This window comes from Engystomops pustulosus, chromosome 9, assembly GCF_040894005.1.
Source record: "Engystomops pustulosus chromosome 9, aEngPut4.maternal, whole genome shotgun sequence".
NCBI lineage: Eukaryota > Metazoa > Chordata > Amphibia > Anura > Leptodactylidae > Engystomops > Engystomops pustulosus.
The window spans coordinates 10,357,153-10,429,241 of NC_092419.1; the positions used below are offsets into that span (position 1 = coordinate 10,357,153).

Below are 72,089 nucleotides of genomic sequence, written 5' to 3' on the forward strand. Positions count from 1 at the left end.
AGACCCCATTACTGCCTACACATAACACCAGGGTGCGGACCCCATTACTGCCTACACATGACACCAGGGTGCGGACCCCATTACTGCCTACACATGACACCAGGGTGAGGACCCCATTACTGCCTACACATGACACCAGGGTGCGGACCCCATTACTGCCTACACATGACACCAGGGTGCGGACCCCATTACTGCCTACACATGACACCAGGGTGCGGACCCCATTACTACCTACACATGACACCAGGGTGCGGACCCCATTACTGCCTACACATGACACCAGGGTGCAGACCCCATTACTGCCTACACATGACACCAGGGTGCGGACCCCATTACTGCCTACACATGACACCAGGGTGCGGACCCCATTACTGCCTACACATGACACCAGGGTGCGGACCCCATTACTGCTTACACATGACACCAGAGTGTGGACCCCATTACTGCCTACACATGACACCCGGGTGCGGACCCCATTACTGCCTGCACATGACACCAGGGTGCAGACCCCATTACTGCCTACACATGACACCAGGGTGCGGACCCCATTACTGCCTACACATGACCCCAGGGTGCGGACCCCATTACTGCCTACACATGACACCAGGGTGAGGACCCCATTACTGCCTACACATGACACCAGGGTGCGGACCCCATTACTGCCTACACATGACCCCAGGGTGCGGACCCCATTACTGCCTACACATGACACCAGGGTGCGGACCCCATTACTGCTTACACATGACACCAGAGTGTGGACCCCATTACTGCCTACACATGACACCAGGGTGCGGACCCCATTACTGCCTACACATGACACCAGGGTGCGGACCCCATTACTGCTTACACATGACACCAGAGTGTGGACCCCATTACTGCCTACACATGACACCAGGGTGCGGACACCATTACTGCCTACACATGACACCAGGGTGCGGACCCCATTACTGCCTACACATGACACCAGGGTGCGGACCCCATTACTGCCTACACATGACACCAGGGTGCGGACCCCATTACTGCCTACACATGACACCAGGGTGCGGACCCCATTACTACCTACACATGACACCAGGGTGCGGACCCCATTACTGCCTACACATGACACCAGGGTGCAGACCCCATTACTGCCTACACATGACACCAGGGTGCGGACCCCATTACTACCTACACATGACACCAGGGTGCGGACCCTATTACTACCTACACATGACACCAGGGTGCGGACCCCATTACTATCTACACATGACACCAGGGTGCGGACCCCATTACTGCCTACACATGACACCAGGGTGCGGACCCCATTACTGCCTACACATGACACCAGGGTGCGGACCCCATTACTATCTACACATGACACCAGGGTGCGGACCCCATTACTGCCTACACATGACACCAGGGTGCGGACCCCATTACTGCCTACACATGACACCAGGGTGCGGACCCCATTACTGCCTACACATGACACCAGGGTGCGGACCCCATTACTGCCTACACATGACACCAGGGTGCGGACCCCATTACTGCCTACACATGACACCAGGGTGCGGACCTCATTACTGCCTACACATGACACCAGGGTGCGGACCCCATTACTGCCTACACATGACACCAGGGTGCGGACCCCATTACTGCCTACACATGACCCCAGGGTGCGGACCCCATTACTGCCTACACATGACACCAGGGTGCGGACCCCATTACTGCCTACACATGACCCCAGGGTGCGGACCCCATTACTACCTACACATGACACCAGGGTGCGGACCCCATTACTGCCTACACATGACACCAGGGTGCGGACCCCATTACTACCTACACATGACACCAGGGTGCGGACCCCATTACTGCCTACACATGACACCAGGGTGCGGACCCCATTACTGCCTACACATGACACCAGGGTGCGGACCCCATTACTGCCTACACATGACACCAGGGTGCGGACCCCATTACTGCCTACACATGACACCAGGGTGCGGACCCCATTACTGCCTACACATGACACCAGGGTGCAGACCCCATTACTACCTACACATGACACCAGGGTGCGGACCCCATTACTGCCTACACATGACACCAGGGTGCGGACCCCATTACTGCCTACACATGACACCAGGGTGCGGACCCCGTTACTGCCTACACATGACACCAGACCTCATCGGTCATAGGACCAGTGTGGCAGTGTCCCATCCATTTGGTGGTTCTTGTTTTTTTGGGGATTCAATCTGTGGATAAGGAAAATCTTGCTGTCCCCAACATCCCCCTTGTAGGCTCCATTCCCACACTGCGTTTCTAAATAGAATTCAAACACATCATGTGACTGCGGCATTTAAAGGAAATCTACCATCCGAATCCATCCTGATAAACCAGGGACATTACTCATAGATCCAGGCGCCGGGACTGTGGTATCTGCTTATATTTGTTATCCATGGTCTCCTTCCTTCTAAAATCAACTAACGAACCAGAAGATCTCTACCAGAGCCCCTCTGTGCTCTGACTTCACAGGCTGTTACAGTGTTCTTAACCTCCTCCAGAGCTTCCCTCCTCCCTCTGTCTGCTGTAGCATCACGGCAGCAGCACACAGTGAGAGGGAGAAAGCTCTCATGCACAGTGTAACAGTCTGTGAAGCCAGAGCACAGAGAGACTCTGATAACACACCCCCAGAGCCCTTCTGTCTCATTAGCATAATTTTAAAAGTGGATTTTAGAAGGAAGGAGGCCATGGATAACAAATGTAAGAAGATTATCACAGTCCCGGTGCCTGGATCTATGAGTAAGTGTCCCTGGTTTATCAGGATGGGTTTTGTTAGTAGATTGCCTCTCCCTCTGTTTATGGTGCAGTAAGGAAAAACTTATGGTCAACTAATTTTTAGACCGAACTCTAGTGTATTGGGGGTCTCTTAATTAACTGATAACAAAGTGTCAACTGCTAAAACCCCCAACAATCAGCTGTAATCTATAGGGACTCTGCAAGCGTTCTGCTTCCCAACAGTGCCCCCACAGGGGGAATGAAGAATTACACAGTAGTGCTCATTCATATCAGTTGGGTGACTGCTAGGTGCAGGTCCTCCAGAGTAAGACACGTTCTTTGTTATCACCCTGGGGTGTTCCTATCGTTCTGATCCCTACTGATCGGAAGCCTGATGGGATTTTATCCCATTTATCACAGACAATACAACTAGAAGAACGTGTGGAGTGAAGTGATGAAGACTAAATGTTATATTTGATATGGTCTATCTTTTTGTCCTACGCATATCTGTGCAGCCTCACTGACTCCCTATCTTAAAGGGATATCTCCATCTTATAAAGTGATGGCATCTCGCAAGCACATAACACCACATCGTTATCGAGAAGAACTGACCTCCAGTCCTCTGACCTCAACCAGTCCTGCGTTGCAGTGTTTCCGACCTTGTGGTTATGTAGGGAGCGTTTGCTGGTTTTCATCACTCGAATCCCTGTACATGGGTGCAATGAGGCGAGTAGAGCCCCCTGCCTCAGGCGGCACCACCTGCAGCAAAATGGGGGGCAGCATCCACTTACTAAAAAATAACCTGATATATTACTACTATATGGGGCAGAGGGGGAGCCGTTGTATAACTCGTATATAGCAAGATTTGCTTATTTTTTATGATAGATAGGTGTCCCAGAGGTCAGACCCCCACTTACTATATAGAAATGGAATACTTAAAGGGAGTGTCCACATAGCTTCATAGATTATACAATTGCTGTAAGTTTTTCCTGGTTCCAGGAAAATGGGAAAGAAGAAATCAGAGTTATATCTAAGCACCAGACTTACGTAGTGTATGGGGACCTCTTCACTCTTCCCCTATTTCAGATGTCAATGAAGTTAAAGAGTCCCCTACTTAAGGACACCCGACTTTACAGGCGACCCCTAGTTAAAGATGGACCCCTCTGTCCACTGTGACCTCTGGTGACCTCTCTGGATGTTACTATAGTCCCAGGCAGCAATGATCAGCTGTAAGGTGTCTGTAATGAAGCTTTATGGATATTCCTTGGTGCCATTACAGTAAAAAATTTTGAAACTCCAATTGTCACCGGGGCAAAAAAAAAAAATTTGCCTCAAACTACAATTATAAAATATACAGTTTCGACTTACATACGAATTCAACTTAAGAACGAACCTCCGGAACCTATCCTGTACGTAACCCGGGGACTGCCTGTATATGGTAATGACGTTATCTCTTCTTTTAATTCCGAACACATGCATGCTTGGCTGAGTGTGCATGTGTATGGAGAGCCGAGCGTGCATGTCTGTGGCCATCACAGCGAAGGAAACTATAGAATACTTCTACTTCCCATTCACTTTGGTCATCATCAATAAACCGGATAAAAGACACACAAGGAATTGGTTTGACATATTTTAATAAGATCCCACACAAGTTTTTTTTTTTTCTCAATTTTTTTTTTTTCCGAAATAACAATAATAATTAATAATAATAATATAACAGATTTATGGGGTGGAGGGGAACTCTTCTCACAGCTGACACAAGCTATTACATAGCACTATATAATATTACACATCAATTACAAAGGAAAAACACAGAGACACGTTTCTTCCGCTGCACGGGTCGGGATGTTACTTTTTTTTGGGATGGGCCGTGGCCTTTTTATAAAATAAATTAAACTTTAAACATATTATACAGTAACAGAAGACATCAGACTTGTATCACATGACCTGTTCACGTGTAGTAGTAGGTCTTGAGTTGTACCCTATGGCGTGTTATATGTGATGGGCACTATAACAATAAGGACCAGAGAGTCATAGCTGAGACCAGGTACCACCATGGGGGGCACCATCAAGTCCACTCTTCAGGAAGCCACAACTTTGCCCCGAGTGAAGGAAAACTTAGCTACGACCCTGAAAACTGATGACCGATGGCTTTTACAAAATCAATGCATCCAGAGCTCAAACAGAATGAACAGGAAGATCTAAATGTTGCGTTTTGTGATTCCTCGGGGGCGGGGCCTATTAATGGGAATTAAATCGCAATAACCTGATCTGTTCTTCTATATGATAACCATCAGTCGTCAAAACAAAGCAAAAAAGAGCCAACCAGAAGCTATGATAACCCTAACTCAAAGTGCTTTTATAGCCCAGGCTGAACATTGTATATTACAGAAGGACTCGATTTGCAACCGGAGAGAGGAGAACATATAAAGTTCTTGGTGCAAACTCTCAGGCGTCGGGTTATTTTCTAGCCAATCAGAAGACTTTTCACAATTTGCCCATTCTGGGTTCTTCCCACTCTCGTAGATTTGCCCGATTTTTTTGACTCTCGATGGTTTAGGACTGGTAAAGTCTTTGAAACCTGCTTTACAAGACCTGAAACTTCCATGAACTTTGGTCTTTATAGTCAAGGCAGTCAGTGGCATTGAAATTGAGCTTCCAAGAAGCAGTTTGGTCCTTGTAGTCTAAGCAATCCACAGAGGTGAATCCAAGGCTGGAGGCTCCATATCCCTGGGCAGAGAGAGATGCGGGTGACTGGCTGAGGTGACTACCCATTGTTGGGGTAGCAATGGGACTCAGTGTGGCTCCTGGAGCGGATAGCTGTGGGTGCATGGGTGATAGGTAGGAGCTACAGTCCAGGCCAGTGAAGTAAGATGAAGATCCTCCATAGCTCTGGGTGTATGCTGGAGCTTGACTGTAGGTCATGGGGTATCCAGCTGATCTTTGCATACATGGAGTAGTGGCTGCTGATAAAGGATCTGGAATAGGTGATATGGAAGCTGGACTCCATATTGAGACTGTGGCACTAGCTGTAGAGCTGGGGGTCACGGCCGTGCCAGGTGGTGGAGGACTGTACTGCCCATTGGTGCTGGCTTCTGAGTTAGTCTCTCTTGCTGGAGAAGTCTTCTTCTTGGTTGGACGTGGTTTGGCCTGTCCACTGCTCTGCTGCTGTTGCTGGCGACATTTGGCCCGTCTGTTCTTAAACCACACCTTCAATTAAAGAAACACAATTAGATAAATGGTGTGAGACAATGTATAGAAAGTATCTCCAAGCTTATATCATGTACGACTCATTAGGCATCATCTAAAGACTTGGGTTGCTTCGGAGAAGGACCATCTCGGAGCAGTCTATAGGTCCTCATGTTTAACTATTCAAAACTCATCTATAGTTCCTTGAGCCAAGGATTTTTGTATTCTCGAACTGTAGATTACCCAGTATTAAAGCATTAAGATCTACAAATACCAAACTACGTACAAAATATGAGGCATTGGGACCAATATACCCTTCCACCGCTTCTACTCACGTCGTAATGGGATTATAGTAGTTTGTCGTAAAGGGCTCCTACAATTTATTTACCTGCACACGTGATTCCGGGAGATTTATCTTTAAGGCCACTTCTTCCCTCATGAAGATATCAGGATAACGCGTTTTTGCAAAGAGGGCCTCCAAAATATCCAGCTGCGCCCTCGTAAACGTCGTCCTCTCCCTCCTCTGCTTCCGTGGCGTTGCTGGTGAAGGAGAAAGTCGGAATTAGACACTTATGAAATAAGTAAATTTTGAAAAATTACAAAAACATTTTTAAAAATTGTATTTTTCATCGCGATATACATTGGGGCACATCTACCACCACGTTGTCTGGATTCTTGTACTTCTATTCGAGACTTTTTGGAATCATTTGGCAATTTTTGGTCTCAACTTAGACCAAAAAGTCTCAACTAAGACCTGAAAGTTTTATAAAACAGGACGAAAACAGGACGAGAAATAGTTGAAAATAATTCCAGGCTGGGGACTTTTTGAAATTTTTGATAGCTACGTAGACATAACATCATCTACGTAAATGCATAAAAAATTATATCAGAATTTGAGTGTTATAAACGTTCTCATCAAGATACAAAAGCTGCTAATATTTACTACTTGATCCACATTTTTAATACAGATTCATCCAAAAATTATTCAAAAAGTGTTAGCTTGATATGTTTTCTCGCCATCCTAAGCTCCGAAAATATTAATACAATACAAACTAGACATGAAAGTATTAGGAAACGCGACTTACTTGGATATCCCACAGCAGAATGTAATAAATCCATCCCGGTTCCGGCTAACGTCAGTCCATTGACTGCGTAGTGTGGTTGTTTGATGTAGGACATCATCTCAATACTTGAGGTGACCGGAGCTACGTCGGATAAAAGTTGGTGTTGCGGATAAGATCCTTGATAGATCCTTGTAGATTGGAAATATCTCGGTTGTACAAAACAGTGCAGCTTCTTCTTTTAGATGATCCTGGAAATCACAAGTACGAGAGATGAAGTTGAAGTCTCGCAAAGTCCAACGAGGCAGAAACTGGTACCAAGTCTATCTCCTATGTCCAAGACCAAGCCTACTGAGCTCAGGTGAGGCCAATGTTTGCTTTAAAAGCTCCCCCTCCAGACCACTAACTAATTAAATCAAAGATTGTCACAGACTCTCCGCCCACCGCCCACCTCCCCCATTATACCCCCAGCACACTCCCCCCCCCCTTAGATTTTGGGGTGGAGACTTTACAAGAATTTGGATAAACCAAGACTTTTTCCATTTCCAAGGAAGCATTAAGAGTAATTAATAATTATATTCTGCCCAACGTTAATGAGATCCAACGCGAACATAAGGTCCGTCTCGCAAATTCTACCTAAAATATAACCAGTTGCCCAAGGTTTTTTTAAGCTACAAAAACACTTACAGAAGATAAAAAGATAAAAACCTCGATGTTTTTGATACATAATGCCTAGATTTAAGCGTTCCTGGACCCGTGAACATAATGAGACTTTCCGCAGAAGAACCCCCCCCCCCATTGTCCTTAATGCAAGTTTAGAGTAAAATGCAACAAAATAGCAAAACCCAATGAGGCCATCGCCATTGATAGTCAAATGCCCCTCCTTACAGAACGTTCCCCAGGGGGGTAATGACATAGGACAATGGTTCCACATAGAGATCTCAGCGATACAAAGGGATTTATTTAACATGGGGAAAATAGGTAAGGTGTCCCCAGCTAATATCCTATTACACCTTTTTGTTTGGGCGTCAATGACAATCACGGAGGGTGTGTTAATACTGTGCTAATTGGGTAAACACAGATAGGCAGATCTGTTGGCCAACTTCATCACAATCACATCTGGTAGAGAAGATTCTTAAATGATTCCCTTGACCACCTCCAGGCAGATCCCCGGGGAGTCTGTAGCTCTTTCAGCCAGATAGGAATAATAGTCCTAGATCTGTGTATATCCACAAGGTAATAGGACTGCAATAAACTCCTCAATGTGCCAATGATACTTATTAATTGGCTGGAGATCTCCTCAATGATGGCCTCCGCCATATAGTCCTGTCTTATCAGTCCACACATTCTGGAAGTTACTATCTCAGACCATTACAGGCGAGGACTTGGTTTGTTTGGCTATTTTATTTTCTTTAGTGATCAAGTTTTCCCTCGTGTTATATCACTTGTACATTAGTCAGATAAACAGCACGAAAAGAGATAAAAATACACAAAGATTAACACTGGAAGTCATGGGCAGGGAGAATTAAGAGGGATATGAGATGGATAAGAGATAAATGGACATATTACATACTGGGAATAGATAGATATGAGATAGATAGATAATATATGATTGATATAGATAGATATTAGGTAGATTGATTATATAGAAGTATATAATGTATATAGATAGATATGAGATAGATAGATAGATAGATAGATAAATATGAGATAGATAGGAGATAGATAGATGATAGATAGGAGATAGATAGATAGATAGATAGATAGATAGATAGATAGATAGATGATAGATAGGAGATGGATAGATAGATAGATAGGAGATAGATAGATAGATAGATAGATAGATAGATAGGAGATGGATAGATAGATAGATAGATATGAGATAGATAGATAGATAGGAGATAGATAGATAGATAGATAGATATGAGATGGATGGATAGGAGATAGATGATATATATATATATATATATATAAGATAGATTAAGAGAGATACTGCAGATAGATATAAGATATAGATATAATGGGGGTCATTTATCTTAGTCTGATGCACCTTTTTATTGGTTGTATTTTAGTGACTTTTTGAGTGCATTGGGGTATTTGCACATTTTTTTTGCTTTTTTCCAGTACTGCCCCGGAGTTCGCCAAGTAGCAGTTTATAATAATAATATTTATTTTTGTGCAGTTTCCTGGTTTGCGCCTAATTTGTCTTTGTATTTCTCCTACTTCTAGATGTTTGCGCCTTATTTAATTTACGCCTAAATAATTGCGAAACAACACACCAGTCCAAAGAATGTTTAGGAAAGGCAACGGTATGATTTTTGCAACAAAATTGCGCCTTCTTTAAAATTTAAAAAATTAAAAAAAAAAAAAGACAAATGACAAAATGCAAAAAATAGATTCAAAAAATGTGCAAAAAAACTCAGGCAAGGGGGAAATAAGATAAACGACCCCCAATATGATTGGTATAGATAGATAGATTTAAATTGAATGTTTAAAAACAGGAACAGGAGTGGAAAGAAAAAAAAATATAGATACATATGTGATAGATATACAAAGATGATACATAAGATGGATATAAGATAAATTATATATATATATATATATATATATATATATATATATATATATATATACGAGATAGATAAGATAGTGGAGTTAGATATATGATTTGTAAAGTGTGACGGAATATGATTGTACAATATAAATAAAGATTATTATTATATGAGATGGATGGATACTGTCGCTACACGGATAGATAAGCAGCAATGGGGCTTCATATGAGATAATAGATAGCAGTAGGTGGAGGTGAGAGGGATGTGTACACACGTGAGCTCCGCACTATCCTTCTCCTTCTCACTTTTTCTATGAGATTTCTGCCAAAAAGTATTTTCAGCCAAATGCTTCCATTTTCACACATTGTAAAAACTTCCAATACAATCGGTGAGAAGCGAGCGCTGAGCTGGACCTGTGTACTAGGTGGATGTCTGTGCTGTGATATTGGACTGTGTATAGTAGGATTGGGGAGACCACCATTGTCCTCATCTCCACCTCCAGTACTGAGGACTAGCCTCCTTATTACAGATATCCCCCCATTATCCTTCCACGTAACATATATGGATGTAGTGTCTCAGGTAATACGGCCATTATCTCCTGCGCTGAGATTTGTTGGCAGGAATCTCATGAGGAGATCAGGATGAGACAGACTGGTGCCATCTATCTCCTGCATATGCCCAGGTGTGGTGGTAGGAAGGTTTGTGTTGTGTGTGGTGTCAGGTAGGTGTGTGTGGTGTCAGGTAGGTGTGTGTGGTGTCAGGTAGGTGTGTGTGGTGGTAGGAAGGTTTGTGTTGTGTGGTGTCAGGTAGGTGTGTGTGGTGGTAGGAAGGTTTGTGTTGTGTGGTGTCAGGTAGGTGTGTGTGGTGGTAGGAAGGTTTGTGTTGTGTGGTGTCAGGTAAGTTTGTGTTGTATTTGTGGTGTGAGGTTTGTGTTGAGAGTGTAGTGTGAGGTAGGTGTGTGTGTAGTGTATGTGGTGTTAAGTAGGTTTGTGTGTGGTGTGAGGTGGGTTTGTGTTGTGTGTAGTTTGTGGTAGGTTTATTTAGGTTGTGTGAGGGAGGTCTGTGTTGTGTGTGTGGTGTGAGTCAGGATTATGTTGTGCGGTGTCAGGTAGGTGTGTGTTGCATCAAGTAGGTTTGCATTGTGCGTGTGGTGTGAGGTATGTGTGTATGGTGTGAGGTAGGTGTGTGTGGTGTCAGGTAGGTGTGTGTGGTGTCAGGTAGGTTTGCATTGTGCGTGTGATGTGAGGTAGGTGTGTGTGGTGTGAGGTAGGTGCGTGCGGTGTCAGGTAGGTGTGTTTGGTGTCAGGTAGGTTTGTGTTGTGTGTGTGGTGTCAGGTAGGTGTGTGTGGTGTCAGGTAGGTTTGTGTTGTGTGTGTGGTGTCAGGTAGGTGTGTGTGGTGTCAGGTAGGTGTGTGTGGTGTCAGGTAGGTTTGCATTGTGCGTGTGGTGTCAGGTAGGTGCGTGCGGTGTCAGGTAGGTGTGTGTGGTGTCAGTTAGGTTTGTGTTGTGTGTGTGGTGTCAGGTATATGTGTGTGGTGTCAGGTAGGTTTGTGTTGTGTGTGTGGTGTGAGGTAGGTGTGTGTGGTGTCAGGTAGGTTTGCATTGTGCGTGTAGTGTGAGGTAGGTGTGTGTGGTGTGAGGTAGATGTGTGTGGTGTGAGGTAGGTGTGTGTGGTGTCAGGTAGGTTTGCATTGTGCGTGTAGTGTGAGGTAGGTGTGTGTGGTGTGAGGTAGATGTGTGTGGTGTGAGGTAGGTGTGTGTGGTGTCAGGTAGGTTTGTATGAGGTAGGTTTATGTTGTGTTGTGTGAGGTAGGATTATGTTGTGTTGTGTGGTATGAGGTAGGTGTGTGTGGTGTCAGGTAGGTTTGTGTTGTGTGTGGTATGAGGTAGGTGTGTGGTGTCAGGTAGGTGTGTGTGTGGTTTCAGGTAGGTGTGTGTGGTGTGAGGTAGGTTTGTGTTGTGTTGTGTGGTATGAGGTAGGTGTGTGTGGTGTCAGGTAGGTGTGTGTGGTATGAGGTTGGTGTGTGGTGTCAGGTAGGTGTGTGTGGTATGAGGTAGGTGTGTGGTGTCAGGTAGGTGTGTGTGGTGTCAGGTAGGTCCGTCTTGTCTCTATGTAAGTCCGCACTTAGCGGGGAACATTCCACAAGTCGCTCATCAGCAGAACATTTTTCTAGCAGATTATCCTGGTGTCTCTGGGAGGGGCAGAGGGAAATGACAGACAAAAGACCCAAATTATTATCCCAAATTATTAGCGCTGAGCAGTGTGTCCCTGATAATTAGAGAGGGAAGAGAATCCGCCAACCCCAGATGCTACAACAGCCGCACGTCTGTCCATGTCTGTGTGTCCGGCGTCTGTCTGTGTGCTGCCAGGATACACAATGTGACGGATAGATGGATACAGGATACGAATAATATATAGATGATAATATGAGAGAGACTGATAGGTGATAAGAATAGAGAGATATCAGGGGGATAGATACATGGGATCTGCAGAAGATGAAACAACAGAAACAAAGGGATACATAAAAACTGATGTGCATTGTATGAGTCAATGAGATAATAATAGATAGAAATGATAGAAAAGCAAAAGTTCAATGATGGAGGGTGGAAAAATAGACTGATATAAAAGATACAGACGGTCCCCTACTTAAGAACCCCCGACTTACATACGACCCATAGTTACAAACGGACCACTGGATATTGGTAATTTCCTGTACTTTAGTCCTAGGCTACAATGATCAGATGTAACAGTTATCACAGGCGTCTGTAATGAAGCTTTATTGTTATTCCCGGTTCTTATGACAATCCAACATTTTTAAAATCCAACTGTCACAGAGACCAAAAAAATTTTGGCTGGGGGTTACAATATAAAGTATATGGTTCCGACTTACATACAAATTCAACTTAAGAACAAACCTACAGAACCTATCCTGTACGTAACCCGGGGATTGTCTGTATATAAATAGATGGACAATATTTAAAAAACAAATATTAAGATAAAATATTAGGATGTGCAGTGACAGAAAGAGATGAATGATTAGATACATGTAATATCCAGGGAGCAGCAACTTACAAATTGCAAAGAAGTGGCTGATGCTCCGGACTGACCCCTCCGGCCTGTGATCCACAGCCACTTCTTTACATTCTGTGACCTGGAGTGTGATGGTTGTATGTACAGAGGATGGTCCCTTATTACCCCCCCCCCCCCCCCCCATTTGCTCTGAACTTTCTTTTCCTGGTTAGTTAGATGGGGAATTGATACTGAAGAGAAGAATATTAGATGGATATCTCATGGATGGATAGATAGGCAGGAGAGTGTTAGATATTACAGAGATATTACATTAACAGATAGTTATTATAAAGAATATTCCACGCACCTTTCTCCCAGACTTCAGTGGTGAATATAATGTAGACACTTGTTGCTTTCTGAAAAATATAAAATACAAATGAAACAGTAAGTAACAGTCTACAGACTGGGGGGGCGGGGGGGGGCGTCTATAGCGGGGGGTGACTGTCACCTGCTGTGGAGCACGCAGGGTTAATGGCCTGAATAGCGCAGATCACATTGGGATTAATATGTGGGCATAAAGACGCCTTGTCCTGTGAGTCGGGGCCAGTTAACCCTTTACACCAACGATAATACAGCAGGTCCATGGGTTTCTACTGAACAGATTAACCTTCTGTGGTGCCTCAACGTAACAAATTGTTACAGAGAAAATGTAACATTTCCAATATCCATAGACTTTCTATCTATCTCATATCTCACATCTATCTATCTCCTATTTATCTATTTATCTATCTATCTCATATCTACCTATCTCCTATCTATCTATCTATCTATCTATCTATCTATCTCATATCTATCTATCTATCTATCTATCTATCTCATATCTATCTATCTATCTATCTATCTCATATCTATCTATCTATCTCATATCTATCTATCTATCTATCTATCTATCTATCTATCTATCTATCTCATATCTATCTATCTCCTATCTATCTCATATCTATCTATCTATCTATCTATCTATCTAATATCTATCTATCTCATATCTATCTCATATCTATCTCATATCTATCTCATATCTATCTATCTATCTATCTATCTATCTATCTATCTATCTATCTATCCATCTACCTTTATCTTGAGTCTATCTCACATCCATCATCTCATAACCAGTATGTACTGTAGTTCCATCCCAAGCAGTAGTAGACATGTAAATGAAGTGGTCACTTACTCCCAGTATGTGTAGTCCCGGTAGGTGAGTGCAGATGAAGCGCACATGGTGCAGCTCCTCCACTCCTGACATTCCCTTAGTGGGAGGGAGTCTCATTGAAAGATCTGGTACCACAGGCGATATCTTCTTAGAAATCACACTAGATCCGTTGTTGAGAACATGTCAGGACCTCGGCGAGTGCGAGGGGAAAGTGCAAAAATTCCAATAAAACTTTTGACGATAGGAACGGGGCAAGTTGAAGCGATGGAAATAATTATTGGGCCTGAAATCTACAGTTAACGTCTTCACACATACAACACGTGCGGGAAAGTGTCTGATGTCTAGATGTGTGGAAAAATTATATATCAGTTGTTTATCCCTTCTATATCCTATCTATATATCTTCTGTTATCTATCTGTCTAAATAGAAAAATAGAAAGGCTTATGGATCAGCCAAAATGTAGCTGCATAAGTGAATAAAGCAACATTGTTTCACAATATCTATTGGAGTACTGCCTGCTCTCTGCTCTATCTATCTATCTATCTATCTATCTATCTATCTATCTATCTATCTATCTCATATCTATCTATCTATCTATCTATCTATCTATCTCATATCTATCTATCTATCTATCTATCTATGTATCTATCTATCTATCTATCTCATATATATGTCATATCTATCTATCAATTATCTATCTACTGTCAAAATAGCTTGTTATATCTATCTATTATCCGTTATCTATATCTCTCTCCCATCCCACTACTTTCTATGATTCTTCTATGTGTCTATCCATCCATGTTGACTTTGAGATCCAGTTTTATTTGAAATAGTAAAGGGGAAATCCTCGGTTTCCAACTTTTATCTTACATCTTTTGATGTTTTGGGAAAATTACTAATTTAGATGATTTGTAGCCTTTGTTTTCAATTCCAGTAAAACTAAATTAATTTATATCTATATTTTCTTTCCTATCTATCTCGTATCTATTAATATCTATCAGCCTATATTCTAGTTATCTATGTCATATGAATCATCTATTTGTCTATTACTTTACCTATCTTCTATTTATCCATCCATCCATCTTCTATCTATGTCATATGTATGTATCTATTTTTGTTTCTTTTTTGAAGTCCATTTATCCATTTAATTATTTATCTCTGTATATTGTATCTAACTGTCCACCTCGTATCTGTTTGTCTCTTTATCGCATTTATCTATCATGAACTATTATCTATCAATCCATCTTTATATTATCTATTTATCTATAATATTTATCTTCCTATCTATTATTATATTATCTATTTATCTATAATATTTATCTTTCTATCTATTATTATATTATCTATTTATCTATAATATTTATCTTTCTATCTATTATTATATTCTCTATATCCATCTATATAGCGCAGCGTTCTATCCAGAGTATCCGTCCATCTAACTTTCTCCCTTGTCGTGTCTCAGTCTATGAAGTCCGTGTCTTCCAACTTTCTTCTTCTTCTTGGTGTCACAGAGGAATACGGGAAAGTTTAGCCTGAGAAGAGATGTGTCCGGATAAAGAGACCCTTGTGCTGTGTTGTATTTCCCGAGCCGTTGACCCCAACATAAAGAAGTTAATCTAGATCAGAGGAGCCGAGCTGTATTATCGGGGGTAAGAACTTTAAATCATTAGTCATAATTTTATCAGGATGGCTAAACCTCTCTATTTTAAATCTGGATCAGATATCCTGCGGATAGAAAACTGGAAGAGGAATGAGATTCAGAGCCTTACCTCGGAGCAGAGCGGAGCGGGAACCAGGGGCACAGGTAGAGATGGGTGCTGCTGAGCGAAGGAAGCTGCAAGACGAGGGCATCAGGACAGAATAAGGATCACTAAAGATAGTTGGGTGACCATCTTTAAGCCGGAGGGGTGGTGATGTCATGGAGCATTGTGTGAATTTCACTGGTTAATATGAGGAGTGTGGCAGAGGGTAGAGGGGGGTGGACTGGTAAAGGGGAGGGTGAGCGGTCTGCCATGGAGGTGACATTGCTCCTGTGCCCACCCTGGCTCGTGTTCTGTGTGTGTCCACCTAATCCCAAGATGACATGCCGGGACCAATTAGTGTTATCTCCCCAGACGGGATGCTGACATGCAGGCTCCCTCGTGGGGCAGATGTCCCGCTGGACAGATCTGTTCCCCTCTCTGGTAGGACGTTGGGGGGCAGGTGGTCGCCACTCGGAACGGGTGGGCACCCATATGTCGCAGATCCTCGTCCCCGTTGTCTGCCATGTCCTGACCTCCTTATTGTATAAAATAAAACTGTAGACGTGACTTTAGATAATGGCGCGGTTATTTATTTCCAGACCTGTCGAGGTGGAAAAAAACTTATTTATCTAATGATTAGAAAGAGAGAACAAGCTCAGCCTATAGGTTCCGTCTATGAGATATACACATCCATCTACTGCAAATACAGGAGCAGAATAAACTGAGAATATCTAGATATACGAGGTTATCCCAATGCAACCTGCGGCTCTACAACTACAACTCCCAAAGCTTTAGTAAGAGCTGGAGAGTCACAGGTTGGAGAACAATCCGTTATATACCATCTATATAAGGATCTATCTATATGTCTAATAATTTATATATGCAATTCATGATATACATCTTTCTGTTCACATACAATCTAATTGCTCAGATCCGTATTGGCCTATCAATTTATCTCATATCGATCATCTATCTATCTCTTTATCATCTCTCTTCACCCACGTTGATTTTCCAGTTTTCTTTGAGACTGTGAAGGGAAAATCCATGCTTTCCAACTTTAATCATGCAGAGCACAAAGAAACATTTTAGATATTTTTGGAAATTAGTAATTTATATTGTTTGTACGTTTGGTTTTAATTCCAGTATCAGCAAATTAATTTAGATCTATCTATCTCCTATCTATCTATCTATCTATCTATCTATCTATCTATCTATCTATCTATCTATCTATACGTAGTGAAGAGGCAGCACTCAATGAATTGTAGAAAAGTGGTGAACTTTTATTCCATCACACAGCGACGTTTCGGTGCTAAAACCGCACCTTTCTCAAGCATGAAAGGTGCGGTTTTAGCACCGAAACGTCGCTGTGTGATGGAATAAAAGTTCACCACTTTTCTACAATTCATTGAGTGCTGCCTCTTCACTACGTATATCAAGGACCCACGCCAAGGGATCATCGGCTGTTGCACCAACTACTAATTACTGGCTTGTGCTGCTTTGGACTTTGCATTTTCTATCTATCTATCTATCTATCTATCTATCTATCTATCTGCTATCTATCTATCTATCTATCTAATATCTATATATCTCCTATCTATCTATCTATCTGCTATCTATCTATCTAATATCTATATATCTCCTATCTATCTATCTATCTATCTATCTCCTATCTATCTATCTATCTATCTATCTATCTATCTATCTATCTCCTATCTATCTATCTATCTATCTATCTATCTATCTATCTGTCTCCTATCTATCTAATATCTATATCTATCTATCTATCTATCTATCTATCTATCTATCTATCTATCTATCTGCTATCTATCTATCTATCTATCTATCTAATATCTATATATCTCCTATCTATCTATCTGCTATCTATCTATGGGCCACATTTATCACTTTTGTGCGCCTAAGTGTAGTAGTTGCGCCTAAATTCGGGCGCACTGTTTTGCCAGATTTATCACAAGCTACAACCATCTGTGATAAGTATATTTCCTGACTCTTATTAATCACTTTACTTTAACACAGTTTAGGCGCAGTTTAGGCGCAATGTTAGATTCGGGCACTTACATGTGATCCTGCTACAAGCTCCTCTCTGCTTCTCCCACAGCCCAGAATGAAGATAACACTCACAGCAGCACCCAGGTGTGTGACACCCTGCACCCAGTGACCTCCTCAGCAGTGGCTTCTCCTGGAGGGGATCCCCCAGTGCTGGTCTCCTGCTGCACCCCTGTAATTCTGCACAGTATCCCCCTCAGACACTGTGCAGAATTACATGGGGGACACTTGTTTTTAGTATCTGCAAACTTGTGCAAACTTCTCTTCTCTTGCTGTGAGCTCAGCGTTTTGCAGAATATTTTGTAAATAGAAGGTGATGAACTGTAAATAGAGTCTGCAGCTCCTGTCTGTAATGTATCTAATGTATCTATTATATGTTCCAGTGTCTGTAATGTATCTAATGTATCTATTATATGTACCAGTGTCTGGCTGAGCTCTGCTGCTAGAAATGAGCTCTTCTGCACAGGGGCTCAGTGCTTTCTTCTCAGATAACGCCACCTTCGGGCTGGAGTGTTTTTGCGCCCGTTTTTTGCGCCTAAATGCAAAAGTCGCACGTGATGAATATCATTAGGCGCAGCAAAACATCTGGAATTGAACGATAGATGAGGGAAAGGTGGTTATTTTTGCTGCGCGGCTAATTTGACGTTTAATCGCAAAAATGGCGCAAAAACGGTGCGCCTAAACGAAAAGGCGCAAAAACAACAGAAAAAACAAGTGATAAATGTGGCCCTATATATCTAATATCTATATATCTCCTATCTATCTCCTATCTGTCTCCTATCTATCTAATATCTATCTATCTAATATCTATCTATCTCCTATCTATCTATCTATCTATCTATCTGTCTCCTATCTATCTATCTATCTATCTATCTATCTATCTATCTATCTATCTGTCTGTCTCCTATCTATCTATCTATCTATCTAATATCTATCTATCTATCTAATATCTATCTATCTCCTATCTATCTATCTATCTAATATCTATCTAATATCTATCTATCTCTCTAATATCTATCTATCTCATATCTATCTATCTATCTCCTATCTATCTATCTATCTATCTATCTATCTATCTCATATCTATCTATCTATCTATCTCTTTCCTATCTATTTATCTATCTCCTATCTATCTGTAGAGAGTCCAAAGCAGCACATAAAATTGTAAAGGGTGGGTGCAGGCCTATTTGGGCCGGGCAGCAGGTCCTCAGCAATATGTAACTAGAAAAAAGGCAGCACTCCAAGGTTCCAGTAAAAATCAAAAGAAAGTCCTTTTTATTGCATATCCCAATACAGCAACGTTTCAGCTCGGTGTGAGCCTTTTTCAAGCCTATCTAAATTTTATGGGCAGGACCAACTACAAGTTAGCATTGCCAAAGCATTTAAAGAATATGGGACTGTGGGACTCTGAGGGGCTGATATCTTACTTAGTGTCTGCTTGTTGCCTATACCCTGGGCCCGGGTGCAATTCTAGGTCCAGCACAGGGCATCACAGCCGCCAGAGCCCCCAGACGGATCCTGTATCTGCCAGGGGCATCATCAGAGGCTGGTGCACTTAGTGTATGATAAATGTGCCGCGTGTGAGTCTTCGTCCACGTCAACAAACTTTCTTCTTCACAGCACGTAGCTGCCCCGCGCCTGCTCCCACTTAATGACAGATGAGGCCTCTGTAAGGTATGGGGGCAGTGTCATGCATGCGCTGGCACAATTAGCAATGTGCCCCTCTGTATGCAACTTTTTTTCTTTGCTTTTTTTAAGTATTTTTTCTGACTTTTTCATTTGTTTCATCTTAATTCATCTTAATTCATCATCAGATGTTGGTGCATGATGTGCCACTGATTTAAGCCGGAAAAGTCACACAAAAAATGTGCAAATACACTGCAGTTCCCACCATGGCATAGGCAAATGTTATGTATAGGTGGTGCCAAAAATTGATTGAAAATCAGAAATTGGGCAAAAGAAAACCAGCACAATTTATTAGGGAGATTTATCAAACTTGTCTGAGGTAAATCTGTTCTAGTTGCTCATGGCAACCAATCAGAGCTCGGCTGTTATTCTCCAACAGCTGTTTATAAAATGAAAGCTGAGCTCTGATTGGTTTCCATGGGCAACTGGAATAGTTTTACCTCAGACATTTCTGATAAATCTCCTCACCAATTTATCTAAAGGAAATCAGCCCAAAGATAAAGAGCAGAATACATCCGCTCCTATATGTTGCACTGCTGGTCCATGACAGGAATGTTTGTCACAGGTTTATTCTGCTGAGATACACAAAAACACATGGGGGGGGAGCGATTTATTATCAGGTTTCTGAGGTAAAACTGTTCTAGTGGCTCATGGAAACCAATCAGAGCTCAACTATCATTTTATAAACAGCTGTGGGGAAATGAAAGCTGAGCTCTGATTGGTTCCCATAGGCTCTTATGATAAATCTCCCCCACTAAATATAATGTAAACTCTTCACGACTTTCCATGTTTAATCGTTTCGGCGCCAACAGACAGGATAATGCAGCCTAGTGGATGGAGAGGGATTGTTTTCTTTCTCTTCTTAATTATTTCTATAGTTTTGGAAGGGGGGGCCAGATTCTAGTATTTCTAGTAGGAAGGTAATGATGTGGATGTTGTATGAAGCATTTGCCGGGGGTTTTCCTGTAGAAGGATCACTTCATACATTTACGAGAAGCTCTGGTGATGGTTTAATGTCTATTTCTGGAGGAAACGTAATCCACAGCCAGATAAGGAAGGAGGTATAACGAGACACCAGGAGAGAATGGGGAGAGGACGGGGATTATATGTCATATAAGCCAATAACACGGGAAAAAGGAGAACAAATAGAAAGTCCTAAAGGTCCTGTCAGGGCCACCAGTAGTCAAATGTGGAAATCCAGGCAGCGCAACATTTTGGTGTCCACCTTTATCATGATATATACAGATATATACAGTACAGACCAAAAGTTTGGACACACCTTCTCATTCAAAGAGTTTTCTGTATTTTCATGACTATAAAAATTGTAGATTCAAACTGAAGGCATCAAAACTACCGTGTTTCCCCCCAAAAATAAGACAGTTTTATATTATTATACTATTTTTTGCTCCTAAACAAGCACTAGGTCTTATTTTCGGGGGATGTCGTGTATTTCCATGAAAAATATTTCACCTTTATTGTTGGACAAAAAAAACTTCTCTAACGTCCGTCTCTCCAAACTTATTTCATGTAGAATTTCTTGTCACTCCATTTCTATTGGAATCATTGGCCCCAATCTCTCACATTTAGCAATAGCACTTTCGTTAAATGACCCCCTTCCTGTCCAGGTAGCTGCTTGTATCGCATTTTCAGAGCAACAGTCAGAGATTTTATCCCATGATTTCTTCCCGCAGGTCACTACCTCTTGTGGTATCGAAATGATCTACTAATACTAATGTACGACATGGTGGGAGCTGCTGCAATGGCGGCCGCTAGGTCTTATTTTCAGGGAAGGCCTTATATTTCTAAGCTTGAACAAAATTCTACTAGGTCTTATTTTCGGGGGATGTCCTATTTTAGGGGAAACAGGGTATGAATTGACACACATGGAATTATATACTTAATAAAAAAGTGTAAAACAATTGAAAATATGTCTTATATTCTAGGTTCCTTTTGATTTGGTTACCGCTCTGCACATTCTTGGCTTCTTTTGATGAACTTCAAGAGGTAGTCACCTGAAATGGTCTTCCAACAGTCTTCAATGAGTCCCCAGAGATGCTTAGCACTTCCTGGCCCTTTTGCCTTCACTCGGAGCTCCAGCTCACCCCAAACCATCTCAATTGGGTTCGGGTCTGGTGACTGTGGAGGCCCGGGTCATCTGGCATAGCCCCACATCACTCTCCTTCTTGGTCACATAGCCCTTACACAGCCTGGAGGTGAGTAGATACAGTAGATATTAGATATATAGATGGATGTTATAAGATATATAGATAAATAGATGATATATAGATAATAGATGATATTATTATTTTTGCATGAATTTACACTTTTTTTGCGACTTCTCTGAAGCTCGTTGTTCACTGGTTTTCAATTCATCTTTGAACTGTGCCAATTGACAGAAGTTGGTGCATGGTTTATCACCAATTTTCTCCGATAAAGTCACAAAAGAATGTGCAAAAACACTCTAGTCCCCACCAGGCGTTGGAAAATGTTTGACCAATAATTGTGCAAAAATTGCAATTACTTTTTCTGCAAAAAAAAACAAACAAAAAAACACGCAATACAGATACATAGATGATGATTGACAGATAATGTTGCAATTTATTTTAGAGAGATATATAGATAGATAACATAGGATTGATCATATTAGATATATAGATGATTTGAGAAAGAGAGATATGGGATAGATAGATAGATAGATAGATAGATAGATAGATAGATAGATAGATAGATAGATAGATATGAGATAGATAGATATGAGATAGACAGATAGATATGAGATAGACAGATAGATAGATAGGAGATAGATAGATAGATAGATAGGAGGGAGATAGATAGATAGATAGATAGATAGATAGGAGATAGATATGAGATAGATAGATAGATAGATAGATATGAGATAGATAGATAGATAGATAGATATGAGATAGATAGGAGATAGATAGATATGAGATAGACAGATAGATAGATATGAGATAGATAGATAGGAGATGGATAGATAGATAGATAGATAGATAGATAGATAGATAGATATGAGATAGATAGATAGATAGATAGGAGGCCATAAGTTGTTGCCTGGTACTTTCCTACCAGAGGGAAGGAATGATCAGACATGATAAAGTTCAACATGCCCAATTATTCCCTCTTCTTACAGATTTTGAAAATTGTGAGGTCCTATAGAGATAAGAATAAGACCTCAATCACAGAAGGGTTTTTAGCTCTCTACATCCTTTACTATACAAGGAGAAATTCTACAACATTTTAAGGATTGCTTTATTTATATAGCGCACACAGATTACTCAGCGCTGCACAGAGCTTGCCAAATCAGTCCCTGTCCCCAATGGGGCTCACAAGCTAATCAACCTATCAGTATGTATTGGAGTGCAGGCGGAAACCGGAGGCCCCGGAGGAAACCAACACAAACACGGAGAGAACATACAAACTCTTTGCAGATGTTGACCCAGGTCCCCAGCGCTGCAAGGCTGTAATATGTAGCAGAGCTCCTGTTATGGGAATGAGCCTCCTAGAAATCCATGCACAGTAAATAAATGACCTACTATGATACCACAACAAGCACTTTCATCTTCCGGAAGCAGGTACCATATATTTCCATAACCTTAAAACAAGCAGAGATCTTAAAAATTGTGAAGAATTTACAAATTATTAAAATTATTAAAAAGTTCCCTAACTTTTCATAATACACAAAACCTGACAATACTGTAACTGATGCACAATAGTGAGACACTAGAGGCCGTACCTGATGACTATGTTGCGGACGTTCCTGACTCCCTTTATACTATTACTTGCCCTGCAGGGACATATCTAAAAATGGAGCCATATTAGATGTTAGAATGACCCTCATATCCTTATATTTGGGATTTCGGTATCCCTTCTGATGACCCATGTGACTCATCCGTGACGGGAGGCAGGGAGTTAACTCTCCACATTCTCCGGTGCTTTTGGTGCAGTCGGTGAAAGGAACATGTTCCCAGTTCCCTAATCCCAGAACCCAACAGCACACGCGCTTTTAATTAAGGAAACAGATTAGCCCCATCTGTCCGTCAAGATAAATTCTGCTGCAAACTGGGGCAGCGGCTAACAAAAAGGCTCTTCATTAGACGACCTTCCTTTACACTTGCATCGGGGGGTGGGAGGCATCATAGCCTGGCGCCGTACCACGTACTCAATCCACTGGTGTTGTGAATGGTGGTTCATGTTTTACTTTATATTCTATATCCATATCTTCAGATGTGTATCATCTATATACCTGATGTTTTATGTAAAGAGTCTACGTACAAAAATTGCGAATGTATTAGGGTTAGGTGCCGAATAGCTGGTGGACACCTTTGTGGGACACCCAGCAATCAAGAGAATGAGGGTCGGGCATGTACTAAGCACACGTCATTCACTTCTATGGAGCTGATGGAGGTTGCCAAGCAGAAGAGTAACTTAAAGGGGAGCAGAGGGTGCAGTTGCACCCCAGCCTAAAAGCTTTAGGAAGCCTTTACAGAGTCTACTTTGTATCGAGGAACAGCAATTTCAAGTTATGTCTCCGTTAGCACCTCACATTGACTTATAGGGGGATAACTTGATGATTATGCAGGGCACTACTTCTCTATTTACACTGCCTGCTTGCACCGGCTCAGATGACCAGTGTCTGGGCCCACTGGAGGATCCTTAGGTCCTCCGGTGGGCCAGTCAGACACTGCCTATACCTATGACTGCAGAAGGTCAGCTATAGACAAGTCCTATATTCCTTATCATGTATAAGCATGGTTAGAGCTGAATTATCAACTCTGCCGGCTTAAGAGCTGCCATTTCCCAAACCTACCCTCGCTGGCACAGTCTTTGCTTAGAGCTCTGATTATTTGTATTTTTTGGCAGTGTCACCTACTCTGACCATACACATAACATGGGTGGACTGTGGGTTGATGGATACACAATTGCTGGATTTCACCATGTACAGTGACAGCGGGTGCAAGTACATATTGGGGCACATTTACTTACCCGTCCGCGGAGTTCATGAAAGTGCATTGTCCGTGTATAATGCACTGTGCGTCGAATCACTAAGATCGTGCCCTGATATCCTGCATGTGTGGCTTCCCCGCTCAGGTTCCTGGAGTTCACCTTCTTCTTCCTGGTGCATGTAAGTGCATTGTCCATGTATAATGCGCTGTGCGGGAAGTCACTAAGATCGTGCGCCCGATATCCTGCATGTGTCGCTCCCCGCTCAGGTCCCTGGAGTTCACCTTCTTCTTCCTGGTGCATGTAAGTGCATTGTCCGTGTATAATGTGCTGTGCGGGGAGTCACTAAGATTGTGCGCCTGATATCCTGCATGTGTCGCTTCCCCGCTCAGGTCCACGGAGGTCACCTTCTTCCTCCTGGTGCATGTAAGTGCATTGTCTGTGTATAATGCGCTGTGCGGGGAGTCACTAAGATCGTGCGCCCGATATCCTGCATGTGTCGCTTCCCCGCTCAGGTCCCCGGAGTTCACCTTCTTCTTCCTGGTGCATGTAAGTGCATTGTCCGTGTATAATCCGCTGTGCGGGGAGTCACTAAGATCGTGCGCCCGATATCCTGCATGTGTCGCTTCCCGGCTCAGGTCCCTGGAGTTCACCTTCTTCTTCCTGGTGCATGTAAGTGCATTGTCCGTGTATAATGCGCTGTGCGGGAAATCACTAAGATCCTGCACCCGATATCCTGCATGTGTCACTTCCCCGCTCAGGTCCCCGGAGTTCACTTTCTTCTTCCTGGTGCATGTAAGTGCATTGTCCGTGTATAATGCGCTGTGCGGGGAGTCACTAAGATCGTGGGCCCGATATCCTGCATGTGTCGCTTCCCCGCTCAGGTCCCCGGAGTTCACCTTCTTCTTCCTGGTGCATGTAAGTGCATTGTCCGTGTATAATGCGCTGTGCGGGGAGTCACTAAGATCCTGCACCCGATATCCTGCATGTGTCACTTCCCCGCTCAGGTCCCCAGAGTTCACCTTTTTCTTCCCGGTGCATGTAAATGCATTGTCACAATTTGAATCTTAAATCCTGCGCTCAGTCCGAATCAGTTTGCTCGTCCGACGTCTGCCCCCAATTTCTGTCACGTGGAAGCCAGCGCCGCTGCGCCACAATCCGATCATGTGCCACACAATCCCAGCGCAAATCCTTGTTAAATACCTGTCAAAGCTGCGCAAAACCGTGAACAGTCCAATGAATGTGCCATTCAGAGGAAGATGACTTAACCTTCCGTAGCTCCGGACTATAGATAACCTCTTTTTTTTATATCCAGACGATAATCCATTGGCTAAAATGATTATATTATTAAATTTTTCCAATCATTTTAATCGTAATTGTGCATTTTTGATCAACTAACATTCCTTTAGCGAGGGGAGCGTCTGCCGAAAAACTTGTTGACTGTTTCCTGATTACCAGCAAAATCATAAATGTGGCTACAGGTTACAAAACTTCAGATGTAATAAATTGAGGGCATTTTACTAGGACAAGCCATCGCGCTATGATGTGTGTGGATCCGACCATCCGGACCCCCTACGGTTTTCAAACAATTTAGCGCTGTAGCCCCTTCACTGTGCACAGCAGGCGGCTCAGGTGCCACTTTGCATAGACAAACAGCTAAGGAGAAGCAGCACTTAAAGGTAGCCCCTTTATTCTGAGTATATGTGAGGGTCCCTGGTGTCAGAACCTCACGACTCTGAAATTGCTGTGACATCACTTTATAAGATGGGAATAATCCATAGAAATTATATTACAGAGTATAATCCCTCCCTTTAGCCTCATAGATGACTGATTATGGAGCTGATTATGGGAATCTTTATATCATGCCTTTCCGTAATATAATCTGTCTCCAAAGTTGAAGCTTAAATGGGTTGTCCAATCACAACAAGTTAGGGGCCAATTCGCTAATCGGGGGGGGGGGGGGGGGTCTCAGTGATGGGACCCCCAGGTATCATGAGAATCAGTATGGCACTGATGGTGATAGCCAAGCACCATAATCGTGTATTTCTATCAGTCCCATAGACAATGGATGGAGCAGCGCCGCTCATGTGTGACCAGGGGCTCCAATATTTCGTGGTGCAATAGGGGTACAGTCATTCTCATGATCCGTTACAGCCCCCATCATTTGGACACCCACAATGAGCAAATTATCCGCTATCCTGTAGATAGTGACTAACGTGTTGTGACTTCACTTTAGTGAGTTATTTTGTAACATATATTCCCCAAACGTCCGAGCCCACTAGAACAAGTTATTCTGGTCTACAACCCTCCATCAAATAGACCTTAGTGTGCTTCATATTGGGTTGTCTTCTGCTGTAGTGGGTTAGAGCCTGGGTCCACCAGAGGATTCTCTGATGTTCTTGTAAACCAGCCTGACGCTGTATCATAACCTTAATTTCTATCTGTCACTTTATTTGGCTCCGCTTTCTTGGTGTGAGTAGTCCTTGCTTTACATTTGGAGTCCAGTATTGGGTTAGAGTCTGGGCCCACCGGAGGATTCTCTGATGCTCTGGTGGGACAGTCCAACACTGTCATATAACATTACTTTCTATATCTTTCTTTATTACTTTCTATAACTTTATATTGCTGTATCCACCCTCTTAGTGTGAGTAGTCCTAGCCACACCTCTGGGGTACCGTACTGGGCCCACTGAAGGATTCTCCGATGTTATTATGGGCCAGTCTGACACTATACCATAACATTATGTTCTAAATAAATCCACCTTCTCAGTTTGAGTAGTTCTTGCTGTACCTCTGGAATATTGGGTCAGTGCCTGGGCCCACCGCAGGATTCTCCGATGCTCTGGTGGGCCCGTCTGACATGTATTACATCTATATGTATACATATACACAAAATCACTTTATATTGCTTCACTCTCTTAGACTCTTTAGCTGTAATTTATTCCTTATCTTCCGCTGATTTCCGGGGTTTAGCAATCACAGGAATTTTTTTTTTGCAAAATGGCAAACTCTCCGGGGTGAGAAAAAATCTCTATAAGAGGCTTCAGTTTCATAATTGTTCTTGGAGGGGGGGGGGGGGAATGAGCACAGAGATAGATAGTGTGCTTGTTAATCCTGTACCAATAACAGCCACGTGCTCTTTAATTACATGGCGGACGAGCTCGGCAGCCCCCGCTACCCCCTTCCCTCCATCCACCTTAATTAGAATGCACAAGGGGATTAAGGGCCCCGTCCACCAGGCATTTCATCCGTGGTCCTTCCCCCCTCATTAGGCAAATGGAGAGAGAGAGACACACACACAGTGTAAGTCCTCTTAATTAGAAATCCCTTGTCTTGGAATACGAGGGGGATTAAATGCCATATTATTTCTACAAGTTGCGGCTGTTAAGTAGACGCTCAGTAGCTGGGGCAGCATCCTCGCCCACCACACCTGTTACTGGGGCACGCTTCTATAGAGGACAATGCTCACCCACCAGTCCTCATAAAACCCTCCCATAAAGATATTTAGTAGAAAAAAATGACCGATTTACTGCAGCCATCGAGGCGTAATCATCGTAACCATAGGCCAGCGATGTACAGAGGGGGCTCCAGAAGATAACACTGCAAGAAGACCACCTTCACTGCAGATTAGAATATGAAATTCCCCAAATTATGAACTTAAAGTGGTTGTTCAGGGACACAGAGAGGATAACTTGCTGATTGGTGGGGGTCTCAGTTACGAAACATGAGAATGGGGGTCAGTCACACATGCTCCATCTCCATAGAGTATGTAGAGTAGTGGACACATGTGCAACTGGCTGCTCTATTCATCTTGAGTACAACGGACCCCCATTATCATGATCCATGGGCGTCCCATCACTGAGACACCCCCAACAGACAGCAAGTTAGCCCCCTATCCTGTATAAAGGGACAACTGAACAACTCCTTTAAGGCTTTGATCACATCTTTTGGCTGCTCTATTCAACTGGGGTACAACAGACCCCCCCATTCTTGTGATTCATAGGGGTCTCCTCACCGAGACCCCCTCATAAAACAGAAAGTTAGCTTCTGTCCTATACATAGGGGTAACTTGTTGTCACTGGACAACCCCTTTAAAGCTTTGATCATATCTACATCTGACCCATTAGAAGCCTTTGTTTCAGATTGAAAATAATTGACACCCCCCCCCCCCAATGAAAGCCGCAAGGACCCCATTATGGTCAGTTGGGTATTTACTGGGAGGCTGTGACCAATGTGTTCCCAGCCTCGTCTTATACTCAAGTCAATAGGTTTTCCCAATTTTTTTGTGTTAAAAGTTGGTACCTCCGCTTATACTTGGGTGGGTTTATACTCGAGTACAGGGCCGGTTTTAGACAAAGTGGGCCCCCAAAATAAAACTTTTATGAACAGTCACATTCAGTACAGTATATCAGGAGGGGCCCTGGGCAAATGCCCAGTTTGCCACCCCTTAGCGCCGGCCCTGCTCGAGTATATACAGTAATTTAATATACATGCCAGCACCGATTGCGGTTGATAGTGGGGGCATGGTCCTGGTCCAAATTCTGTACCGGAACTCAAACAGTCCTGGTCCGGCCAAACTTGGATGGATGCAAACGTAAGTGGGTCCGCTCATCCCTACTCATCTCTAGTGACCATCAAGTAGCTGGTGGTATGACTACATGAAGCTCCCGTGAGGATGAGCAGCTCTCGCCTGTGTCTGGCACTTGAGTTGTTCCTTCCTTTGCACAGTCAGTGTCTCGGTTATCTCAAGCCTAGGAAATCCTTTAACCTGTCTTATTCTTCTACTACACTGATCTAAGAGGATTTAGCAGTGAAATCAACTGGGGATCAGAAATGTCACCTGGATTCACCTGAAAAACTCCAGGAAGGAGCAGGTATCCCTAGTTGTTCCTGTTCCACCTAATCCAACTAGTAAAAAAAATGACAGATCCCATTATAAGTCAATGGGATGCGTTAGGCTCCGGCCAGCAGTGGAACCTAGTGGAGCATTGTCTGGGAATATATACTTACCTTATACTCCAAAATCTCCACAGCCCAAGTCATGTCATCATCTACCACCCATTAGCACTTGTTGTGCTTCCCCTGCCGTCAAGGTGGTGGCACATGAGGAGACCCAGGAGACCTTCCTAAATCTTGGGAATGGTAGATCTTTGGTACATATGACTTTTTTGGGTGAAGGAGCTTAAAGTCTTAACTACAGACAGAGAAACAGCAGGTTGAGCTTTTTTTTTCCCATTGACCGGCACCAATAGGATTAGGATAATGCTTTACTGCGTGCTGCGCTCACTTCACTTCATGTAATTGGCGCACGAGCCCCTGCCGAATGTTGCACCGTGTCAGGAGATAACTATTCATAGAGAGTCACAGCAGGTTCATCATATTGGTGAGGTTTATGTCCACACTGAAGGCGATGTCTTGGTGGTCAATGTCTATGTCCGGCTAAGATCCTATTAACCTCATTTATGGACCTTCAGGTCAATGCAAATCAATACAAACACAGACTCCAGCGCACTTACCAGACTTACAGCCATTGATTTCACCCTGATCTGGGAATCATCACCTAATTCCAGGTTCTCTAATGAGCTCTGCACCCTCTGATAAATTTGACATTCTCATCAGGAATGCAGTCGCCTTCATGTTACCTAGATTATTGTGCAGGTTAGTACTGGGGACAACTCCTTACACAATTCTATCCACCCAAAAGAAAATGAGCTATAACACTCAATGCCGGTCTGCCATATCCATCAAAAGCCAACAAGACTCATAGACCGTAAGCTCTTGTGAACCCCCTCATCCTCATAGACTGTAAGCTCTTGTGTCCCCCCTCATCCTCATAGACTGTAAGCTCTTGTGCCCCCCCTCATCCTCATAAACTGTAAGCTCTTGTGTCACCTCCTCATCCTCATAGACTGTAAGCTCTTGTGTCACCTCCTCATCCTCATAGACAGTAAGCTCTTGTGTCACCCCCTCATCCTCATAGACTGTAAGCTCTTGTGTCACCCCCTCATCCTCATAGACTGTAAGCTCTTGTGTCACCCCTTCATCCTCATAGACTGTAAGCTCTTGTGTCCCCCTCATCCCCATAGACTGTAAGCTCTTGTGTCACCCCTTCATCCTCATAGACTGTAAGCTCTTGTGTCACCCCCTCATCCTCATAGACTGTAAGCTCTTGTGTCACCCCCTCATCCTCATAGACTGTAAGCTCTTGTGTCCCCCCCCCTCATCCTCATAGACTGTAAGCTCTTGTGTCACCTCCTCATCCTCATAGACTGTAAGCTCTTGTGTCCCCCCCCCCTCATCCTCATAGACTGTAAGCTCTTGTGTCACCTCCTCATCCTCATAGACTGTAAGCTCTTGTGCCCCCCTCATCCTCATAGACTGTAAGCTCCTGTGTCCCCCCCCATCCTCATAGACTGTAAGCTCTTGTGTCACCCCCTCATCCTCATAGACAGTAAGCTCTTGTGTCACCCCCTCATCCTCATAGACTGTAATCTCTTGTGTCACCCCCTCATCCTCATAGACTGTAAGCTCTTGTGTCACCCCCTCATCCTCACAGACTGTAAGCTCTTGTGTCACCCCCTCATCCTCATAGACTGTAAGCTCTTGTGTCCCCCTCATCCTCATAGACTGTAAGCTCTTGTGTCACCCCCTCATCCTCATAGACTGTAAGCTCTTGTGTCCCCCCTCATCCTCATAGACTGTAAGCTCTTGTGTCCTTCCTCATAGACTGTAAGCTCTTGTGTCACCCCCTCATCCTCATAAACTGTAAGCTCTTGTGTCACCACCTCATCCTCATAGACTGTAAGCTCTTGTGTCACCACCTCATCCTCATAGACTGTAAGCTCTTGTGTCATCCCCTCATCCTCATAGACTGTAAGCTCTTGTGTCCCCTCCTCATCCTCATAGACTGTAAGCTCTTGTGTCACCCCCTCATCCTCATAGACTGTAAGCTCTTGTGTCACCCCCTCATCCTCATAGACTGTAAGCTCTTGTGTCACCCCCTCATCCTCATAGACTGTAAGCTCTTGTGTCCCCCCTCATCCTCATAGACTGTAAGCTCTTGTGTCCTTCCTCATAGACTGTAAGCTCTTGTGTCACCCCCTCAACCTCATAAACTGTAAGCTCTTGTGTCACCACCTCATCCTCATAGACTGTAAGCTCTTGTGTCACCACCTCATCCTCATAGACTGTAAGCTCTTGTGTCACCCCCTCATCCTCATAGACTGTAAGCTCTTGTGTCCCCTCCTCATCCTCATAGACTGTAAGCTCTTGTGTCACCCCCTCATCCTCATAGACTGTAAGCTCTTGTGTCACCCCCTCATCCTCATAGACTGTAAGCTCTTGTGTCCCCCTCATCCTCATAGACTGTAAGCTCTTGTGTCCCCTCCTCATCCTCATAGACTGTAAGCTCTTGTGTCCCCCCTCATCCTCATAGACTGTAAGCTCTTGTGTCTCCCCATCATCCTCACAGACTATAAGCTCTTGTGTCACCTCTTCATGATATAGACTGTAAGCTCTTGTGTCACCCCCTCATCCTCATAGACTGTAAGCTCTTGTGTCCCCCCTCATCCTCATAGACTGTAAGCTCTTGTGTCACCCCCTCATCCTCATAGACTGTAAGCTCTTGTGTCTCCCCTCATCCTCATAGACTGTAAGCTCTTGTGTCCCCCCTCATCCTCATAGACTGTAAGCTCTTGTGTCCTCCTCATCCTCATAGACTGTAAGCTCTTGTGTCACCCCCTCATCCTCATAGACTGTAAGCTCTTGTGTCACCTCTTCATGATATAGACTGTAAGCACTTGTGTCACCCCCTCATCCTCATAGACTGTAAGCTCTTGTGTCACCCCCTCATCCTCATAGACTGTAAGCTCTTGTGTCCCCCTCATCCTCATAGACTGTAAGCTCTTGTGTCCCCTCCTCATCCTCATAGACTGTAAGCTCTTGTGTCACCCCCTCATCCTCATAGACTGTAAGCTCTTGTGTCTCCCCTCATCATCATAGACTGTAAGCTCTTGTGTCCCCCCTCATCCTCATAGACTGTAAGCTCTTGTGTCCTCCTCATCCTCATAGACTGTAAGCTCTTGTGTCCCCCCTCATCCTCATAGACTGTAAGCTCTTGTGTCTCCCCATCATCCTCACAGACTATAAGCTCTTGTGTCACCTCTTCATGATATAGACTGTAAGCTCTTGTGTCACCCCCTCATCCTCATAGACTGTAAGCTCTTGTGTCCCCCCTCATCCTCATAGACTGTAAGCTCTTGTGTCACCCCCTCATCCTCATAGACTGTAAGCTCTTGTGTCACCCCTCATCCTCATAGACTGTAAGCTCTTGTGTCACCCCCTCATCCTCATAGACTGTAAGCTCTTGTGTCACCTCCTCATCCTCATAGACTGTAAGCTCTTGTATCCCCCTCTCATCCTCATAGACTGTAAGCTCTTGTGTCACCCCCTCATCCTCTTAGACTGTAAGCTCTTGTGTCCTCCCTCATCCTCATAGACTGTAAGCTCTTGTGTCCTCCCTCATCCTCATAGACTGTAAGCTCTTGTGTCACCCCCTCATAGACTGTAAGCTCTTGTGTCTTCCCTCATCCTCATAGACTGTAAGCTCTTGTGTCACCCCCTCATCCTCATAGACTGTAAGCTCTTGTGTCCCCCTCTCATCCTCATAGACTGTAAGCTCTTGTGTCCTCCCTCATCCTCATAGACTGTAAGCTCTTGTGTCACCCCCTCATCCTCATAGACTGCAAGCTCTTGTGTCACCTCCTCATCCTCATAGACTGTAAGCTCTTGTGTCCCCCTCTCATCCTCATAGACTGTAAGCTCTTGTGTCCCCCTCTCATCCTCATAGACTGTAAGCTCTTGTGTCATCCCCTCATCCTCATAGACTGTAAGCTCTTGTGTCACCCCCTCCTCCTCATAGACTGTAAGCTCTTGTGTCACCCCTTCATCCTCATAGACTGTAAGCTCTTGTGTCACCCCCTCATCCTCATAGACTGTAAGCTCTTGTGTCATCCCCTCATCCTCATAGACTGTAAGCTCTTGTGTCACCCCCTCATCCTCATAGACTGTAAGCTCTTGTGTCACCCCCTCATCCTCATAGACTGTAAGCTCTTGTGTCCCCCTCTCATCCTCATAGACTGTAAGCTCTTGTGTCCCCCTCTCATCCTCATAGACTGTAAGCTCTTGTGTCATCCCCTCATCCTCATAGACTGTAAGCTCTTGTGTCACCCCCTCCTCCTCATAGACTGTAAGCTCTTGTGTCACCCCTTCATCCTCATAGACTGTAAGCTCTTGTGTCACCCCCTCATCCTCATAGACTGTAAGCTCTTGTGTCATCCCCTCATCCTCATAGACTGTAAGCTCTTGTGTCACTCTCATCCTCATAGACTGTAAGCTCTTGTGTCACCCCTCATCCTCATAGACTGTAAGCTCTTGTGTCACCCCCTCCTCCTCATAGACTGTAAGCTCTTGTGTACCCCCCTCATCCTCATAGACTGTAAGCTCTTGTGTCCTCCTCATCCTCATAGACTGTAAGCTCTTGTGTCACCCCCTCATCCTCATAGACTGTAAGCTCTTGTGTCACCCCCTCATCCTCAGACTGTAAGCTCTTGTGTCCCCCTCATCCTCATAGACTGTAAGCTCTTGTGTCACCCCCTCATCCTCAGACTGTAAGCTCTTGTGTCACCCTCATCCTCATAGACTGTAAGCTCTTGTGTCCCCCCCTCATCCTCATAGACTGTAAGCTCTTGTGTCACCCCCTCATCCTCATAGACTGTAAGCTCTTGTGTCACCCCCTCATCCTCAGACTGTAAGCTCTTGTGTCACCCTCATCCTCATAGACTGTAAGCTCTTGTGTCCCCCCCTCATCCTCATAGACTGTAAGCTCTTGTGTCCCCCCCTCATCCTCATAGACTGTAAGCTCTTGTGTCACCCCCTCATCCTCATAGACTGTAAGCTCTTGTGCCACCCCTCATCCTCATAGACTGTAAGCTCTTGTGTCACCCCCTCATCCTCATAGACTGTAAGCTCTTGTGTCACCCCCTCATCCTCATAGACTGTAAGCTCTTGTGTCACCCCCTCATCCTCAGACTGTAAGCTCTTGTGTCACCCCCTCATCCTCTTAGACTGTAAGCTCTTGTGTCCTCCCTCATCCTCATAGACTGTAAGCTCTTGTGTCACCCCCTCATCCTCAGACTGTAAGCTCTTGTGTCACCCCCTCATCCTCATAGACTGTAAGCTCTTGTGTCCCCCCCTCATCCTCATAGACTGTAAGCTCTTGTGTCACCCGCTCATCCTCATAGACTGTAAGCTCTTGTGTCCCCCCCTCATCCTCATAGACTGTAAGCTCTTGTGTCCCCCCCCTCATCCTCATAGACTGTAAGCTCTTGTGTCACCCCCTCATCCTCATAGACTGTAAGCTCTTGTGTCCCCCCCTCATCCTCATAGACTGTAAGCTCTTGTGTCCCCCCCTCATCCTCATAGACTGTAAGCTCTTGTGTCCCCCCCTCATCCTCATAGACTGTAAGCTCTTGTGTCACCCCCTCATCCTCATAGACTGTAAGCTCTTGTGTCACCCCTCATCCTCATAGACTGTAAGCTCTTGTGTCCCCCCCTCATCCTCATAGACTGTAAGCTCTTGTGTCCCCCCCTCATCCTCATAGACTGTAAGCTCTTGTGTCCCCCCCTCATCCTCATAGACTGTAAGCTCTTGTGTCCCCCCCTCATCCTCATAGACTGTAAGCTCTTGTGTCACCCCCTCATCCTCATAGACTGTAAGCTCTTGTGTCACCCCCTCATCCTCATAGACTGTAAGCTCTTGTGAGCAGGGCCCTTACTCCTATTGTCCCCTATGATCTGTAAAACTAGGGAATATGATGGCTCTATATAAAGATTATTATTATTACTATAGAGAGAGCAATGCTAAAAACCATAACTATAACTCATTTACCTCACATCATCTAAAATAAAATGAAAGCTGCGCTCTGATTGGTTGTCATGAGCAACTAGAACAGTTATCTGATAAATATGAGACAATGTTGCAATAAATTATTGAGAGATGGATAGATTGTGTCCTTCTACCTGGTCCAGATCTCTGTAGATTTTGTACTTGCTGAAATTCTTGCATTAATGTAAAGTATGTGACCCCCCCCCCCTTACTGATTGTACAGCGCCAGGGTATTACTGCCGCTCTATAAATAGGTAATAAGAATAGATAACTAGAGGACGTAGTTTGGAGTATAATATCCATGGATCCGCTGATATACAGCGAATGGGGCAGGAATATGAGATTTTATTACTACAGGCGGTCCCCGACTTAAGAACACCCAACTTACAGACGACCCCTAGTTACAAACAGACCTCTGGATGTTGGTAATTTACTGTACTTTATCCTTAGACTACAATGATCAGCTATAACACTTACCTCAGGTGTCTGTAATGAAGCTTTAGTGTTAATCCCGGTTCTTATGACAACCCAACATTTTTAAAATCCAATTGTCACAGAGACCAAAAAAGTTCTGCCTGTGGTTACAATGATAAAATATACAGTTCCGACTTACATACAAATTCAGCTTGTACGTAACCCGGGGACTGTCTGTATAGCTTCTGTAGTAATAAAAAATTGGGGCACATTTACTAGGAACAGTGCAGGGTGTACTGTGTGCAGTTACCTGTGTAGCGTGCAGGGGGCGCCAGATTCAGGATTTGTGTCGCCCGTTCTGCATGAATCTGGAGCCCCACAATTCTGTTGGACTTTGCATGTTAAATCACGGTTTAATCTGAGCACCGGAACGCCCCCTAACTTGTGTTGCATGGAGGCAGCGCAGCTGTAACAACAAAACTGTCGCGTGCAGCACAAATGTGGTGCAGATACTTCTTAAATACAGGTGCAAGCAAATTGCACCTAATAGGACATACAGGGGCAGATTTACTTACCCGGTACATTCGCGATCCAGCGGCGCGTTCTCTGCGCTGGATTCGGGTCAAGCTGGGATTTATTAAGGCAGTTCCTCCGACGTCCACCAGGTGGCGCTGCTGCGCTGAAGTTCCCTGGAACGCACTGGAATACACCGAGCCGGGCTGAGTGAAGGTAAGTGCAAGCTCCGCGACACATTTTTTTGTTTTAAATGCGGTGGTTTTTCAGAATCCGTCGGGTTTTCGTTCGGCCACGCCCCCCAATTTCCGTCGCGTGCATGCCAGCGCTGATGCGCCACAATCCGATCGTGTGCGCCAAAACCCCGGGGCAATTCAGGGGAAATCGGTGCAAATCGGAAATATTCGGGTAACACGTCGGGAAAGCGCGAATCGGGCCCTTAGTAAATGACCCCCACAAGGTCCGACAGAAAACTGGTGCACGGCCCTTAGTAAATGGCCCCCAATGTGCCATTTTTTTACAACCACATTGCTCTTCCATGTGTCATAGGATCCTGTCCTGGACTTTGGGGCTTCACTCCCAGTTTTTTTGGGGGGGGATCTGTCACTGCTCTGGACATTTTGGGGATCTTTCACTGCTCTGGACATTTTGGGGATCAGTCACTGCTCTGGACATTTTGGGGATCTATCACTGCTCTGGACATTTTGGGGATCTATCACTGCTCTGGACATTTTGGGGATCAGTCACTGCTCTGGACATTTTGGGGATCAGTCACTGCTCTGGACATTTTGGGGATCTATCACTGCTCTGGACATTTTGGGGATCAGTCACTGCTCTGGACATTTTGGGGATCAGTCACTGCTCTGGACATTTTGGGGATCTGTCACTGCTCTGGACATTTTGGGGATCAGTCACTGCTCTGGACATTTATATTATTTCCCCCCTTCTCTGCGCTCTTTTTACACTTTTTGTGAGTATTTTTTGCGCCCTATTTGTTTTTGTGGTTTTGGGTTTTTGTCGTATGCTGATTTTTTTAAATTTTAAAAAAAGGCGCAAATTGTTCTGTAACTTCTACCATTGCTTTTCCTACCCATGGTCAGGGCTGTAGGGTTTTTGTGCAATTATTTGCCCCCTCTTAGGCATAAATCAATGTTACATCAGGAGCAAAGACAAATTAGGCACAAACCACGAAACTGCTGCAAGGCGAACTCCTGCCCTGCTAGAAAAAAATCCTAAAATATTGCGCAATTACCTCAATGCGCTTAAAAAGTAAAAAAAAAATACAACCGAAAACCTGCAACCTGCCCCCTAGTATAAAGCCAGTAGCCCCCTGCACCCAGTATATAGCCAGTCAGCCCCCCAGTATATAACCAACCCCTGCCCCCTAGTATAAAGCCAGTAGCCCCCTGCACCCAGTATATAGCCAATCAGCCCCCCAGTATATAACCAGCCCCTGCCCCCTAGTATAAAGCCAGTAGCCCCCTGCACCCAGTATATAGCTAGCCCCTGCCCCCCCAGTATATAGCTTGCCCCTGCCCCCCCAGTATATTGCTAGCCCCTGCCCCCTAGTATATAGCCAGCCAGCCCCCCAGTATATAGCCAGCCCCTGCCCCCAAGTATAAAGCCAGTACCCCCCTGCACCTAGTATATAGCCAGCCAGCCCCCCAGTATATAGCCAGCCAGCCCCCTGCACCCAGTATATAGCCAGCCCCTGCCCCCTAGTATAAAGCCAGTAGCCCCCTGCACCCAGTATATAGCCAGTCAGCCCCCCAGTATATAACCAGCCCCTGCCCCCTAGTATAAAGCCAGTAGCCCCCTGCACCCAGTATATAGCTAGCCCCTGCCCCCCCAGTATATAGCTAGCCCCTGCCCCCCCAGTATATTGCTAGCCCCTGCCCCCTAGTATATAGCCAGCCAGCCCCCCAGTATATAGCCAGCCAGCCCCCCAGTATATAGCCAGCCCCCCAGTATATAGCCAGCCCCTGCCCCCTAGTATAAAGCCAGTAGCACCCTTCACCCAGTATATAGCCAGCCAGCCCCCCCCAATATATAGCCAGCCAGCCCCCTGCACCCAGTACACAGCCAGACAGCCCCCCAGTATATAGCCAGCCCCTGCCCCCTAGTATAAAGCCAGTAGCCCCCTGCACCCAGTATATAGCTAGCCCTTGCCCCCCCCCCCCCAGTATATAGCCAGTAGCCCCCTACCCCCAGTATTTAGCCAGTGCGATGCAGCGGTGGGGCTATGATATGATAAATATCCCCCCCCCCCCCATAGAGCCCTGTAGCAGAGCCCCTGTACGCCGGGTGCTTCTAGCTCAGACACTACGGTAGTGGAGCCTGTACCAGCGTCTGCAGCGTCTGGATGGGGCAGTAACTGAGGGACAAATGGGAGCTGGCGGCCGACTGTGCGGACAGCAGGAGCAGGGTATTAAATCCTGATGAAAATTGATTTCCACGTCTTAATCCCCATTCTCAATCTTATAGACTGCGCACTACAAAACACATATAATATACTCCACAATTATACACTTACAATTTAATTTGTTCAACTGGCTTAGAGGAAATTGAAAATCGCAATAACAAAATAGAGGGGTCTCCCCCCATCACCCCCCTCCTCCGCCGCCCCCACTACTCCCGGGCCTGGCAATCTCATTTGTGTTCTTTCTCAAGGTATTTTTAATTTTTGGTATTAAAAAAGACATTTTATCTCTATTATGATAATGTACAAAGCCCGGGGGGGGGGGGGCTGAGCGGCCCCTCGTACACGGACATCCAATCAGGCAGGTGACCCCACACCATGAAGACCGCAATACTGTAGGGAAATATATTATTATATATTATATTATAAAAACACATTGAATTATTAATAAATAGATTAAATAATTTGCTTCTATAAATGATTAATATATATTAAGAGTCAGGGTTATCATTTTCGATCCACAATTAGGCAAATTCCGTCACATTAACATAATTTTCTTTTCAAGTGACTGTTCAGTTTTTGGGCGACCCGAACTATCACCCCCAACAACCAATAAAAAAAAATTAATTTCAGATTTCAAAATCCATTGGGAGGAGCTTCCTCTTGTGCTCGTCGCCGCCCCCTGCTGGTTGTTTATATTGTAATAACTGCCCCAAAACTTGTCCTTAAAGTGACCTGTAAATGTGAAAATAGTCAATAAAATAATCTGAATATAATTACCGCCCAATATTTTCATGGGGTTGTCCAGGATTAGACAACATGATTGATTTATTTCGGAAATAGCGCCACTGGCGTCCATGGTCGTGTTGTATTGCAGCTGCAATTCCTAGATACAGCCCATATTCAGGAGTGGCGTTGTTTCTAAAGTGCAGGGATTTTTTTCCGAAAAATTTAAGACAAATCTGGGGAATTTTAGAACTGGAGGTTTTGCATCTACAGGCAAACATATTACTGACCTTGTGGTCCCCCTTACACATGCACCCTCTGCTCGGACCAGCACTAGATGACCCTGGTGTCCGCTTATCTCCCTTCAATTGGGCATAGTGAACTCCGACATGCCCAACCCTTCTCTCTCCCACATCTACTACTGGGGAGAGTCCATGGATATATAGGGGAAGGAGAAATCTGTGGATGACAGGGGGACGCCTCATGTGGTCAGGGCAGTAGGTGCACCAGGTGTGAGAGGGATCAGAGGTGGGAGAGAAGTGTGTGTGTTGTGCAGAGGTGAGGAGGACATCTACCTGGGGGAGGTGAGAAGAAGACATACTGCCCGATGTGTATTGGGCCACATCCAGACTAATGTATTTTAGATATGTCTATACGCTGGTGTATACACGTTGTGTGTATTGGGGGGGGGGGGGTGTTAGTCTAGGATGCAGGAGACCTGAGGCTTATAAAATCTCACATCTGGGTTAGAGCCCCATTACACATACACAACTGACTATGGCTGATGATGTCTAAAGGAAAGATCAGGCATGTTGAATTTGTAGCCAGCCCAATCCTTTCCTCCCAAGATTCAGAAGCTTCAATCTCTTCTTCCATAAAATCTTAGACAAACCGATTCTATAGAGGCGACTACAGAGAATCTGTCCATCGATGGGTACAATAGTAGGGCGCAAAGGTCTAGAAGAAGACGACCCATAATGAACTGTCTCCAGGGTCTGGAGATGATTACGTGGATGGTCCTGGACAATTACCCCACAACTACAAGGTTTGTCCAAGAGTTTTAGACAAACCCAGTCTATAGAGGCGACTAGCAGACCAGAGTACAAATCGGCGGGCACAGCGTCTTACACAACAGTAGGGGTCTGGAAGAAGACGACCCATAAGGAGCTGTCTGCAGGGTCTGGAGATGATAACGTGGTTGGTCTTGGACATTTACCCCACAACTACAAGGTTTGTCCGAGAGTCTCTTCTTTCTTAAAATTTTAGACAAACCCAATTTATAGAGGCAACTCGTCAACCAGAGTACAAATGGGTCCATCGTGGGCACAGGGCCTTACACAACAGTAGGGGTCTAGAAGAAGACGACCCATTGGGAACTGACTTGTTTCCATTTTCTGTATCAGATGATTAAGTGGATGATCTTGGACATTTACCCTACAAGGTTTGTCTAAGAGTCTCTTGGACAAACCAGGTCTATAGAGGAGACCGGCCAGACCAGAACACAAGTGGGTCCTTCCTACAAAATAGTAGAGCGTAAAAGTCTAGAAGAAGACAACCCCATTAGAAGTTGACTTGTCTCTACTGGATGGTCTTGAAAACTTACCCTACAACTACAGGACAACCATGACCCCCACCGTACGGCCAAAGATTGAAAGACCCAGTTGCATTTATCACAATGTTGCAAAAAATTCTGACATTTGTTGGGTTTTTGCAATCATTTTCTCAACGGGAATGCATTTACTTACATTCTTGGCCATGAATGATGGAATCCCTTGAAGCCTCCAACAGTTATGACCCTAACCCTAAAAACGGACTCAAGTCTGGTCTCTCTGTTGTTGACCCATAGTGATGGTGCTGTATGTGACCACTGAATCTCGTCAGGCAGATAACCATTGGCTACATGCCGTCCTTATTTGACATTCCCTAACCCAAGATAGTAGCCACATGTATAGGAGCCAATTAGCCAAAACAAATTCGGCCAACCATCCACCGTAGGGTGAAGTTGGGACATCCCTATTCACATGAGATGGTTGGCCGACATGGCCCATTTAAGTCATGTTGGCCAACCATCTCATGTGAATAGGGATGTCCCAAATTCATGGTTGGCCGATCTAGTTTTGGCTAATTGTCTCCTATACGTGTGGCTATGTCTCAGTCTATATAACACATGGAGGGGGGGAGGGGGGTCTCTATACAGGGAACAGGTGAGAGAGACTTGTGACCAATGTCCTCTACACAAACTAATTTAGTTTCCAGGGTGCTGGAATGTAAACTGCACCATCACACGCCCAAATTGGATACAATTAAGGAAACTTAACCTACCCCCAAGTCCCCCAGGCATCCCTGGGAGGTAGAATTGATTTAATTATGCGGGATCATTAATGTAGACAATGGGGGACACTGACCTGTTTATCATATCAATGCTTCTTATCTGTAGACACAATTAGGCAGCTAATTACCCCTTGAATTGGGAGCTGCCTGTTATCATTGCATTTAAATCAGTGTATTGGGAGCTGGGGGGGGGATGATAATGGGATGTGTTAGTATTTAGAATCGGATCAGGTTTAGTTCTCCCATTGCTCCTGTCTGTCCGGAAGGATGACGGATAATATTCACTCACGTAATTAGTAATAAGTATAAGATAAGTATATATGCTGGGCACCCTGTATCATCTGCACTTGGGGGGGGGGGCCAGCAACACCCAACTTTGTAGCCTAAAGTTTACTCATGATCACATGTCCCCAATCTGTCCCCACTGACAAATGGTCACTGTCTTAAATCTCCCTTGCAGCATGAACTACTCCTTAAAGGGGGTTTACCATCTCCCAAATCTCCCTAAAAGAAAAAAAAAGGGGGATCGTGTGGGTCACATCATAAGTTTTAAGTGTTAGCCTTGGAGATCATTGTTATCAGACCTTTTTGTGTGTTGTTTTTAGAAAAATTTTATTTCTATTCCAGTATTGTAGCTGGACTTGGATCATCCTAGAGCACTGTTGTGTGAGATCTCTTCGCTGTACTTCTGTACTGCTCCTCCCCCCCTGGGTAACTGTTGTAGTATCCAACAGAAGCTTTTACAGCAAGGGGAAGGGCTGTGCAGGAGTATACTGAATTATTATTCACAATCCTGCTGCTACTAACAACACACAGAGGAATGGTTACACAGATCTTCAGGGCGAATACTTAACACTCATAAAGTAACCCTCACAATGTCCTTTTTATTTGGGGAAAACGTTAGATCCTTTTCAAGAAAGACTTCAGAGATTTCAGTCAGTGAATACTTATAGTCACCATAGCGACAGTTTTGGGAATTAAAATGTGACCACCGATGTATACAGGCCGTTCCTAACTTAAGGACACTCGACTTACAGACGGACCCCTCTGCCCTCTGGTGACCTCTCTGGATGTTGCTATAGTCCCAGGCTGCAATGATCAGCTGTAAGGTGTCTGTAATGAAGCTTTATTCATAATCCTTGTTTCCATGGCAGCACAAAATGTTGAAAATTCAATTGTGACAGGGACCAAAAAAATTTAGTCTGGATCTACAATTATAAAATATACCAGTTCCGACTTACATACAAATTCAACTCAAGAACAAACATAAAGGGGGGAGATTTATCAGACTGGTGTGAGGTAAAACTGTTCTAGTTGGCCATGGCAACCTATCAGAGTTCAGCTTTTATTTTCCCACAGCCGTTTATAAAATGAAAGCTGAGCTCTGATTGGTTTCCCTGGGCAACTAGAACAGTTTTACCTCAGACCAGTCTGATAAATCTCCCCCGAGGAATCTATCTTGTATGTAACCCGGGGAACTGACTGTCAATCCATTTTTCACAGTCCTGCTGCTACTAACAACACACACAAAGGAACCATAACAAAGATCTCCAGTGACAATACCTCACACTTTCTGCTGCTTCACATGGTCACAGCTGTTGGTAAATTCCCTTTAACCTTAAAGAGTCCGGTGCACTTTGTATGGAGAGTCGCCCTTCATTGCGGATCCTCTCCTTTCTCCATTCCCGCGCAGCAGATCTGCGCACTTCTCTGCTGCTGCGGCTCTGAGGGAGGTGTGATGTCATCACAATGCGCCTGCCGCCATCACAGCCACAGGCAGGAAGAGTGGAGGCTGAACGGCAGAGCAGCCATATTGTCCTCCATAGAAATAAGTGATGAAGGATAGTATTCCTCCAATGATAAGAAGCCATGAACGATTATATAATTTATTATATAATGGATAATATAAATATGTATTTGGTGTAGACCCCTTGTATATAGCGGCCATGAGATACTGTGATAATAGGCCGGAATAACATGAGACGCTCCTCTATTACTGATGTGTTGTCATGGGTGCAGCGCCCCCCGCAGGCACCAGGGTGTGACTGCCGCAGCAGCGGTGGTGGTGGTGGTGATCGGTACCAGGACACGGGTCACACAATCTCCAGGACAAAGTGTTTTATTGTAGCCGGAGGTTCAGGAAATCCTCTGTGGAATGGGATAATCACCACCCCACAGCAATGGCCGACACTCAGCACATCACTGCCGTCACCATTAGTCACAACCTGCAAGGATAAAGCTCAGAAATCTGACAGCTATTCCTACTGACGCTGCCCTACACACGCATGCCCAGCACAGCCAGGTGTGCGGCTTTACTCAAAGGAACAATAATCTGCCAGTCCTAACCACCAACATCTCCACATACATTAGATAAGGGGTTGTAATAATCCTCCATTATATGTATGCCTTAAAGGGGTTGTCCATTTTACCTCATGTTTATTTGTAATGTGTGTGTAAGTGTGGGCAATTTACCAATATTGGGTAATTTATCAATATACATCTATTACTAGTTCTGCTCCGCTTTCCTGATATGTAAAGTGAAGCCTCCTGTCTTTTACCTCATCAGTCAGACATTCCTGTCCATAAAATGGCGGCAGATGGAGGGTCATGTGACCACTACCTGTCCATGAGCCATTGCCTGCCAGGACCTTATGATATTATTCATGAACACAACATTAAATGGGTTTTCCCATGAAGAAAAGTTAGGCCCAATCCACAGGACAGGGCCTAACTTGCTGATCAGTGCTGAGACCCCCACAGATAACAAAAACGAGGGGTCCCAGGATAACTTAGTCGGACCCCTCGTCGCTCCGTCAGACTAATAAAGCAATGGCCTCATATAACCGTTCTGCTCCATTAATCTCTATGGAGCTTATGGAAATTGCCGAGCGCCGCGCTCACTGATCTCTGTCAGCTCCATAGAGATTACTGGAGCAGAATGGTCATGCGCTGCTCCTCGTTTTCGTGATCTGTGGGGGGGTCTCAGCACTGAGACCCCCACTGAGCAGCAATTTAGGCCCTATCCTGTGGATAGGGCCTAAGTTTTCTTTGTGGGAAAACGCCTTTAAGCTCCTGACAGGGCACTTGTTCATCCTCCATCGGCGGCCATTTTATGGACAGGAATCTCCGGCTGATGAGGTAAAAGACATGAGGTAAAATGATGAGGTAACAGACATGAGGTAAAATGATGAGGTAACAGACATGAGGTAAAATGATGAGGTAACAGACATGAGGTAAAATGATGAGGTAACAGACAGGAGGCTTCACTTTACATATCAGGAAAGCGAAGCAGAACTATTACTAGGTGTATATTGGTAAATTACCTAATGTCCTTCCCACCTCCACACATATAACTAAAAACATGAGGTAAAGTGGCCAACCCCCTCATGGACGTATAGAGATCACATGACCCTCCATGGGCGGCCATTTTATGGACAGGAATCTCTGGCTGATGAGGTAGAAGACAGGAGGCTTCACTTTACACATCAGGAAAGCAGAGCAGAGCCATTACTAGATGTATATTGGTAAATTACCTCATATCCTGCCCCCCTCCACCACACACATTACAGAAAACATGAGGGAAAGTGGCCAACCCCTTTAAAAAGGTTTTACACGGGTCCTGTGAAACCTTGTGGGGGGCAGTAAAAACAGTAAAAGTCATGTACTTACCCATCTCTGGTCCTGTCTCGCTCGGGTATTTCTGGTCTTCGGCAATCGGCGGTCTCCACGGACTAGAGGACGTTACTCGCTACGTAAGAGGAATTGATGTCCCGTGGTTCAAGGAGGCCACGGCTCATCCTGTCCCTCCCCCTGCACTCGTGGCTGCACCATCAGTGATGAGGACTGGAAGTACTGGTCCAAATCCGAAGCTCACTTTCTCAATTTTTTTTTGGCATCCCTGTCCCCCACAGGGTCTTTCAGCATTTCTGGACAACCCCTTTAAGAGAAACCACAACTTAATATAAAATTTGCCTATAACTGTTAACCCCTTAGTCCAGGTCTCTCAGCCGTCTTCAGACCACGGACACTGCGCATCAGTCACTGTACGCCCCCTGTAGACTTCACTGATGGGGTGTTTTTTGGGGCCCTAAACCTCTGCTCTATAAGGAACTGTAGGTAGTGTTGTTTCCAAAAATGTTAATACTATTAGGCTGTTCTACCTCCTATATAACCCCCTACATTGTCTGCTGCACAACTGCAATACCAGACACAGCCACTGGGCCAGGGGGGCGCAGTTTCTGCCCAAAAAAAAGTCATCAAATTATAGTTTTAGGTCAATGGTGTGTAGATCTAGATCCATATATAGGGGGGCATTAGAGAAGTTGTCTCCCTCTGATGTAGCAGCCACTTGTTCTATAGACATTGCAGGGATCAGACTGCGGCGCCACCTACTGGTAGAAAGTGTAATGACAACAGTAGTAGGGACATATATCACAGCATGGACATAGCACCATCTACTGGTAGAAAGTGTAATGACAACAGTAGTAGGGACATATATCACAGCATGGACATAGCACCACCTAGTGGTAGAAAGTGTAATGACAACAGTAGTAGGGACATATATCACAGCATGGACATAGCACCACCTAGTGGTAGAAAGTGTAATGACAACAGTAGTAGGGACATATATCACAGCATGGACATAGCACCATCTACTGGTAGAAAGTGTAATGACAACAGTAGTAGGGACATATATCACAGCATAGACATAGCACCACCTAGTGGTAGAAAGTGTAATGACAACAGTAGTAGGGACATATATCACAGCATGGACATAGCACCATCTACTGGTAGAAAGTGTAATGACAACAGTAGTAGGAGCATATATCACAGCATAGACATAGCACCACCTAGTGGTAGAAAGTGTAATGACAACAGTAGTAGGGACATATATCACAGCATGGACATAGCACCATCTACTGGTAGAAAGTGTAATGACAACAGTAGTAGGGACATATATCACAGCATAGACATAGCACCACCTAGTGGTAGAAAGTGTAATGACAACAGTAGTAGGGACATATATCACAGCATGGACATAGCACCATCTACTGGTAGAAAGTGTAATGACAACAGTAGTAGGAGCATATATCACAGCATAGACATAGCACCACCTAGTGGTAGAAAGTGTAATGACAACAGTAGTAGGAGCATATATCACAGCATGGACATAGCACCATCTAGTGGTAGAAAGTGTAATGACAACAGTAGTAGGGACATATATCACAGCATGGACATAGCACCATCTAGTGGTAGAAAGTGTAATGACAACAGTAGTAGGAGCATATATCACAGCATAGACATAGCACCACCTAGTGGTAGAAAGTGTAATGACAACAGTAGTAGGGACATATATCACAGCATGGACATAGCACCACCTAGTGGTAGAAAGTGTAATGACAACAGTAGTAGGGACATATATCACAGCATGTACATAGCACCATCTAGTGGTAGAAAGTGTAATGACAACAGTAGTAGGAGCATATATCACAGCATAGACATAGCACCACCTAGTGGTAGAAAGTGTAATGACAACAGTAGTAGGAGCATATATCACAGCATGGACATAGCACCACCTAGTGGTAGAAAGTGTAATGACAATAGTAGTAGGGACATATATCACAGCATAGACATAGCACCACCTACTGGTAGAAAGTGTAATGACAACAGTAGTAGGGACATATCACAGCATGTACATAGCACCATCTAGTGGTAGAAAGTGTAATGACGACAGTAGTAGGAGCATATATCACAGCATGGACATAGCACCATCTACTGGTAGAAAGTGTAATGACAACAGTAGTAGGGACATATATCACAGAATGGACATAGCACCATCTAGTGGCAAATAGCTGTATGACCACTGCAAACAAAGACAAGTTTAATTTCTATTGACTATCTCACTTTTACAGATTCTACATGGATGAAAGGATGAAAACAAAGGGACATGACAGCCGGAGAGACTACAACATGGCCATTCCCAGAGCCCACATCAGCAGGGATGTTGTGACGTCTTAAAGAGAACCTGTCAGCAGGTTTTACTCTATTAAACTTTACCCCTACAGCTGGGGGATGAAATGTGCTTTCTAGAATTCCCTCTTTCAGGTGAAATATCACCCGTTTACCTATTTTAAAAAAAATCTCCTCCAAAGTCATGTGACATTGATCAGGGATGAGTCAAGTTTGGAGGCTCCAGAGTATGCACCATCCCCCAACTTTGGTTCCATAGCGCCTGTGAACAGGATCTTTATCTGTAGCCCCCCGTGTTTTTAACTTCTTGTATCTCCAGTTCTGTAGTTTAGAACCACAGGGCCTGATGATGGATGTGTAAGATGACATTCTTATCTTTAATATAACACCAGGCAATATGTTAGTAGGTGCTACAGAGCAAAAGATAGGGGCGTCTGAAGTGAAACCCTAGTGCTGGCTCTAAAATTCACAACAAATTCGACTCATTTGCATATGACTTGAGATTTTCTTTATAGGAAAAAAAAAAAAAAGATTTCACCTAAAAAAAAGTGGCGGCAAACGAAACCTTGTGCCCAAACTACAACCAAAGCCCTCTGATTTATTGCAAAGGACCAGCATGTAACATGTAAGCAGCAGTAGGTTTATTTTTATAGAGTAACTAAAGTTTTTTTTTTCCCCCACAAATCAATAGCTCTTGGAAACTAAAACAACTTTGCCTATCATCTGTTACCAGTAGCTGCCCCCCTCAGATTACCTCAGTGCTGCAATAGCCGCTTCCTCCCCTTGTGATACCTAGCCCTGGAGTTTCTTTATCTGATGCTTTCAAGGAAGCGGAGGAGCTTTTGCTCACAGAGGAGGAGGTCATGTGACACAGCTCTCTGTGTATGTATCAGAGCTGGATGTTTTCAGGACTGTTATTACAGAGGTCTCCTGCACACAATAGTGAGGTGCAAGATCTCCCCTGTGCCCCATTAGTCCTTCCATCCCAGTCTGTGAATCTACAGAGCTTTCTCTGTCTCCCTCTGCACCTCATGCTGCTCCCCTCTCCCACCTTGTCATCGGGAGTATCAGCTCCGTGCAGATAAGCTATTACTCCTTAGTGCTCACACAGCACAGGCCAATCACAAATAATAATTTGGTAAAAATCCTTATAACTTTACAATTAAACTTTAACTGCTCCGTCCGGTCACAGCTTTCAGTCGTATCAGCATCTTGGGGACAGCAATACAGTATAAAGAAGACGGAAAATTCAGATTATAAATTGTAACTTCCATCCAGGTTCTTCTGTATAGGAAGTATCGGGGGGACTGAAGCAGGAGATCCAATGATAATCCAGCTCTTCTCCGTCCTCTTGTAGTGACACTTTAGGATAGCACTGAGCATGGCACCTCCTGGGCTGCCTTGGATTGTGCTGGGGTGATGTCCTGGGTGCCCACAGCGTTGACAAGAGGCTCATCTGTCGGCTTCTGGATTTCTTCCATCACCTGGACCACAGACTTTACATCAAAGGAAGCGAAGATCTGTCTGTGAATTCGAATAAAGGTCATCCAAGGGCTAGAACCTGCAGAGAAGGTCCGGGAAACCCCATACAATCCTCTACTATGGGCCTCATACGACCATGGGTCAGTGCCTCAACCAAAGCCCATGCCGTATCCAGCATCACGGACTGACCCTGGGACTACATCATAAATCACAGTAACAAATTGCTTACAGGTAGAGGTGAGCGGAGCCCAGGATTCCCTTATTCAATCAAGGCCACGATGTTCGGATGTCCTATTATGTCCAATTCGCATGGGACAATCACAAACCCTGATGAAACCATTGGGAACCGTCCAATCAGAAGTTCTTACACCTAGATCCGAGGGGAGATGATGATTTCCCCCGGCCAATCTTAGCCATGGCTGATTGCTGGAGGCGTCAATTTGACGGCTCAACCACCGATACGTAAATATGACCGGGTCACATAGGACAAACCCACATCAGGACTAGGGGCAGCACTTTGCCTCTTCAGCTGCCGGACCAGCACTACACCCCGGTCATGCGGGACAAACATCAGGGCCCGAGCAACCGTAGACGTTGTTAGGGACGCCAATTTGCCTGACCACCAATATGTGTCGCACAGGATGAACCCGAACGGAAACATCAGGTCCGCTCATCTCCACTTACCACCCATGGTCTGTGTTACACACTTTCCACTATTATTATCATCACTCTGATGCTGGGAATCCCATCCCCATGACTGTGCTTAGTCCTTGAGTTACAGATCTACAAGTGTCTGAAACAAGACACAGAATCTACATCGGATTGCAGTGGAGTCTCCTCCCTGATCTAATGTGAACAAGGCTTTATGTTTAGTCCAGTGTCCCAGGCTACAGATGGCCCCAATCTTCGGCTTTTGATACTAATAGATGTTCTTTACTCTTGCCGTTCTTTGTAATGTTACACGGGACGTGATAAGCAGGAGATACATCTGGATCATTGATAGAACATGTGAACACAACTTGGATGATGTCCTGTCTGGAGCGAGGAGGGACCCGACCTGATCGCATATTGGTCATAAGAGAAAGGCAAGTAATTGGTAATGAGCGTGAGAACAATGCAAGACATTGGCCACGCGTTACAGAGCTCACGTGTTTCTATTGAGACGCTTATGCTAATAAGCCCCCACAATCCAGATGGAACTTGTGAACACATCCGGATACATCACACCTATGACGGTTCCTTCATAATGGATTCCTGGGACACAACCAGAAGAGAGGAGCCTCTAGCACCAGGCGTCCATCCCCCACCCTCCCCAGGACGCGGCTCATGCTTCAGACTGCGACACAACACACATAAAGAGACTATATAAAGAGTATATTAAAAAAAAACATTTATTTATAACGCATGGAAGCAAAGGCCGGAGACCATCATTGGGTCCATCTTGGCGTCCTGCACGGGGTTATCTGGGAGCGGCCCCGCTTGCCGGCGTTTTAGCGTTTCCCGTCATTAAGTGCTCGGCCGAGATGGAAGAAACAAGAGTTCACCCTCCTGCAGAGAGAAAATATCACACATAAACGTCTCCAAAATAAGAAAGTGGTGTCACCTATTGGAAGAGGCCGACATTGTAGTGAGGAGGCAAGAGGCCTGTCAGGGCTTAGATACTGGCCCCCCCCAGGAGGAGCATTAGATACACTCGTGGTGGGGGATGTATTATGGCTATGGAAAGGTTACACATTTGTTATAGATTGGCGCAGGTTATAACACAATTCTACCCCAAGCAGTACCTGGCACATGGAGCCTCTGGGGAGCCCTGGCACATTGTGTGTTGGCAGGTGGAGTATTACAACTCGTGGTAACCAATCCCCTCCCAATCAGTTTGTTGCACTCCAGTAGTATCAGTGCTCTCCTTATGAGGATCTGTAGCAAAGTCTATGGAGAAGGGAGCGGGCAGGCAGAGGCTGAGTGAGAGGAGACACCTCTGCAGACAAAGGCTGTTGGAGCAAAGTGGTGCAGCAGTGCTCTATAATGTCCTCTAGCACCTACTACTTTCCTACCACAACAGCATTTCATCTCCAGCTCCACAACAACTGATTACACATTGTCTGAACAGAGGAAACCTGCCCAAATGCAGAATACAAGTCATATAGGAGACTCGTACAAATCACTACTCCAATAAGTGTATATAAGATTGTATACTTATGGGCACAGACCACATCTATTCATAAACCAAATGCATTGGAAACTTTTTAAGTACTTAAAAAGGGGAAGCCATCACCATGAATATACAGTCTGGCAGCATGTTACAGAGCAGGAGAAGCAAAACAACCAGATAGAGATATATATTTGGGGAAAAAGTAACTTTGGAAGCGAGTTATACTAATGAAGGTGGAACGATCAGTGATTGAGGTCATTTTATGCACAGTCAGAGGGTATACGCTACGGTCTATACGCTATCACCTTTATTCCCCAGAAACAGTCAGTTCAGCTCCTCCTGCTCTATAACATGCTGGCTGCAGTTAGGACACTATGTACAATCTGCTCAGCTCCTCCTGCTGTATAACATGCTGCCTGCAGTTAGGACACTATGTACAATCTGCTCAGCTCCTCCTGCTCTATAACATGCTGCCTGCAGATAGGACACTATGTACAATCTGCTCAGCTCCTCCTGCTGTATAACATGCTGCCTGCAGATTAAACTGCATTTTCCATGTGACAGGTCCCCTTTAAATAGCACATAACCAGTTTATCTCGGATACAAAGGTCGCCTCTTACCTTTTGCTCCTCATACAGAAAACTCGTTTACGTTCCTACTTCCGTCATCCCGTCAGCGCGCACTCCACAGCGGCCACAATCCTCTGCAGCTTTGAGCTGTTGTCCACGTAACCGTCTCCATTCTAAGAGAGATTAAGGGTTAATACGCAACCTACGAGGAATTTTAAGTTTCCTGCACATAACTGCGGGAACGGCCGCAGAACCTACAGCAGCGGTGATATTGTGCATGCGCTAGCTGGGCTCACACACTGGTCTCAAGGGTCACTGCTGAGGCCAGTGTTCGGCTCAGCTATCACATGAGCAACTAGAAGCAGCAGAGATCCAGTGCTGGGGCAGGCGACCACCAGAGAGCAGTAGTGCTGCCCCTAAGGGATGTCCGGGCCCACCCCGTCCTCAGTCACCGGCCCCAAGTTCAAGCGCAGTCCCTGCAGAGATTTCTATCCAGTCTCACATTACACCCTGCAGCCGCCCAGGACCAGTTACTCAGGTTTACAGGACATAAATAACCGTGTGTATCAGACCTGACACCAAGGTTACCAAACCATAGGAGTCATCACCTCCGTACACAAGACTGGGTGTAAGAGGCGCATCATAAGGTGCACGGCAACAGGAGACAGACAAGGTCTCCTACACTAGAGATCAATGGGGGTCTGAGAGCCAGAACCTGATCATTACAGGCAACTACACAATGTAAGGAGGATTACAAACCCAGGTACTACAGCCCTTTAATATTAAACTCCACCCCCTAGACATCCCCTTTAAGCAATCAGAAACAGGTCCTATTAACCATTCCCTTTTAAATGTACCCAAGGAAAGGGCCTGAACAGCTCAATTTCTATATTGGAGTCTTATATACGAGAAATAGGAGAGTCTTTCACAAAACACCAGATCCGGGGGAATTCTGGATCCCATCAGGGTATAGCCGGGTCACCCCTGGTGCACAGATCATAGATGGGGGGGGGGGTCGTTGTAGTCGGCAGCAAGAGCCGTCACTTCTACAGTAATGGTAGAGACTCTTCAGGGTATGGGCATCGCTCAGCCTCCTCAGGGGAGGGGCATAAATCAGTCCCGCCCCTTCCAAGGTAAAGAGTATGGAAATGCTACCACCACGATGAGCAGTACCGTGCACTTACCTTTTTTGAGTGAACAAGTTTCCCATTAATGGAGACTTCGAACCACCCAGTTGCGGTCGGCGTACCTTCACCCTCCTGAAATACACAAGTTACACGTATAGACGCGGCGGCCATTATGTCACAACATCTAAATCACCAAAACGGAGAGCAAACTTACAAATTTCAGCAGCCCGGGGAACCTATTCTCCAGGTCCTTCTGCAACTGCTGAAACTAAAGGAAATTTATAAAGGTTAAATCTTCAGAACCGTTAAATATTAGAGAAACCCACAAGTGGCCGAAAAGATTCCCCGCCCCCCCCCCATATACATCAACATATCCCACATAACCAGGAACGTGCACCCCCCACCTACTAATAAAGATATTTAACCGCATCACAACACGCGGTAAAGCAAGATCCCTCAATTGTAGTGTATGGATTATACTGACATCTACTGGTCAATGTGAACACTGCAGTCACCTTATTCTACCACTAAAGGCATCATCACTAGTGGAAGGGTTTTTTTTTTGTTAAAGTTCACCCAGTCCATGTCTAACATGTGGAAGATGAAAGGGAAATGTTGTTACTTCCATAACCCACAATATAATAACCGAGAAAAAGGGGAAATAATCGAGACAAGATGAAAGGCTCCGCCGGGAGGATCATAGACACCACGACGCCTATTGAAGATAGCAGTTCCTTATTAAGTCCCCACACAAGTGACTTCTTACCTTGGGGCGGTACCCTCAGGCGCCACTAGAGGAGAAACAAAAATGGAAAAATTAGCCATTATGTGAGAAATAAGAAAAACACAGCAGATTATTATAGCAGAACACAACACTGGTGGACGGACTATTAAACAATTAACCCAATTATTTCATGCCAAAAAAAAAAAAATCTCCAAAGACATGTGGAAATGAGCAGAGAAGAGTCATATTTTGTCAGAGACGAGTCAAGTTTAGCGGGTTCTATAGTACAACCATGCTTTTGGCATCTTATTAAAGAGAAGACTCCTCAGGCTTGTAGCTCTGAGATACTTTGTGGGCTCCACTAATTATCTTTGATTTCAATTTATACCAAAAGTATCCAAGTACTATAGAGCCCAAAAGAAAAAAAAAAAAAAAAAAAAAAAGTAAGTGGATGAGATTTCACTCCATGGTGCTTCAAAGCATGGCTGTCCCGAGACCCCTGGTCTAGTATACACACAGCGGTGCACCATCCATGAGGCTAATGGAGTCCCTTGCCTCAGGCAGCGCCAAATGCAGCAAGATGGGGGCAGCATCAGGGGCGCAGTCACCAGGACCTGACACCTAAAAATTGTGTCTCTTCACAGCTGATGTCAGCATTGGTTCGAGAGACTGCATGGAGAACCCACTTACTTGGATACGTGACTATTAGATGGAACAGAGGGAGTTTAGGGTCACCCCTGCAGACACACATTACGGGCTCATTCATTTGAGGTACTTTAGGGGACTGGTGCGCTCCCCTAATGATCACTGGGGTCCCAGCGGTCATGTGACTAGAGAATTTGCACATATAGGAGAACCTAGACAGTCCTCAGCATCATAGAGGGGGTCCCCTGCTGTGTGGGGGGGGGGGTGGGTGTTGAAGATTAGGAGACTCTGGGGGGCTCGGCCAATGCACCGATTCCCTACAATTATATATAATGCTGCGTATCCTTCCGTCCTGGTCATGCGATGGGCACAGAGGGGAGCGGCAACCGCGTGTCCATCACATGATCAGGACTGACCTATCCACTGGAGGGCAGCAATGAAGGGAAAGCAAGCAGAGATCCTGTAGAGATGACAAACTGATACATAAAAAGCAGAAAACAAAATCTGAAACCCGATGACTTTGTCACCAGTTCAATAGACAGTGAATGGACATGCGCCCCTGGCCGCTCCATTCTCCCGGAGCCACCAGATCTCATGATCCGTGTGGGTCCAAACACAGCAAGTTAGCCCCTAACCACGGGATAACAATCTGATTGGAGAGGGTCCACTCATCACATCTCATCCTGATAGAGCAGCAGGCCAGGTATGTGTCCTGCAAATAACTTCAATACATAAACAATGAATAAGACTTCAGGAGATACCAGAGCGCTGTTCTCAGCAATTCTCCCGTTCGTATAGTATTGAATAGAGGTGCAGGTCACACGCTTGACCTGTCGCTCCACATATCAGACCCAGTTTGTGGGGTCCCAGCAGTTGCACGTTCGCCGATCACATAGTTATCTAGGGGAGGAAAATAACTTGATACAACCCGTTTAACTTTTTTTTCACCTTTAAGTTATCAATGAACTTTCTACACTATAGATCAGTAGTGTATCCCCCAGATCCCGGCACTGATATTAGAGATGAAGTACAGCGCCATTCTCTGTATAGTGGTCAGTGCTTGTAACTGCAGCTCAGCTTCCACCAGAGGGAATAGGATCCCAGCTATTACACAGATCAGGAGCATGCAATCCATAGGCTCCAAGGAGATGGAAGTCCCTGCAAGTGTAAACACTGCAGACATGATGCAGAATCTGCAGCCAGGAGATGCAATTGTGCAGCTCAGCCACATTTAAAGGGGAGCACCATAAGCACACAACCCCTGCAGCTACCCCGGGTACTAGCACCCCCCACATGAGAGGAGCAGCGTCATCTCACCAATACACGACATAGACCTCGACTGTCTGACTTCTAGGCATGGCGGCGGCTGTCACTCTGCACCGGCGGCTGTCACTGTGACTCGGCCCCGCTCCCTGAACATATAGGGCTCCGGGCCACGCCCACACTGCTGACTCATCCGACTGCACCACACAGCACAGGAGTGGGGGGCACAGGACTGTACCATTCCACACCACGAACGCGGCGAAAACTCGACGTGATATTAATACATCGGCATCAAATATCAACCGAAAACGTGTTATTATCCTCGTACCTGAAAATACACAAAGCTGTCTGACAAACGGATCGTTTTTGAATGTATCTCCCCAGATCTAGAAATGGTACATTCCAGGAGAAGGCTGAGAGCGCTTGTACCAAGTGGTGGATGATTCTAATTTTAGCGAGGAGGTGGTAATTTCTATAAAACAATATTCTATCCATGGAATTATAGTATTTTATTATTATTATTTTAGTTTTACTTACTGGATATGGGGACAAATACTTATAAAATTGAGATAATGTTGAGATGACTGTTATTTACCCTATTTTGTGACCGTGTCAGAAGTTTTGACCATGAATTTTAGAAACTTGTAAAAAAAACACCACTGCAAAAAGCTGCCCCTGAGGCCGCGGTCACACGTACCACTAGGCGTCCGTCATAACGCGACGCTAGTGCACAGGGGGAGGTCCTCGGCCGAGGACCTCCCCCTATGCGCTAGCGTCGCATTATGACGGACGGCTAGTGGTACGTGTGACCGCGGCCTGAGGCTTCCTCAGTTGTGTCCACCATGAGACTGGTGTTGTTGTGTGTCTTTGAATTTGTAGAAACCCAGTGATTTTGTTCTCCCTGCTGGTTGTACATATAATCACACCCGTTTCAAAGGAAGAAAACACCAAGTTAACACATTTTATCCAAAAACCCATTTAAAAAGCCAATATGCCAAACTGATGCGTTTTTCAAGGATGCAAAAATGCAATGAAAAAAAAAAACACTAAAAAAACGCAACATGTGTCACCGGCCTTAAAGGGGTTTTCCCACGAACATAAGTTAGGCCTTATCCACATGATAGGGCCTTACTCGCTGATCGGTGTAGGTCTCAGTGATGAAACCCTCACAGATCGCTCCATCAGACTAATGGAGAATGCGCATGACCGTTCGGCTCCATTAATCTCTATGGAGCTGACAGAGATCAGTGAGCGCGGCGCTCGGCAATTTCCGTCAGTTCCATAGAGATTAATGGAGCAGAACGGTCATGTGCAGCGTGAAAAAAAATGCAAGTCTGAAAAGACCCATTGGTTACAATGGGTCAGAGTGCAATGCAAGTTCTGCACGTCAAAAGCACGCGCAGAAAACGTGCGTGAAAAACGCAAGTGTGAAAGGGGCCTAACTAGGAGCCTCTTAGTTAAAAAAATATATAAATCAAATGAATCATAAATCACGCAGCCTATTAAAATGGACAGAGAAGGGGCTGGATAAGGCACTAGGCCATCATCTGTAGTTTAGGTTGAGTCCTACTTATAGTTCTATGGTGTTTGCCAAACAAAACCCCTAAAACTGGCTGATGCCAATTGGCCCAAAGTAGGGAAAAATTTCTTCCCAAAACCAAATATGGCCGTCCCATAGATCAATGTCACATAATTGTCTAGGTCAGTGATGGCGAACCTTTTGGAGATAGAGTGCCCAAACTACAACCAAAATCCACTTACCATCAAGTGCCAACATGGCATTTTAAGCAGTAACTTATTGCTCCCTGTTTTTCCACATCTTTCAATCATATCGGCCCCCTGAGGCCACAAACACAGTTGGAATAAGGAGGGCAAATTCAGACTCTCGTTGTAGCTTCTCTCCAGGGTCTCTCTGTTGAGGAAGAATAGTGGGTCCAGAATGAGAACCTCCAAAGATAATGCAGTTCTGTCATCACCTTCTCACTTTTCCCGCAGTTCCAAACAGCCAATGGAGTGTCGCTTTAAAATAGTGCTGAGAGCAGCATCTCTTAAGTTGCTTGGGACTGCAGGAAGATTTGGTGGATTTGGTCCTATTTGGTGAACTCTGTCCTGGGCTGATGGCCTGAGTGCCCACAGAAAGGGCTCTGAGTGCCACCTCTGGCACCAGTGCCATAGATTCGCCACCACTGGTCTAGGTAATTAGATAAGTGAGCATAGCGTACCAGTGCGGTGGTATGATTTGGCCACCAAGGTCTCTAGAGTCTCTGTCCAAAGAACTAGGGATAAATATGTCTGACCAAGGATTGGGGTCTGCAGGTGACCCATGAGGACAATACTGACGTTGATTTGCCCTGATGGTGCACACACCTTAAAATGTTCATATAATCCATATCTATGGGAGAGCCAATGGAATTAAGAAGATTGAGAGACTCCTATAGATGGCCAGGAAGTCGTTCACCTCAGTATAGCACGTCCTGCCCTGTACATCCTCCGGCTGGGTGACACATGACGCGCGTCAGGACCAACATCGTACATCGCACAATGTTTAGGTTCTGCTCCGACTCCCTGACACCGATCAAGTGATGAGAGAGTTTCCTGGAAATGTATTTCCCAGTAATAACCACCAAGTTCTATGGACAACGCATGGAAATTGAGTTTATTCCTGAAAATGTAGATTGGTGTCATGGGAAAAAATGTAACAGACACGGATTCACTGTATTTTCTCTTAATTAATCAGTTAATAATGAATTAATCAAATATACCAGAACCCTGCGGAGGCCCATTCAACTCAATGGCTGTACGGTTCCTGTGTACAATGGATCATTCACAGGCCGATGAATGAAAGCCATGATGCAAGTGTGAATACAACCGATAACCATGAACATTTTTGACTGGAACTGATTGAACAAATTTCCATTAAGGGAACCAATCATAGTGTACACACTGATAATGATCAGCGACCAATATTTCTTTAAGGGGCCTCCAGGCTAAACCATAGGGAGATGTAAAGTGCTCCATTTAGGGAGTGAAGACCCCATGACCTCCCTTCCCATTTCTGTCCAGACTAGTAGGGTTGAGGCTCCAGTGATTGCTATGGGACAATCCCTGGCTGGAGCATTGACATGTTCATATCTGCTCTGTGCTCATGTACCGATGGCCAGTGAGTGCCCCAATGGGGTTATAGGGAACCTCACCACTTCTGGTCCAGACGAGATTGGATTCCCTTTACCCTTTACTCTTATGTGAATGGCTGGCTGTCCATTCCTTTTATCTAAATAGACTGACTTGCTGTTGTTACCCCAGGCCACTTAAGCCATTAGCCCCCCATCACCATCTTACACCCATATCAAGGGTTTCTGGACTTGGGCCATGTGTATTACTGATTAGTGGGGTCCAAGCACCAATCCACAGATCCAGACGGCCTCAGGTATCAGAACTACCAGAAAATATGGCTCCATCCTTTATCAAGTGGCTATTGCCAGGTACTGCAGCTCGGCTCCTATACTGTGGATAGAGCTTTCTGGTTCTGGATGTGTAGTTCTGGTGCTGAAAGTTTTTGAAATAGCTGATTGGTTCAGGTTTTGCTTTTTGGACCTCAAATACTTTGATTCTGATGACCTATCCTGAGCATAATAGCAGGGGGTGTTACCAGTTGGGGGTCAGCCCAAACTCCCAACACAGACTCCTGGCTGAAGTCCGTGCTTGGGGACATTGCATCAGTATTACAGGGAGAAGTGAACCCCTTAAACTCTTGAGAACTTTTTGATGAATAATTCTATACTTTGTTCACACCATAGGCCCCTTTCACTCTGCCGTTGTTGGGATGTATATCCAGCAGCAATTTGCAGGATATACGTCCCAATAGACGCCTATGGCACCCGTCTACGTAGGGTGCGGACAAATGTGCATCACTGTACCGTGCACGGGAAAAAGATAGAGCACGTTGTATCTTCTCCTGTGTTTATGGTCAGGCGCCGTGCCTCGCGATGGAGAGGAGGGGGGGAGAGAGCAGCGCTCCCTGCTCACTCCTCTCCAACGCACGGCTGTACGCCGGCCCGGGCTCGCAGAGTGTGTATAATATTTGGAATACTCTCCGGAAAATACTAAGTATCTTTGTGCAGTGTTCCCCATGGGATGGAGAGGGCAAAAGAGATCCTACAGTGGTATGCCTACATATTCTTACCCCAATTTTTGGTCAAAGGACACTGTTTTGTCATATGTCAGATATATGGACCCAAATGGACAACTTTGAGTTACATCAAGTCGACGAGATCTTGTGGACATCTTTGATTTCTCATTGGCAATCAGTTTCTGTTTGAAGGGCACATCCATCGCATGTATTTATTTTGTATACATAGGATGCGTCATACCTGAGACACCTAGGTCCTACCTTTGGAGTAAGAATGAGAGTCTACTGATGTCCATCAACTTCACTTTTGCATTTTGCGTATATTTGGGGCTTCCATTGACTTGGGTGGAGGGAATGAGATCAGTTCTACCACCAAAATGGAGTCAGACAGAGGTCAATAAACCATCAGGATCGGTGCAGGTTCCATAGGATCGGTGCAGGTTCCATAGGATCGGTGCAGGTTCCATAGGATCGGTGCAGGTTCCATAGGATCGGTGCAGGTTCCATAGGATCGGTGCAGGTTCCATAGGATCGGTGCCAGTCCATAGTCTAGGTGCAGGTGCCCTAAATACCTGGGATGGGCCACCACTATACTAGTTGTATTGAGTCACTGAGATTCTGGATGAGAGGATCCTTACGCCATAGTTCACACTCACTACTAGTTTGGTTGAGTAAATACAAAGCATCACCTAGTAACCATGATACGGTAAGTTCTGTGATGAGCACATGACCGCGCCGATGCCCTTGATGGCAGATAACCAGAAATTTCAAGCAGGACTCATGAGTTTGCGGTTCTACGGTGATAAGAGCTCCAGAGAATAGGGAATTCATGAAATCTGCTTAAACTGTGACCTGACTCCATAAAGAAGACGAGTCAGTTTCTACAGCAACCATGAAGCGTGAAATCTGTCTCCCAAATGTAAATGTCTGGCAGCTCATGTTGGAGCCTCTCCGATCACATCGCTCATCGGTGACCAAGGTTCTTTCATGTTTGGATCTTCACATCAAAAGTTTGTGTTTCTAAAATTTTAATGTAACTTTTTTTTTTTTAATATTATATAATATAAAATTAGCCTCATTTCATTGCTGTCAACATGGCGTTTACAAAATGGGTGTTAACAAGATGTCAACACACACATTAACATAGTGTTAACAAACATGCATGTTAACACAATGCTAACATGGGTGTTAACAGTGTGCTTTGTAAACGCCATGTTGACAGCAATGTAAAATTTGCTCTTCTCAATTGTTTTGATGCATTTGGAAACGCATGTGTTAACGCCACGTGTGGCCGCACGTTAGAAGTAACCAATAAATTTCATGTGAATGCAAAAATTTATACATTTAAAAAAAAAAACTTTCATTGCCCAACAGGTTTATGTGCAAAATTTTAAACGGAAAAAAAAATCCTTCACCCTGCACCCTGGAACAGGTGCAGATTTCCGCCTAAAGAGTTGCAAAAATAGGCAAAAAAAAACTGATACATAAGTGAAAAGTCGCACGGAACATCTAGAAAATAAAGATACATAAGGCACAAGGTGCAGAGCAAGGCGCACTTGAAAAACAACAGCAAAAGTTGCAGTAAAAAGTCTAAAAAAATGACAAAAAATGTAAGGGGGTTTAATCAGAATATCCTCGGATTTTTCGGGTATTTTCAGGTCTAAGATTCCTTACAAACCAATAATATAGTATATAATAAAATATTTTTGAGACTGTAAGGCGCACTCGAGTAAAAGGCGCACCATCAATAAATGCCTGCTAAAATGTCTAGGTTCATATATAAGGCGCACCGGATTATAAGGCGCACCAGATTCTAAGGATGAATGACCAGCAGGTGGCAGACTTGTGCACAGTACAAGGCAGCATTTATCTGTAATTACGGTTCATATATAAGGCGCACCGGATTATAAGGCGCACCTTTGATTTCTGAGAATATCAAAGAATATTTTGTGCGCCTCATAGTCCAAAAAATACGGTAGTTCCGTGTAGGGGACGGAGAGGAGCTCGTTTTCATGTCTGATAACTTGTCAATGGGAGACATGTTTGATTTTCATGAAGATATAATTAGATATTACTTGTTTCTGTAGTGAGATCAGATTAAGCAGCTTCCACCGATTATCCCTGTGTATGACCGGATTAAGATGCTGTTCCCATCTTTATGGATTTATGGCATATGCCGAGGATAAATCCCTCCCCTAAAGTGTGTAATAATATACTGTATAATTATATAGTAACCCCAGACATCCAGGGATAATAGATACTCACTAACAAACCCTAGGCCACCAGGACATTCATTTCACCCGTGACCACCAGAGTCACTGTGTTTTAAAGGGGATGTCTAATACTAACATCTAGTCCCTATCCTTAGGATACATAATTGACTGAATATCAGGTTGAGGTTGAGGGGGACACAAGAGCTTACAGTCTATGAGGATGAGGGGGTGACACAAGAGCTTACAGTCTATGAGGATGAAGGGGTGACACAAGAGCTTACAGTCTATGAGGATGAGGGGGTGACACAAGAGCTTACAGTCTATGAGGATGAGGGGGTGACACATGAGCTTACAGTCTATGAGGATGAGGGGGTGACACAAGAGCTTACAGTCTATGAGGATGAGGGGGTGACACAAGAGCTTACAGTCTATGAGGATGAGGGGGTGACACATGAGCTTACAGTCTATGAGGATGAGGAGGTGACACAGGAGCTTACAGTCTATGAGGATGAGGGGTGACACAAGAGCTTACAGTCTATGAGGATGAGGGGGTGACACAAGAGCTTACAGTCTTTGAGGATTAGGGGTGGACACAGGAGCTTACAGTCTATGAGGATGAGGGGGTGACACAAGAGCTTACAGTCTATGAGGATGAGGGGGTGACACAAGAGCTTACAGTCTATGAGGATGAGGGGGGGGACACAAGAGCTAACAGTCTATGAGGATGAGGAGGTGACACAAGAGCTTACAGTCTATGAGGATGAGGGGGGGGAAACAAGAGCTTACAGTCTATGAGGATGATGGTGTGACACAAGAGCTTACAGTCTATGAGGATGATGGTGTGACACAAGAGCTTACAGTCTATGAGGATGAGGGTGTGACACAAGAGCTTACAGTCTATGAGGATAAGGGGGTGACACAAGAGCTTACAGTCTATGAGGATGAGGGGGTGACACAAGAGCTTACAGTCTATGAGGATGAGGGGGTGACACAAGAGCTTACAGTCTATGAGGATGAGGGGTGACACAAGAGCTTACAGTCTATGAGGATGAGGGGGTGACACATGAGCTTACAGTCTATGAGGATGAGGGGGTGACACAAGAGCTTACAGTCTATGAGGATGAGGGGGTGACACAAGAGCTTACAGTCTATGAGGATGAGGGGGTGACACATGAGCTTACAGTCTATGAGGATGAGGAGGTGACACAGGAGCTTACAGTCTATGAGGATGAGGGGGGACACAAGAGCTTACAGTCTATGAGGATGAGGGGGTGACACAAGAGCTTACAGTCTATGAGGATTAGGGGTGGACACAGGAGCTTACAGTCTATGAGGATGAGGGGGTGACACAAGAGCTTACAGTCTATGAGGATGAGGGGGTGACACAAGAGCTTACAGTCTATGAGGATGAGGGGGTGACACAAGAGCTTACAGTCTATGAGGATTAGGGGTGGACACAGGAGCTTACAGTCTATGAGGATGAGGGGGTGACACAAGAGCTTACAGTCTATGAGGATGAGGGGGTGACACAAGAGCTTACAGTCTATGAGGATTAGGGGTGGACACAGGAGCTTACAGTCTATGAGGATGAGGGGGTGACACAAGAGCTTACAGTCTATGAGGATGAGGGGGTGACACAAGAGTTTACAGTCTATGAGGATGAGGGGGGGGGGGACACAAGAGCTAACAGTCTATGAGGATGAGGAGGTGACACAAGAGCTTACAGTCTATGAGGATGAGGGGGGGGGGGGAAACAAGAGCTTACAGTCTATGAGGATGATGGTGTGACACAAGAGCTTACAGTCTATGAGGATGATGGTGTGACACAAGAGCTTACAGTCTATGAGGATGAGGGTGTGACACAAGAGCTTACAGTCTATGAGGATAAGGGGGTGACACAAGAGCTTACAGTCTATGAGGATGAGGGGGTGACACAAGAGCTTACAGTCTATGAGGATGAGGGGGTGACACAAGAGCTTACAGTCTATGAGGATGAGGGGTGACACAAGAGCTTACAGTCTATGAGGATGAGGGGGTGACACAAGAGCTTACAGTCTATGAGGATGAGGGGGTGACACAAGAGCTTACAGTCTATGAGGATGAGGGGGTGACACAAGAGCTTACAGTCTGTGAGGATGAGGAGTCACACAAGAGCTTACAGTCTATGAGGATGAGCAGGACACAAGAGCTTACAGTCTATGAGGATGAGGGGTGACACAAGAGCTTACAGTCTATGAGGATGAGGGGGTGATTAAAGAGGTATAAGAGCTTGTATAATGGTCCAGCCATTTTTATAAGGGGATGGAATAAAAATAATTTAATAAATAAAAAATGCTGCTGCTTACTCCAGCCATCAGCCGCCATCTTATATACAAAGTTAGTGGGACTGCAGAGAAGCATTTTCCGGATAACAGACACGGGGAGTACCCAGAATTGGTTAATAAAGAGTCGAAGTTGCATGCAGTTAGCGAGTGTGATAGGTCTGCCTAAATAAATGAGTCTTAAGAGAAGTTTGAAGAATTGGGGTTGGGTATTAGTCTGATAGACCGAGGGTAGGGCATTCCAGAGAATTGGTGCAGCTCTGGAGAAGTCCAGGAAATGTGAGTGATTTGAATTAAGAAAGAGAATAATCTAAGATCACTGGCAGATCAAAGAGGACGGGTTGGACGATAGACTGAGATGAGAGAGGAGATGAGCGAATTTCTCTAAAATTGATTTAGTACAAAACAGGAGGAGCCATTGATCTCATGGAGCCCTGGGCTGACTCTTTGTACTGGTTGTGGCAAATTGAAAAGTAGCCGCCCTAAAGGAGCTCTGACTCAGAATGGGGGGAGTGGGTCCTCCTGATGCTGATCCAGAGCTGCAGTTCCCAAGGAGCATCAAGGAATAGTCATCCTTCCCGGTAGTCTGAGAATGGGAGCTCAAGGTCCCCCCAGGCCAAGTCAGGGCTCCTGGAGGGAAGCTATTTTTTAAAAGACATGGGGCAGATTTACTTACCCGGTCCATTCGCGATCCAGCGGCGCGTTCTCTGTGGTGGATTCGGGTCCGGCTGGGATTCACTAAGGTAGTTCCTCTGCCGTCCACCAGGTGGCGCTGCTGCGCTGAAGTTCCCCGAGGCCCGCCGGAATGCACTGAAGTTCACCGGCCTATTCCTGGTGAAGGTAAGCGCAAGTCCTGCGGCACTTTTTTTTTTTTCGAATCCGTCGGGTTTTCGTTCAGCCACGCCCCCCCCATTTCCGTCGTGTGCATGCCAGCGCCGATGCGCCACAATCCGTTCGCGTGCGCCAAAATCCTGGGGCAATACAGGGAAAATCGGTGCAAATCGGAAATATTCGGGTAACACGTCGTGAAAACGCAAATCGCCCCCATCCAGTCTACCTTGACTAGGATCTGATGTCAGGCCAAATCAAAAAGGAATTCAGGAGGTCGGATAAGGCGTCCATGACCCCCCCCCCCACCCTTTCTTAGCACAGAGTCCCAAACTTATCCGATTTCTCATGCCAGGTCCATGCTCAGGAAAGGGAAATTGAGCTGTACCTGGATCCCTTACTGGGCCCAGGGGGAGCAGGAGGACCTAGACTTCCAAGTAGCAGCACTGTCTGGTGGATGGTCCCTGCAGCTCTGGTTCACCACTTTGTGGATCTCAGTTACGGGTCCAAGAGGGCGGCTACTTTTTGAGAGAAAATCTGTTTCAACCAGTGTGAGACCAGTGCATTCTGAGAAGAGCTACAATATCCCGGCACAAGTTCCACAACCTCCCGGTACCATAAATCGCCAAGAAATTCAGATTCACGTGGGATGAAAATTTTTATAAAATTAAGATTGAATTCCACTTTGTCTGACTCGATTCCCTATTCTTCAATTTTGTAAACCTAAAAAACGCCCTTTACACCCAAACCCTTGTCTAAAAGTTTGTTTTTTCGGCAACGACTCACAACATGATGGTAACAGCTCAGAGCTAAGTTGACCTAAATTCTTGTTGCTAAAAATTCCTTAAATCGCTGGGTCATGTCACATCATGGGGCTGGTGGAAGTCGTTGCGATGGTTTCCCATTGCGTGCATTACTGATCTCTATTACCATGGCTGTTCCGCACATAAGGAGGTGAATGGTCACAAGTCCGGGGGACGTGGTCTGTCATATTGGTTAGTTATGGATTTTTTTGCTAGTGATGACATATTCTCGCCTTTGTTGAATTGGTCAACACTAAAGAATGGAGTAAAAATCCATAGAAACTCTAAGAATATCAGTTCAACTAAATGGGACAAAGTCAGGAATGATAGGTAGTGATAGGTAGTGATAGGTAATGATAGGTAGTGATAGGTAGTGATAGGTAGTGATAGGTAGTGATAGGTAATGATAGGTAGTGATAGGTAGTGATAGGTAGTGATAGGTAGTTTATGATGTAAATGTATACAATGGGGTACATTTACTAAGGGTCCTGCGGCCGCGATTCCGTCGGGTTTTCCCGAATATTTCCAATTTCCGCCGTTTTGCATCGAGTTGCCCCGGGATTTTGGCACACGTGATCGGATTGTGCCGCATCGGCACCGGCTTTCACACGACAGAAATCGGGGCCGTGGGCATCGGACAACCCGACGGATTCGGAAAAACTGTGGAATTTAAAAAACGATTTGCAAGATCAGCACTTACATGCACCAGGAAGAAGAAAGTGATCTGTGGCAGACCTCGGCGCAGCAGCGACACCTGCAGGAACTCGGACGCACGACGTTAGTGAATCGCTGGAAGACCCGAATCCTCGTCAGACAACGCACCGTGGGATCGCGAATGGACCGGGTTAGTAAATGTGCCCCAATGTCTTCAGTATCATGGTTGTAGATATTCAAAAACGTGTTTTAAACTTGGGGAGACATTCTTGGGGGACCCTTACCGTATGGGAGGAGCATTATCCTTGGAGAGGACACATGTGGACACAGATGAAATATTAGTGTCCCTAGTATCACCTCTAAGGCTACATTCACATTAATGTGTGCCCATCGTACCGTAGCACGGCGGGCACACGTCGGCACCGGGGGGTGGAGGAGGGGATGAGTGCCGCTCATCGCCGTCCCTCTCCATTGTAATATATGGCACATAGCACCGTATTCCGGTGTAAGATAGGACATATCCAATCTTTCGCCCGGCTATGGAACAGGGAAGTGCGTGTGCTGCAACCTACCGCTCTCGTAGGGCGCACCCACGCCATAAATCCCTCAGCCGTATATAGGTCCCTGCATACGTTCGTGTGAATGTAGCCTAAGGGTGACCAACTGTTAACTGGAAAAGGTCCCCAAAGGCAGAATGGAAGTGTTCACCACCCGGCCCCCCATACTAACACCCGAGCATCATCAGATCCCAAACAGAACCATCACTATGGGAAATACGGTCCCAGTCTCTAGCGGTCTCAGTGGTGTGGCCCCAAACCCCCCTCTTATTCCCGCTGTGTGCTGCAACTTCCGGTGTGTCAATGAGATTACATCAGACAGTGTAACAGCCTGTGAATCTGCAGCGTGGAGGGTCTACTGGGTCTGCCCCTTACAGACTCATTAGCACAATTTTAAAAATTGATTTTTGAAGGAAGGAGATCATGGATAACAAGTACAGATGGGGGGGGGGTCCACACATTTTATCCAGCTTAGGACCCCCGGCTTATGTCTCAGAACAACTTACAAGTGTCATGTGTGCAAATATCAGCAACGATAATGTAAGCAGGGCCTCAGATCTTTGTGACCCCTCACTAGGCACGTGGCAATCGTCACTGCTGGATGGAAATTGCGGACGCTCCCGTGGCGTTGGAAGGAGACGTTTCCTAGTCCTTTCATAGAGGCCGATAACAAAAAATCATCCGCTACAAATTCATGAAACTCGGTCACTTTTAGCGCAGGACCGAAAATTCTCTTCTGTCTTATCGCCGCACCGGGGACACTACTTTCCCCCTGATCTCTCATCACTTTCTCTTATAGTATTTGGCAGTGCGGTTCCTGCAATGTTTTGTATTGTTTTATGTTGTGTATTATGTGTGTTCTCTGACCCCTATAATGTAAGAGGTCTGTATGATGTCTGTATGATGTCTGTATGATGTCTGTATTATGTCTGTATGATGTCTGTATGATTTCTGTATGATGTCTGTATGATGTCTGTATTATGTCTGTATGATGTCTGTATGATGTCTGTATGATGTCTGTATGATGTCTGTATGATGTCTGTATGATGTCTGTATTATGTCTGTATTATGTCTGTATGATGTCTGTATGATGTCTGTATGATGTCTGTATTATGTCTGTATGATGTCTGTATGATTTCTGTATGATGTCTGTATGATTTCTGTATTATGTCTGTATGATGTCTGTATGATGTCTGTATGATGTCTGTATTATGTCTGTATTATGTCTGTATTATGTCTGTATGATGTCTGTATGATTTCTGTATTATGTCTGTATTATGTCTGTATTATGTCTGTATGATGTCTGTATGATGTCTGTATGATGTCTGTATTATGTCTGTATTATGTCTGTATTATGTCTGTATGATGTCTGTATGATTTCTGTATTATGTCTGTATGATGTCTGTATTATGTCTGTATTATGTCTGTATGATGTCTGTATGATGTCTGTATGATGTCTGTATTATGTCTGTATGATGTCTGTATGATGTCTGTATGATGTCTGTATGATGTCTGTATTATGTCTGTATTATGTCTGTATTATGTCTGTATGATGTCTGTATGATGTCTGTATGATGTCTGTATGATGTCTGTATTATGTCTGTATTATGTCTGTATTATGTCTGTATGATGTCTGTATGATGTCTGTATGATGTCTGTATGATGTCTGTATGATGTCTGTATGATGTCTGTATGATGTCTGTATGATGTCTGTATGATTTCTGTATTATGTCTGTATGATGTCTGTATTATGTCTGTATTATGTCTGTATGATGTCTGTATGATGTCTGTATGATGTCTGTATTATGTCTGTATGATGTCTGTATGATGTCTGTATGATGTCTGTATGATGTCTGTATTATGTCTGTATTATGTCTGTATGATGTCTGTATTATGTCTGTATGATGTCTGTATTATGTCTGTATGATGTCTGTATGATGTCTGTATGATGTCTGTATGATGTCTGTATGATGTATGTATGCTGTCTGTATGATGTCTGTATGATGTCTGTATGCTGTCTGTATGATGTCTGTATGCTGTCTGTATGATGTCTGTACGATGTCTGTACGATGTCTGTACGATGTCTGTATTATGTCTGTATGATGTCTGTATTATGTCTGTATTATGTCTGTATGATGTCTGTATTATGTCTGTATTATGTCTGTATTATGTCTGTATGATGTCTGTATGATGTCTGTATTATGTCTGTATGATGTCTGTATTATGTCTGTATGATGTCTGTATGATGTCTGTATGATGTCTGTATTATGTCTGTATGATGTCTGTATTATGTCTGTATGATGTCTGTATGATGTCTGTATAATGTCTGTATTATGTCTGTATGATGTCTGTATGATGTCTGTATTATGTCTGTATGATGTCTGTATTATGTCTGTATGATGTCTGTATGATGTCTGTACTATGTCTGTACGATGTCTGTATTATGTCTGTATGATGTCTGTATTATGTCTGTATGATGTCTGTATGATGTCTGTATGATGTCTGTATGATGTCTGTATGCTGTCTGTATGATGTCTGTACGATGTCTGTACGATGTCTGTACGATGTCTGTATTATGTCTGTGTGTAGATTGTGAGCGGTGTCGCCATTAGATGGTAGCAATGAGCTTAAGAAACTCAGGAAGACTCACAGAAACAAAGAAATACTGAACACTTATAGAAGGCTCCTACATCTCATTTATAATGCCGAGTGTATATATCTATGTATGTATGTACAGTATGTATGCATGTGCTTAGTGCAGGGGTCCCCAAACTTTTTACATAGGGGGCCGTTCACTGTTCCTCTCAGACCTTTGGAGGGCCGGACTTAAGTCCCGCCCCGTAAAACCTCGCCCTACTTTGGGGCTGAATTTGTATAAACATCTTCTCCGGATGGAAACATTTTGAATAGTTAAGGAATGTTTAGGACAATCCTTGCAAACATGGAAATATTGCCGATTGGAAATAGAAGAAAAGAGAGACAGGTAGAACACTAGTGACTTGCGACTTCCGATGTCCCATCCTATGGTCATAGCATAGTGGTCATACCACACCCATCTCCAATGGTCCACGGATCCATATAGGTAATGTATGTGACTGTTACATAGGTGTCTTCACTCAAGCTTTCACTAGGACTCAAAGTCTAGTTGCCAGTCCCTCAAGATAGGTTTCTTGACCTCCCGTTGGTATATTGTAGCTCTTATGTCAATGCTATGTTCGGGTTGATCTCTACGGACAAAGGCAGAGACAGAAAACATGACTAAGAGACCTCTCTTATCTCTCGTTCACCCTTACTAGAGCACTAAGACCCCTTATAACCCAGCCAGGTGATTAGACGGCACACAACATCCTATTAGCATTGTTCTGCAGTCAGCTCCTCCCCTTCTTCCACTTGTTCCTCTTCTCTTTGGTGCTCTCTGGGCCACAAAGTCTTGATAAGACTTGAGCACAGGAGCAGAGCAGGTAGATTGGTTATTACGTTCAACCCTAGACATTGATCTCATAAGCGCTCCACAGCTGGGGACTCAAGGTGTCCTTCTGTCACTTGGATTGTGGGGCAGTGTCCAACCAACGGTTGACATGGAGGATCTTAAAGCTTTCTCGTTAGACTCATGCCTAGAAGGATATGCTCCTCTGGTCCAGGTGTCACACCAACCTTGCCTACAACCACCTATGGGTTCACCTGGATTTTCTATGACCCACTGCCTTCCACAGAACTCAATCAGAACTTGTTGTCCTGGAAGCTACCCAAATTCCGGAGAGTTACCCTCCTACCAGGACAATCTCCGGGGTACCGACTGGTATGGAACTAGTCAAGAAATGCATTATCCATCTTGTAAGTATCTAAGTAATTTACAGCTAGAGAAACTTGTATTCAGAGACACTTAAACATGGAGTCGTCCATAGCTCCATCGTAACTAGAATTTTTTATTTCGGTCAATTACATATTGAGCATTTTGATATCTTTTTGTGAATTTTTTGTAATGTTTGCATTATTATCATGCAAGTTCTCAATGATGATTGGGGTTTCTATAGAAGCTTAACAAAATGAAAAAAAAAAAAAGTTAAAACTTCTTTAAAATATTTTGACTACAAGTCTCGTAAATGTGAAAGTCTTGTCCTTCTTTGACAATGTTCAAGTGATATACGTCCCATCGTTCTTCTAATCTATATTAATAGGGTTAAATCACTATTTGTATGTAGAGGTCTGCGGCTTCGTGTTGATCCCACTCTTTGTGTTCCCTTTCGCTTAAGATTTCTAAGAATAATCTTTGGATAACCTGACAAGTGCTATATATTGTGCTCATACCTGTCCGCTTATCACCGGCCTGGCCCCTACTACCATTGTGATCTATAACAAGGGACTTAGTAATGATAACACCTTGTCTGATGTCCTTGGGGAGTCCTAAATACAATACAGAAGGCGAGATACGGTCTTAAAACTTTTTGGATTCAAAAAAGTTCATAAATATATTTGCCATTTTTTTATCTCTTCGGACACACGTTTTTTTTGTTTTATCAACAACCTACAAGAGCCCAAAACATTTTCGGAGCAATTATTCCCTTATCTGTGTGTATTTTCACTTGTTTTTCTAAAATCTATTGTGGTAGACAGACAGTTATTTACCCATAGAATAAGCTTATTGTAGACGCTATCTTATCTCTATCCCTACCTCAATATTTGGAATAAGATATCGTGAGCCCATCAGACAGAAAACTCTTGTGTGTTTAGATCGTAGTCTTAAAAAAAAAAAAACTCAACTTGGATGCAACTCTTTTTTAAAATTATAATCGGATATTTATATGTAATTATCATTTATATGTAAGTATCATGATCAATTATGGATTATGGAGGAGGCAAATCTAAAAATAAAGTAAAATTGGAATTATAAATTTAAATTATAATTAGGAATTAGAAATATATTTTTAACATTATTTGCTCAGTTAAAAAAGAAAATTAAAATAAAATCTTAAATCTAATATATTTTTAACATTATTTGCTTAGTTGAAAAAAAAATTTTTAAAATCTTAAGGCTAATTTTATTTTTTAACCGTATTTGCTCGGTTAAAAAATAAATT

At 44.4% G+C, this 72,089-nt stretch overlaps 3 protein-coding genes and 1 long non-coding RNA gene across 7 annotated transcripts in view; 2 read left to right on the forward strand and 2 right to left on the reverse strand.

Moving 5' to 3' along the window:
* Window positions 1–4,998: 4,998 nt before the first annotated feature.
* CRX (cone-rod homeobox) lies at window positions 4,999–15,731 on the reverse strand. Of its 3 annotated transcripts, none has more exons than XM_072123475.1 (5): window positions 15,543–15,731; window positions 12,931–12,979; window positions 7,026–7,252; window positions 6,329–6,480; window positions 4,999–5,961 (listed from the first exon to the last, which is right to left on the reverse strand). In XM_072123475.1, the coding sequence occupies exons 3-5, from the start codon at window positions 7,120–7,122 to the stop codon at window positions 5,338–5,340; spliced, it is 873 nt and encodes a 290-aa protein (XP_071979576.1). In that variant the 5' UTR covers window positions 7,123–7,252; window positions 12,931–12,979; window positions 15,543–15,731; the 3' UTR covers window positions 4,999–5,337. The 3 variants fall into 3 exon arrangements, with proteins under 3 accessions (XP_071979576.1, XP_071979578.1, XP_071979579.1); XM_072123477.1 differs by lacking the exon at window positions 15,543–15,731 and adding an exon at window positions 13,795–14,116; XM_072123478.1 differs by lacking the exons at window positions 12,931–12,979; window positions 15,543–15,731 and having other exon boundaries at window positions 7,026–7,359.
* Window positions 7,237–47,656, forward strand: LOC140076778 (uncharacterized). Of its 2 annotated transcripts, none has more exons than XR_011849653.1 (4): window positions 7,237–7,362; window positions 15,285–15,422; window positions 21,209–21,478; window positions 47,487–47,656. It is a non-coding gene; the product is annotated as an uncharacterized lncRNA (long non-coding RNA). The 2 variants fall into 2 exon arrangements; XR_011849654.1 differs by lacking the exon at window positions 7,237–7,362 and adding an exon at window positions 12,993–13,007.
* A 2,749-nt stretch (window positions 47,657–50,405) lies between these two features.
* On the reverse strand, window positions 50,406–55,707 carry SELENOW (selenoprotein W). Its single transcript, XM_072124191.1, has 6 exons — window positions 55,561–55,707; window positions 53,641–53,665; window positions 53,089–53,142; window positions 52,932–53,006; window positions 51,799–51,920; window positions 50,406–50,574 (listed from the first exon to the last, which is right to left on the reverse strand). The coding sequence occupies exons 1-5, from the start codon at window positions 55,599–55,601 to the stop codon at window positions 51,843–51,845; spliced, it is 273 nt and encodes a 90-aa protein (XP_071980292.1). The 5' UTR covers window positions 55,602–55,707; the 3' UTR covers window positions 50,406–50,574; window positions 51,799–51,842.
* A 14,719-nt stretch (window positions 55,708–70,426) lies between these two features.
* The window catches only part of LOC140076675 (homeobox protein Nkx-2.4-like), a 3,372-nt gene continuing 1,709 nt past the window's right edge, over window positions 70,427–72,089 (forward strand). Inside the window, exon 1 of the mRNA XM_072123319.1 lies at window positions 70,427–70,845. Within this exon, the coding sequence (XP_071979420.1) occupies window positions 70,590–70,845 (256 nt within the window). The 5' untranslated portion in view covers window positions 70,427–70,589. The remainder of the gene's footprint in view (window positions 70,846–72,089) is intronic.

What these genes read in the sequence shown, in the direction of transcription:
- CRX (XM_072123475.1), bottom strand. Translation starts at nt 7,122, where the DNA reads ATGATGTCCTACATCAAACAACCACACTACGCAGTCAATGGACTGACG. An exon ending in TTCTGCTGTGGGATATCCAA is followed by an intron (nt 6,481 to 7,025) that starts GTAAGTCGCGTT and finishes CTCCTTCACCAG; the next exon opens with CAACGCCACGGAAGCAGAGG. An exon ending in TCCCGGAATCACGTGTGCAG is followed by an intron (nt 5,962 to 6,328) that starts GTAAATAAATTG and finishes CTTTAATTGAAG; the next exon opens with GTGTGGTTTAAGAACAGACG.